Source organism: Prionailurus viverrinus, chromosome B1, assembly GCF_022837055.1.
Source record: "Prionailurus viverrinus isolate Anna chromosome B1, UM_Priviv_1.0, whole genome shotgun sequence".
Lineage (NCBI taxonomy): Eukaryota > Metazoa > Chordata > Mammalia > Carnivora > Felidae > Prionailurus > Prionailurus viverrinus.
The window spans coordinates 138,623,321-138,695,168 of NC_062564.1; the positions used below are offsets into that span (position 1 = coordinate 138,623,321).

The 71,848-nt window shown below is 39.9% G+C and overlaps 3 protein-coding genes and 1 pseudogene across 11 annotated transcripts; 2 read left to right on the forward strand and 2 right to left on the reverse strand.

Moving 5' to 3' along the window:
• Window positions 1-832: 832 nt before the first annotated feature.
• ENOPH1 (enolase-phosphatase 1) lies at window positions 833-37,996 on the reverse strand. Of its 2 annotated transcripts, XM_047855236.1 has the most exons (6): window positions 37,549-37,996; window positions 15,613-15,714; window positions 12,114-12,316; window positions 9,689-9,821; window positions 7,709-7,832; window positions 833-1,958 (listed from the first exon to the last, which is right to left on the reverse strand). In XM_047855236.1, the coding sequence occupies exons 1-6, from the start codon at window positions 37,630-37,632 to the stop codon at window positions 1,819-1,821; spliced, it is 786 nt and encodes a 261-aa protein (XP_047711192.1). In that variant the 5' UTR covers window positions 37,633-37,996; the 3' UTR covers window positions 833-1,818. The 2 variants fall into 2 exon arrangements, with proteins under 2 accessions (XP_047711192.1, XP_047711193.1); XM_047855237.1 differs by lacking the exon at window positions 15,613-15,714.
• On the forward strand, window positions 13,495-14,680 carry LOC125163474 (heterogeneous nuclear ribonucleoprotein A3-like). The gene is given in 2 exon segments (XM_047855235.1): window positions 13,495-13,975; window positions 13,978-14,680. Coding segments are annotated over 2 exon segments (1,065 nt in total). The 3' UTR covers window positions 14,562-14,680.
• A 615-nt stretch (window positions 37,997-38,611) lies between the features above and the next one.
• Window positions 38,612-44,037, forward strand: HNRNPDL (heterogeneous nuclear ribonucleoprotein D like). 8 transcript variants are annotated; one of them, XR_007151476.1, is made up of 9 exons: window positions 38,612-39,248; window positions 40,034-40,202; window positions 40,301-40,462; window positions 40,913-41,044; window positions 41,190-41,304; window positions 42,023-42,193; window positions 42,532-42,624; window positions 42,998-43,102; window positions 43,778-43,882. XR_007151476.1 is itself a non-coding variant. In XM_047855230.1 (8 exons), the coding sequence occupies exons 1-7, from the start codon at window positions 38,806-38,808 to the stop codon at window positions 42,600-42,602; spliced, it is 1,263 nt and encodes a 420-aa protein (XP_047711186.1). In that variant the 5' UTR covers window positions 38,612-38,805; the 3' UTR covers window positions 42,603-42,624; window positions 42,998-44,037. The 8 variants fall into 8 exon arrangements, 6 of the variants coding, with proteins under 6 accessions (XP_047711186.1, XP_047711185.1, XP_047711184.1 ...); XR_007151475.1 differs by having other exon boundaries at window positions 42,532-43,102; XM_047855230.1 differs by having other exon boundaries at window positions 42,998-44,037.
• An 18,373-nt stretch (window positions 44,038-62,410) lies between these two features.
• The window catches only part of LOC125163476 (ferritin light chain-like), a 9,659-nt pseudogene continuing 221 nt past the window's right edge, over window positions 62,411-71,848 (reverse strand).

Genomic DNA, 71,848 nt, shown 5'->3' on the forward strand with positions numbered 1-71,848 from the left:
TGAGAAATAAAATTTTGTTTATAAGCCACCCAAGTCCTGGGATTTTGTTAGAGCAGTCCAAACAGACTAATCTCTCCACCCCAACTCTCTGTCAGCTACATAGTGAACACCCTTTTCCTTTAATTCCTTTGTCATCTAGACTCTGGTGCATAATTTTCTCTCATTTCTTCCTTACTTTTCCAACTATTCCTTTACTGGCATTAAGAGACATCTTACCTGTCATCTTCTCATGAGCTTTTTCAAAAACTGTAGGAAGTTCATCCTTTTATTGTCATTTGTAGCTTTATCATTTACAAATTACTACCATTTCTAAAATTTACTTAAACTCATTTCCCTTTTATTACCCTTCTATATTTTCATAGTCCTTAGACTTCTTTAATTAGTTACTGGAAGATAAAAATTATCAACATAAAATCTTTTATATTCCCTGTCCTCTCATATTTGTAATCTTTTTCTTATTCAAAGCATTTCCAAAATTATTCCTCCAGGATTCATTACAGCTTTTCTTAATTAAGAGAATACTTGCCTCCTTCTAACATTATTTTATATACCTCAAACGTAAGAGTCTCAAAAATCTAAGAAAACCCACTCATAACATGAATGCTTACTATCCAAATGGAATAATAACCAGGGAGGTCATGTATGTGTATATAACTCAAATAGTAGTCAATGACTTTTCACGGGCAATGCATTAAAATACACACACAACACACACACACCTCCCATCCACAAGATTCAGGCAAAAACCAGAAGTTCTTATTTTTTCAATCTCTCTTCAGTTTCTCTTTTGCTTACGGCAATAGGTGGCATGGTTCAGGAACCTACACAAAACTGAGTGAAGAAGAAAATGTTTTTATTAATCACAACATGAAATTGACATGACATCCCATTAGGATTGAACCAGGATAAATAATGCTGTTATAAAATTTACACTCTTCATATCCATTTCAGAGGAAAATATTACATTATTAGGGCTCTTCTAGAAGGGTCTTACAGAATGATTTCAGTAAACCTTTTGCTTTTCAATAGTAAATAGCAACATATATTCTCAAACTGCTAAAAAGTAGTTAGAAAGGCAACCAGAAAACGTATGATGATAACAACCGGCAGGATTAGTGCTATTCTGTTAAACATTAAGAACCACATTCCTATTTTAGCTGTTACATCAATGCACCTTTATCATTGGTAAGGCAACCGTTTGCTGGGGCCGCCACAATGATGAGCAAGTTTCCTTGGTAATGGATGCTTGCGTCATCAAGACTCAAATGAGTTTCCTTTCCCAGGTTTGCTGTCTTTTGGAGCAGAAACAAATGGCTTTGACTTCTGTAGAGAAGGAGGCTAATACTTTGAAATTTAGCTGTCGCAATCTTCTAACTTATAATTCGAAAGGGGAATGAATTATTATTAGGAGTAAGTCTGTGAAACACTTCCAGTTTTTAAAATAACAAGGCTTCTGAATAACTTCTCAACCCTACCTTTCCATGTTGGTACACGATTTGATAAACCTAACACGTGTGATCTACACTGCAGTAATTCTTCTATCAGCTATAGTTTGCTTTCAGTTGGGGTTAGGGTTGTGGTTTCAAACAATTTCTACATAGAAAGCATCTTTAAATAAGTTTCCTTTTCACTGAACTGAGACTTTTTTTTCACTTATGTGCCTGTGGAAGGCAATTTAAACATACACATATATACACGCGCGTACCTGTGTGTGTGTATATATGTCTTTTTTAAGTAAGTTACTTTTACCATTGGAATACAACTAGACTACAGGGACGGCTCTGTGAAGACAGGCTGGTCTTCCCTATGAGTCGTCCTCTAGGTTGAGGAAGGCAGGTACAGTTCGCTGAAGGATGTGATGAGGCTGTAGTAAGTCTTTTCATCATCCGTCAGTCCCGCATTGCCGGGTCTCACCACCACAGCGACATGAACATCTGCTTCCTCAGCAGCACTGGCCTCTGTGAAAATCAAAGTATGTGTCAGAGACATCACAATATGATGTCTGAGATTTGCTTCAAAGTAATTAGGGGGATGTGGAAAACTAGGAAACAGGTTTGGCCCTGATTTGATCATTGTTGAAGCTAGAAGTTGGCAACATGGGGGTCTGGCCACATTATTCTCTTTTATGTAACTTTTAATGTTTCCATAATAGAGTTGCTTTTTTTTTTATTCTTACTATAAAACTATACCTGACAGACTAGAATGGTTTAGACTTCCCTGTCCCAGTGTATAGTGTATAGCATACCCTAGACTTCCGAGCTTTTATTAAGTACTTATGAATGCAGAAGGTAAAGGCCATGTTCTGTCCACGACTCTCCTCCATTCCCTCTCATCAGTCCCACATAAAACTGAGGGTTTCCCAAAAGGCAGGCTGTCCGTAATAATACCAGTTAGGCAGAGATGGGATAAATGGAAGCCCATGATTCAATCAGGCCAAAATTCCTGCTGTCACTTGCCTGGAAAATTCCTACTCAAATATCTTATCTTTCAGATATCTTCCAGATAAGATATCTTCCAGATAAGATATCTTATCTTCCAGATAAGATTCCTACCATGTGTATTAGAGCATCCCATGTGCTCCTTTAACACCTTGTATTTAGCTCTCTCATGACTATATGAATTGACATGTTATTATCTGTTTTCTCTCTTCTCATTAGACTTAGTGAGTACCTTACGATCAGTGACTGCATGTGGACAGAAGTGAAAATAGGACTAGTAAAATGAAACTAGGTAAGCTAGGTATAGCAGGAAACATCTCTAATATGCCTTGGGTTACAGTCCTCTCTCCATTGTTTCCATGTGAAAGATAACAGCTAATACCTTATATTAGTTTAGCACCTACTATGTGCCAAGTACTATTCTAGGAACAGACATATGAACAAAACAAAGCTCCTGTCTTCATGGAGCTCCCATTCTCATTTAAATCTTCACAACAACCCTGAGGTAGTTAGTATTACTATCCCTATTCTACAGACACGGAAAGTGAGAGCTAGCAAGTGGCAGAGCTAACGTTTCAAAGTGTCAACCTGACTCTATGGTCTCTGCTCTAGAACAAGGGCGAAAAAATTATGAGCTACACCTGCTTCTGTAAATAAAGTTTTATTAGAACACAGCCATGCCCATTCATTCGTGCATTGTCTATGGCTGCTTTTCCACTCCCAGGACAGAGTTTAAGAGTAGAAACAAAGGCTGTAGGGCCTGCAAAGCCTAAAATACACTACTGGCCCTTTATGGAGCAAGCTTGCCAACTCCTGCTCTAGAGCAATACTACTCCAAGTGTGGTCTATGTACCTATAGGGGGGCAACCACCTGGAAGCTTGTTAGAAATGCAGAATCTCAAGTCCCCAACATGGAACTACTGAATTAGGATCTGCAATTTAACAAATGACTGACTTCTGAGCACACAGGGTAAGTTTTGATCAGAAGTCTCAAGGAAAGAAAACTGGCGAGAGAGGAGGCATTCTGGGCAGACATAAAGCCATGTATAAATATTGGAAGAATAGAGCGAATGAGTGTGGGAGACAGCACACAGGTCAGACAGAGCAAAACTGGTGAAGAATCTGAAACACATTCTATGGAGTTTAGATTTGATGTAATACGAAACCACAGTCATTTCCTATCATTTGGAAAACAGTTGCACCATCAAAATGGGTTACAGGGCAACAGTGCAGAGCGAGTAAGAAGCTCCCAGAGGGAGTGAATGGGGCAGAGCCATCTCTTCCATGTCCACCTTCTGCTCTTCCTGTGAAAGGGCTGTCACTTCCCAGAGCAAACAAAGTGCTCAACAATCCCCTCTTCGTGTGGAAATCCCATCCTCAGGCAAACTCTGCAGACCCCTTCACCCCCAGTTCCCAGCCTGACTGCCTCAAGCAAAGCTTTCCTCTTGACTAGCAACCCAGGATCTCAACTGAGTTGAGCCATCACAATCCACGATCCACGTGGGACCTGACACTAGCCAATGACTTTTGCACATTCAGCCTCTTACCGGCATCACCATGTGGCAAGTGTTGTCCTTGTGCATCTGTTTGCCCTGTTGGCACAATATTGACTTGAAACCCTGGGCCTCCTTCCTTTCCTCCAAGAGGAAAAAGCCTTTCAGGGTCTCTTTTTCATACTTGGATCTTATTTGGGATACCAAATAGTTAGTCTTCCATTCTGTCTTGGCAGTGGAGTCTGGGCATGTGGTACCAAAAACACAGGATCAGAAATAACAGAAAAGAACAAGGCAAGCAGCCAGCTGCCTGGCCGCATCCCAGCTACACATGAGCCCAGTTCTGGCCCTACTGCTTCACTGGGTGTGGAGCTGGCAGAAGATGAGGGACAAGAACAAAACCTCCGTTCGGAGGCCTTGGAGAAAGTCAATTTTGTTTTGAGGCCAACTTGGGGATTATCTCTATTCGCTAAAGTTAAGAATAGTTTCTGGGACTGCAGCCTAAGGAAATCGCTTCAGTGAAAAGAGAAAAGACATAAAATTATAGATGTACTATGATAACAACTAGAAAAAAAATGTGGCTACAGACAAGACTATGAAGAACCTATATGTGATCTTACTAGGGCAGGGATTATAATTATTAATAGTAACCATAAAGTGAGGGAGGGGGGAAAGTCTGGGGATCATAACACATTCAATCCCAGAATGCTCGAGACAGACTCCATGCAGAGCTCCAGCCACAAAGCAGATCTCTGATGCTAAGCCGGCAGAAACTTATCATCCAAACTGCTAGGAAATTAAATAGAAGGCAAACCATTCATTTATATGAATGACAGAAAAGCAATTCACAGATTAAACCAGCTAACCTCAGCAGAGCAGGGCCTATCTCCTTTCCATAAGGAACAAAGCAAAATAAAAGGTATTCAAATTATCATTCCTCACAGAAACTGCTGGCTTTCATACCCTTAACCCGTGTAGACAGTAGAGCAACCTCCCCACCCCACCACTGTAAGTCCCCAAAAGCCATTCTTAAAAGAAGGTAAATCATAACTTTAAATCGGAAGAAGTTTCTGTACAGAAATAAGATAGGCGAATATTTATAGTATATTTATAGTCCGGGGGGAGAAACCGGGTAAAATGGCTGTTATCAAGGTTGATACTTGTCAATGGTACATTTATGTGGCCTGGCTACCTAGTTACACAGCAAACGTTGAAACATCTGTCTCTCTTCTCCCTCAGTGCAGTCAAGCAGTAAATGTAAAGTTTTCCAGGATAGGGAAAAACAAGACAACAGTTTGTAGGAACCCTTGGACTTTGAACTGACCCAAGCCAGGATATGCAAGACAGGGGCTGATCCCCACAACATCTGCTGAGTTTTCAAACTCGAGATAACAAATGGCTGTGATCTGGTACCATCCACCTGGATCAAAATTTCAGTCTACATTCACCAAGGCTTAAAATTTAACAGAAATATTAACAATTACTATATGTCTACCGCATGCTAGGTAAAATTAAGTTCCTCTTTCTCTAGAAAGCATTATTATAACTTTTGGAAGGCATTATATGTGATCTATGCTGGTTAGGATTTTTTTTAAACCGCTTAGCAAATTAGTACTTGCTTAGATACCTGTAACTCTTGCCTAACAGAACAGACCAAAAGCTGGAGGGTCGGCAGCAGAGAGAGAATATAGTTCATACACACTTCTTCTGCTAAGATACCTCTGTCAGCAGCTTGGGTTTGCCTTTGGGCCCTATCTCTGAAAGTCCTAGTGGGTGGGGGTTTCCCGAAGGACTAGAGAGAGGGATTTGGCCTGCAGACTATTGTAGCTGCCGCCGAGGGGCTCTGGAGTCACACGGAGCCAACTAGGCAAGAGAGCACCCAGCCCTGCACCTCTTCTCCCTGACGCCCTTCCCAGCCTGCTGGGGAACAGTGTGTCAGGGCAGCCACACAATACACAAAGTCTTGTTCTGGGGATAAACGGAAGATGAAACTTCCAATCCAAGGTAAACAGAAGAAACAAATATAAAGAACTGCCCTTGGGGCACCTGGGTGTCTCAGTCGGTTGAGCATCTGACTTCAGCTCAGATTATCTCAAGGCTCATGAGTTTCAAGTTCTGCATCAGACTCACAGCTATCAGCGAGGGAGCCTGTTTCAGATCTTCTGTCCCCCCCCCCCCCCGGCCCCCACTCAGGCTCTCTCTCTCTCTCAAAGATAAAAAAACATTAAAAAAAAAAAAAGATGGGGCACCTGGGTGGCTCAGTCAGTTGAGCGTCCGACTTCACCTCAGGTCACGATCTTGCGGCTCAGGAGTTCGAGCCCCGCATCTGGCTCACTGCTGTCAGTGCGGAGCCTGCTTCGGATCCTGTCCTCCCTCTCTCTTTGCCCTTCCCCACTTGTACTCTCTCTCTCAAAAATAAATAAATCTTAAAAAAAAAAAAAACAAAAAAAACCTGCCTTCAAATACAGGTGCAATTATAAACACACCAAAATTAGGCCCCCTGGAAGACGCACAAACTCTAAGGACAATGAGCATGCAATCAACAGCTGACACCAGGTGAAGGCGTCCGGGCAAGTCTTACCAAGCAGAGGCTTTCACAGAACAACCAGAGACCAACCTTCCCCCAGCACCCACTATCTCTTCACCTGCCACTGCTTGTTTCCTCATTCACTACCGTTTCCTTCTGTAAATCTCTAGAGGATCTACATTCGTACACAGAAACTGGAGTGTGAGCTTTCTATTCTGACCCAAAGTACTCTTGAAGTCACTTATATTACCAGTACGGTACAGTATATACTGTTACGTGGATTCAATACTTAAAATAATAATGCATCTGGCTAACGTACCCCATATAATAAAGTACTATTATAATGGGTAAAAAAGATGTGTATCTTTAAACAGGTGGATCATGCCAAGAAAGTCCTGAGGTTCAGAGCATGATGGGTGCCTGGGGACTGGGGTCACCTGAGGGAAGTTGGAGAGGAGGCTCCTAGTCACCAGGGGGGAGTGCTTATCAACTGGAACAAGAATGACACGAAAGCTCTCAAACCATTCAGAGTTCTCCTCCCCTCTAGCTTTTTGTTTCTTTTTTTGGTATTTTTCTGAGTGTGCATAGCTCATCTCAGTGCTATTAAATACATATGATCACGTCTACTGTAAGCTGATGTCCCTCACCACGCACCCACCCTCATACTCGTGTCTGCATGCTCCATCACCCAGTGACACCCCTTAAGTTGTCCTTTGTTATTTTGCCATTTCATCCATGTGTGTGTATATACAGAAGGATGGGTGGGAGACCATGGATAAGAGTTACAGTGAGAAGATCTAGTCTTTCCAGTACCACTTGCCCATGCATAACCCCCAAGGAAGGGTAAATGGAGAGAAACATGGGTCATTTGATTCACTGCTCCCTTTTATAAACCTGTTTCATTTTTTGAGCATCCACACAAACTTTCTTTACAGAGGCCACGTGTTTGCAGTGCCAGGCCCAGCACTCACCCTGGAGTATACAACAGAAGAAGTCAGATTACTCGGGGCACCTGGGGAGTTCAGCCGGTTAAGTGTCTTAACTCTTGATTTTGGCTCAGGTCATGATCTCTCACGGTTTGACAGTTCGAGCCCCACATCAGGCTCTGAGCTGACAGTGAGAAGCCTGCTTGGGATTCTCTTTCTCCCCCTCTCCTAACCACAGCCCTGCCCCCCATCTCATGCATGCATGTGCTTTCCCTCTCTCTGTCAAAAAAAAAAAAAAAAAAAAAATGGAGTCCAATTACTCACCTAGAGTAACATCTGTCAAAAACAAGATGTTGTTGGTTGAGCACCCAATGCTGTTTGCAATCTTTCGGTAACTCTCACTCTCCACTTTGTGTCCAATCTTGGTATCAAAGTGACCATCAACAAGCTGCACAAAGGGAAAGAAAAGACTGACGTCATAAATACACTTGCAACCCAACTCCTTTGTCTTTCCATTTTCTCGGAGATACGTAACAATCATAGCGATTTCGTCCCCTTAGTAAATAATCCCTGAAAGCCTTATGGAGGCTACAGAAAGAAAACATAAGGTAAGATTTTATAGAAATAAACATTTGGAAGAAGTAAACAATTCAATGTATATAAGATCATGTTTTAATTTACTTAGTTTTCTTTGAGAAGCATTAATTTTATATCCAAAATCTTTTAAAACACACATGCCCTACTTTCTATCCTTAAAACCCCATTTATACTCAAAAACTACTTATTGGACTGGGTTTCACTCCTGATGACAGGTCCTGAACACTGTCCTCTGATCCCAGAATGAATAGATCTCTCTAACCTGTCCCACTAATAAGCTGTTACTTAACTTTCAAGAAACTTTCATTTTTTACATTTTGAAATTCTACCCAAGAGCTAGTATATATATCCTTCCTTCTTAAAGATAACTGGGATCAAAATATGTAACTTGCTTATTTAACTAACATGAACCAAAATAAGTTCACATTTAGGATCAGCTATTATGTGATACTTTGAATATTGTCAGAACTTTTCACAAACTAAAAACAAGCCTAACAACACTCAAAGACAAATTAAGGTAATATTAACACTATGATTTTTAAAAACTTTTAAAAAGTTAAGATCGGTTTTATAGATTTTCTTTCTTTCTCAAGTCTGCCTCACTTAGTACTTTTTTATTATTGAATTCAGTAATTACTGTGTCTTATCTACTATCACCTTAATGTCTGTTCCACTAGAGAGAGCAAAACGGTAGTTTACATCTGTATTCAGAGATACAGATATCTGTACACCAATAATGCAAGGGTTTTATTCCTGACTTAATATTTGATTTAAACTAAAACACAGGGAAGTACTAAAATGAGAATATGACAATCTCCAAAGCCAAAGTATTCTCTGTGCACAGTAGAGACTCAATGAATACTTGTTTAAAAGATAGCTGGCTGGATGACCTACTATATATCACTACATTCGGCCTGTATTTGGTTAGCTGGCATTTCTTTTTCAGGTCCTAAACACCCTGCCTTCTTCCACTGACCACCATATCCTCCAGAAGGTGTAGGGATGGTGGGACAGAGGAGCCGGCAGGAATTGTCTCATCTACAAGAAACGTAATAGGTGGCCTGCATGTATCACTCTTCAATAACATGCCCAGTTCTCTCTTACAGAGAATGAAATTTCTGAAATGTCTCTGCAAATCGCCAGAAACAAATGAACCCACACTGCACTCTGCTTCATGAAAGAAGTTTATGTGTGCATGTGTTTGGATGGGGTATGTGCCACCTTGGACCACTTACCTGACTTTAAACAACCAAAAGAAGCGGGCCATTAGTGTCCTCTGAGTTGACAATTTTCTGATGTTGGCAAGGTAGCTGATTTATAAGCCAGCTCCTATTTTATTAGCTGTATTACATATACATCTATATATAATATACATTTATATATTCCTGACCCCATCCCAGACCTGCCAATTCAGATCTGCTAAGAAGCATGGCTTAGGGATCTACACTTTTAACAGACTCCCAGGTGATCGTTATTCACAATAGCTTAAGAACCTCCAATGCCAAGACTGGCTCCACAGAAACAGTTTATCCTTCCCTCGAATGTATTCTCCAGTTTATCCACGTCTCTTTATCACCTGCTTAGCATATATGCATGCAATGATCTGATTGTTGATTTAGCTTATAACTGTAGAATATTCCTTTAAGATTCTTTATTTCATGCTTTGATAGTGTCAAAAAACAAAGTAACCTACCTCAGTTAACCTACCTCAAGAATATCTCCCTCTGTAGAATGCCCAAATAATAGCTTCTGGGCCTCTACACTCCCTGAAGAATAGATATACACCTTCATTCCAGCCTCTCTCCATTTCCTGACTGCTGGAACAACATCTTCAAAGAACCTGGAGGGAAGACCACCAAGGTCAAGTGAGGGAACACATTATTCAACCAGATGAAAACCAGGCAAAATAGTTGGAACAAGTTTCTCTATTTGTGCCCATGAGAAGCAACTCCAAGAGACTTCGAGTCCGGTCTGATAAGCCTGTCACTGGAGATTCAGGATCACAGTGGATTAGAAGCAACAACTTAGGTGGAGAAGACAGTTTTGGGCAGACAGCCACACTAATGACAGTAAAAAGTGATTACAAATAAGGAATGAAATAACAGTCTTTTTTAAAGTTCCCAAGGAACTCCAAAAAGCAAATAACAATCATGGAATCTTTGATGTAATCCATGACAAGACAAGGTTAAATTATGTCCAGTGTGTCTTCACAAAGCATGGCAATGCCTTTAAAAAGATGTGCTTCCAAACAGTTAAAAGAAAAACATTTGCGGGTTCAAAGCTATTAATATCTGATCAGCTAGAAAATGGAACTTCACTTCTTGAGAACTAAAAAAACCTAGTTTTACTCTATAGAAAAAAAATTACAAAATAAACCAGTTAAGAGATTTGTACCATCTCACATTAGCAGGTCAGCAGTATCTAGCTTTTGATTCCTGACACTAAGTCCTGCTTACCCCTTCCACAAGGTCTTCCCTATCTGGTAGTAGAAATAATATCGCAGGAAATAGGTGCAAAGAGAAGCATAAGGAACTTGGAATGTGGAACCAGTCATCTCTAAAAGATTAACTGGAAAATGTCAGAGAAGTCTCCTACTGGATAAAACAGCTTAATATGTAATACTAATTGAAGGAAAGAGATCAACTAGTTCAAAACCAGTATACATAATTATGGGTTACTTTGTGCATTACTTTATACTCCTAGAGACAGGATTTCTTCCACGTTGCCAATGCAGGGCTTAGAAGTCTAAGAGAACTTATTTCACGTCTCTGGTTCTATAATTAAGGAAACCAGACCAAGAGAAGAAAGGACTAACTACTTCAAGCATTCTCTCCTGGCTCCACTCTTGTGTTTTACAAAGTGAACCAGCAGACATTCCCAGATCATTGGCCGATCTGGAAATTCTTTTTTTTTTTTTTTTATTTTTTATTTAAAAAAAAAAAAATTTTTTTTTACATTTGTTTTTGAGAGACAGAAAGAGACAGCGTGAGCAGGGGAGAGGCAGACAGAGAGGGAGACACAGAATCAGAAGCAGGCTCCAGGCTCTGAGCTGTCAGCACAGAGCCCAACGCAGGGCTCAAACCCACGAACTGTGAGATCATGACCTGAGCCAAAGTTGGACCCTTAACCGACTGAGCCACCCAGGCTCCCCGGCCTATCTGGAAATTCTAATGCAGCCTTTAAAAAGTGGAAGCCCCTTGTAAAGTACATAAAGGAATGGTATCTCATTCAACAGAAAAACAAAAGAAATACAACAGCTAGAAGTAGACTTGGATCTTAGGGTTTACATCAGGCAATGGCCTAAAACCCTTAGTTGGCAGTGTCTAAGAATTTCTTGGGCACCTGGGTAGCTCAGTCAGTTGAGCGTCTGACTCTTGATTTCAGTTCAACTCATGGTCTCATGGTTCGTGGGTTCAAGCCCCAAATCTGCCTCCATACTGACAGTGTGGAGCCTGCCTGGGATTCTTTCTCTCCCTCTCTCTGCCCCTCCCCCATTCTCGCTGTCTCTCAAAATAAATAAACTTAAAAATAAACAAGAATTTATCAGGGTTCCTGGCTGGTTCAGTCAGTAGAGCATGAGCTTCGGATGTAGAGATTACTTAAAAATATTGAAAAAAAAAAAAGAATTTCTGAGCAATACAGGACTCCCAGTCTCCTTTGGCAGGAGCACTCCCAGAACACCACAGCCAAGACTCCAGTCAGGGTGGTACTCCTAACACCCCGAGTAACCCCAAAGTAACACGTAAATAATGGCACCCATCTTTCTCCTCTAACAGAGCAAAAGCAAGTGATTGAATGGTCCTGAGACATAGCCCGACAGTGCCGCCACTCGTATGCTAAGGATCAAACAGGACTTAGTTCAAGGAAGTCACCATCTTCTAGGAAGCTGTTTTACACTGGGATAAAAAGTCCTTCGGCCATCCCACAAAGCCAGGCATGCTGGTCTGGGGAATTTAGCCGGATGGAATGCTTTCCCCCGGCTCTGAAACAAACAAAGCAAACCCTCACTTGTTAAAATAAAAAGAATGTTGACTTTATCTATTTTATGAATCACACAACGAACACTGGACAGAGAGGACTAGTGCAAAACGCATTCGGTTTTAGGGCTGGTGAAATGTTTTGAGTTACATACTCTGCTTTCATGCGCCCAGCTGCAAAAGCCGCCCTCCACATGTGGCCCTGCAGCTGTTTCAGCGCCGTGGTCTTTCGATCCAGAGACATCTGCCAGCACACGTTATCCACCACGGCCTGGATCATCTGCTGCAGGTCATCCGCTCCATTCCCAGATGCAGCAGGGATGGGAACAGCCCCATCCAGGTGGGAATCCTCTTCAGCCTTGAAGTCGTAAACAAGACGTTTGGTTCGGACTTATTTTTAAAAAGATCACTTAAAATGAGACCTGAAAACCAAGCTGAACAATTTTCTCCAACTATCATTATTAGCACCTAGCACTGTGACAAATTAAAGTGTCTTACACTTTGGGGGAGGATAGTGAACGATTCCTAAAGGAAAAGTGGATTCTAATTAATGAATTTACATTACCTTTCCTATATTGTTAAAGCTGAAATTTAAATCAAGAGGCATGTTGTACATGAGAAAAGACACAGCATATAATGGTATAAAATGATATACAGTAAGACCCAGTGTGTTGATTCACTTACTGGGATCAACAAACCAGGACTTTAATTACATCTGATCATTTTTTCTGCACTATAATGAACTGAGGAAGAAACAAAATCTCAACAAAATCCGTTTTCTGCCTGGAATTCAATGAAAAGAAGCTAGCAAAGCAATATCTGGGGTTGGTTCTTTTTCGGTATCTGTCAATATGAAAGGAATTTTTTCTTTGCAAAAAAAAAAAACAAAAAAACAAAAAAAACCCCAACAGCTATTTAGAACAATGACTGTGAGTAAGCATATTCCAATGATTTATACACTACAATGGGGGAATACGTATGTATGTTTCAACAACAAGAGTTGTAAGACAAGACAAAGCTGAGGGAGGGGAGTTTCAGACGAACCCTGAGTTATCTAGAATATTTAACAAACCCAAATACTCCGCGGCCCAAAGGAAGGGACTGTACGTCCAATCCCAAATTCAACCATTAAAACATTTCCAGAGCGTTCCACATTGCCCGATGTAGAAAACTAACTAGAAAGTAACTGCCAGAGTTCACCCTGCACAGCCTATAAGATCTTTGCCACTGAGGCAATTTTAATAAGGAAAAAAAAAAAAGCAGCAACAACAGAGGGGTGGCTGGGTGGCTCAGGAGGTTAAACGTTTGCTTTCAGCTCAGATCATGATCTCACAGTTTGTGTTAGAGCCCCACATTGGGCTCTCTGCTCTCAATGCAGGGCCTACTTTGGATCCTCGGTCTCCCTCATTTTGCTCCCCCTGCCCCCCCCTCGTGTGCATGTGCGTGTGCTCTCTCACTCTCTCAAATAAATAAACATTTGAAAAAGAAAGAGTCCCATATTGAACTTAAGTTGGAAGAGGCGAGTCTGGTCTCAAAATGGAGGTAAAACCGCCGCCCAGTCGCCCCCAGCCCAACTCTGTCCGTCGCTGCTACCACCGGGGGGAGGAGGGCCATGATCCAAAGGAACCAGAGCAGTTGAGAAAACTGTTTATTGGTGGTTTCAGCTTTGAAACTACAGATGATGGTTTAAGAGAAAATTGTGAAAAATGGGGCACACTTACAGACTGTGTGGTGATGAGAGACCCCCAAACAAAACGTTCCAGAGGTTTCGGTTTTGTGACTTACTCTTGTGTGGAGAAGGTGGATGTAGCAATGTGTGCTCGACCACACAAGGTTGATGGGCATGTGGTGGAACCAAAGAGAGCTATTTCTAAAGAGGATTCTGTAAAGCCTGGCACCCATCTAACTGTGAAGAAAATTTTCATTGGTGGTATTAAAGAAGATACAGAAGAATATAATTTGAGAGACTACCTTGAAAACTATGGCAAGATGGAAACCACAGAAGTTATGGAGGACAGAGTGGAACAAAGAGAGGATTTGCTTTTGTAACTTCTGATACAGTTGATACAACTGTTGTTCAGAAATACCACACAATTAATGGGCATAACTGTGAAGTGGAAAAGGCCCTTTCCAAACAAGAAATGCGGTCTGCTGGATCACAAAGAGGTCGTGGAGGTGGATCTGGCAACTTTATGGGTTGTGGAGGAAACTTGGGAGGTGGTGGTAACTTTGGCCGCGGTGGAAACTCTTGTGGAAGAGGAGGCTATGGTGGTGGAGGTGGTGGCAGCAGGGGTAGTTATGGAGGAGGTGATGGTGGATATAATGGATTTGGAGGTGATGGTGGCAACTATGGTGGTGGTCCTGGTTCTAGAGGTGGAGGAGGCTATGGTGGTGGTGGACCAGGATATGGAAACCAAGGAGGTGGATATGGTGGCGGTGGTGGCGGATACATTGGTTACAATGAAGGAGGAAATTTTGGAGGTGGTAAGTATGGTGGTGGTGGGAACTGTAACGATTTTGGAAATTATAGGGGACAACAGCAATCAAATTACGGACCCATGAAGGGGGGCGGTTTTGGTGGAAGAAGCTCGGGCAGTCCCTAAGGTGGTGGTTATGGATCTGGTGGTGGAAGTGGCGGATGCGGTAGCAGAAGGTTCTAAAAATTTTCAGAAGGGCTACAGTTCTCAGCAGGAGAGAGAGCGAGGAGTTGTCAGGAAAGCTTCAGGTTACTTTGAGACAGTTGTCCCAACTGCATTAGAGGAACTGTAAAAATCTGCCACAGAAGGAACGACGCTCCATAGTCAGAAAAGTTCCTGCAGCTTCAACAGGAAACCCTTCTTGTTCAGGACGGTCATAGCCACAGTTGGCAAAAAGTGCAGCTATTGATTAATGCAATGTAGTGTCAATTAGATGTGTATTCCTGAGGTCTTCTTTCTGTTGTAGCTTTGTCTTTTTCTTTACATTATATCAGGTATGTTGCCCTGTAAATTGTGGTACTGGTACCAGGAAAAAAAAAATTAAGGAATTTTTAATGTTTCAAAACAATAAAAATAAAATAAAAATAAATAAATAAAATAAAAAGAGAGAAAGAAAGAAAGGAAAAAATCAGTTCTTTCCCAGTTCCACAATGTGGAAGGGAAAAACGGACAGTAAACCGGAGGGAGAATAGAGCAGAGCACCACAAGAGACAGACGCTGGCCCATGAGCAGGGAGACAGGTCTAGAGGGCTGTGTGGATGTGAAGCCCGAGGAGGACTGTGCGGGGGGCGGCACGGCTCCTAGCAAGAGGCAGAAGAGAGTGGAGAATGAGGTGCTGAGGTGCTGTCACTGGGAGACATTAATGAAAAATGTGACAAGACAGCACAAAACCTTTTACACACTACCCAGAAAAAGCTTCGTTTTAAAAATACATGACATTTTTATGCTTCTGGAATAGCTCCAGAGAGAAGCAACTGTAGAGACAATGAACTGCCATGATCTGCCCGTTTAATTATGTACTGTGAATTCCTAAGCAGGCAAGTCACTGCAACTGCCATGCCCTGCGAGCCCAGAGAGCTTCTTTTACAATATGCTCAGAGCGCATTCTAAGTCTCCAGGCATCCTCAATTCTCAGACACTTGGGAATGTGGAAGCAATGGAAGAGAAGTGTCCCAACCTGTTTCCTCAGAAGATTGACATCCTGCTGGCACTCCTCTTCTTCCCAATGTGTCTGCAGATACTCTTTAACATTTTCTTTGATGTAAGGAAATAAAATGTCCTGGGTAAATGAGTTTAAAAAAAAAAAAAAAAAAAGAATTAGCTTCAGTCATTTGTATGAGATCAAGTTCTTCAACAATCTCACTTTGCTAGTTGTGGCATGTAAGCCATTGAAAATATGAAAATTACTGCTGTGGATATAGGTGTGAAACAGAAACAGAGACCAAGAAACAAATGAATTAGATCGAGTCAGCAAACTATAGCCCATGGGCCAAATCCAGTCTACCTCCTGTTTTTGTAAATGAAGTTTTGTTTTTTGTTTTTTGTTTTTTTTTTTTTAAAGTAAGCTCTGTGTCCAACATGGGTCTTGAACTCACAATCCCAAGATCAACAGTCATATGTTCTACCAACTGAGCCAGCCAGGCGCTCCTGTAAAGCAAGTTTTATTGGAACACAGCCACTCTCACTTGCTTGCATTGTCAGTGGCTACTTTGGGGCCACAATGGCAGAGTTGAATATCTGTAACCAAGACCATATGGTCTGCAAAGTCTAAACATTTACTGTTCAGCCCTTTACAGAAAAAGTCCACTGACTCCTAAACTAGATTGTTGACCATAGATCCTTGAGGGTAGGGATCAAATATACTTTGCTCACAGCTGTTATCATCAATACACACACACTATTTGGCCCAGGTCCATGGATGACAAATATTCCAAAAAAAAAAAAAGACAATTTGATCACCATGATTTTTTCTTGGTAATCAGACTACCTATAGAATACCCTGTAAGACAGTGATGGGCAAAACAATTCAAAAATAAATACCCTGTCGGTAATCCATACACTAGGACCATGATTTCTCTTAGGTCAAAATTTTTATTTACTTACCACTGAGCTTATGTATCTTTTCTTTTTTTTTTTTTTTGTTTTTGTTTATTTATTTTGAGAGAGAAGTAGAGTGAGCAAATGGGAGGAGGGACAGAGAGACAGGGAGAGAGAGAATCCTAAGCAGGCTCCATGCTGTCAGTGCAGAGCCCAACTCGGGGCTTAACCCCATAAACTATGAGATCATGACCTGGAGCCGAAATCAAGAGTTGACATTTAACCTACTGAGCCACCCAGATGTTCCAAGTCTATGTATCTTTTCAAAGTAAATGTGGTACATTCAATAAGTTTTTTTTGTTTTTTTGTTGTCTACTAGTGGGGCACAGAAAAGGGAATTGACAAGATAAAATAAATCAGAGTCCCTTTTCTCCAAAAGCTTAAGAATTTAGGGGCGCCTGGGTGGCGCAGTCGGTTAAGCGTCCGACTTCAGCCAGGTCACGATCTCGCGGTCCGTGAGTTCGAGCCCCGCGTCAGGCTCTGGGCTGATGGCTCGGAGCGTGGAGCCTGTTTCTGATTCTGTGTCTCCCTCTCTCTCTGCCCCTCCCCCGTTCATGCTCTGTCTCTCTCTGTCCCAAAAATAAATAAATGTTGAAAAAAAAAAATTTGAAAAAAAAAAAGAATTTAGTGGGGGGACAGGAGGATGGCAAGCAAACAAAAACTTGTGATATGGGGCAAAGGGTGAGACAAGCAGAGTATAAGCAGAATGCTGTACAAATCCAGAGTATGATAACCTGCAAGAGTCTTAGCAATTACCAGTATTTTCTAAATATTGTATTTTTCTAAAAAATACAGAAAAATTAATATACACTATGATGTACACCCCAAGTATACAATTCAGAGAAGGTCTCATACTTTAAGGAAAACTGTATAATCAAGTTGAACTCAATAAGTCAGTTTATTGGGGTGCCTGGGTGGCTCAGTTGGTTAAGCATCCAACTTCGGCTCAGGTGATGAACTCAGGGTCCATGGGTTCAAGTCCCATATCAGGCTCTGTGCTGACAGCTCAGAGCCTAGAGCCTACTTTGGATTCTGTGCCTCCCTCTCTTTGTCCCTGTCTCTGTCTCAAAAATAAATAAACATTAAAAAAGAAGTCAGTTTATTTAGGGGCACCTAAGTGGCTCAGTTGGTTGAGCATCCAACTCTTGATTTTGGCTCAGGTCACGATCCCAGGGTTGTGAGATAAAGTCCTCCATCAGGCTCTGTGCAGAGCATGGAGCCTGCTTGAATTTCTCTCTCTTTCCGTGCTCCACTCTATTGCTCGCATGCTCTCTCTGTCTCTCTCTAAAAAAAATAAAGTTTTTTAAAAAGAAGTCTGTTTATCTAAACTCATCCACTTATTTTTTTAATGTTTTTATTATTTATTTTTGAGACAGCGCAAGTAGGGAAGGGGCAAAGGGGGGGTAGAGGATCCGAAGGGGGTTCTGCACCAATAGCAGCGAGTCCTATGTGGGGTTCAAACCTATGAACCACAAGATCATGACCTGAGCCGAAGTTGGATGCTCAACCAACTGAGCCCCCCAGGTGCCCCTCACTCACTTATTTCTTTACTCAAATATTTACAGAATGCCCTTATAACTTCCAGTTACAAAATAAGTAAGTCACAGGGATATAAAGTACAGCATGGGGAATATACTCGATAATACTGTAGTAACTTTATATGGTTATGGATGGTAATTAAACTTATTATGGTGAGGGTTTCCTAATGTAAAAAAATGTCCAATCACTACGTTGCACACCTGAAACTAATATAATATTGCACGTCAACTGCATTTCAACAGAAAAATAAATGAAGAGTAGGGCTGATGTGTGTACCTCTCTTCATAACACATTATTCAAATTTCACCTGGCCTAGTAAAAATAAAGTCATTCAATTTTGCTTGTTCCCACATGGCGTTCCAGTAAGTAATGGATCATTCAGCAGATTCAAAAGCATACAGTGTAATCAAGCAAATTGTTCAGCATACTTGACAGAACAGCCTTGTTTAAACTCAATAAAAACTCAATCCTGATCTAAAAGAAGGAAAATGAAGAGCTGAGATTGACAGCTTGCTTTTTCCGCAAGAGACTCCTTTTACCATACTGATAGGCTTCTGTTCTTTAAATACTTGGTTTTCCCATCATGCCCTACATCGTGCCCCTCCTTATCCTTCCTTTCACCTACTAATTTCTCCCCGACTCATATACTGTAGCAGGACTGCAAGCTGGCCCCCTACTCAAGAATGCTGAGAAGATACACAAAAACTGAAGGTACACACACAGCCAGTCCTCTCCTAAGCATATATCATAGACAAACTCTAACACAGGTACACAAAGAGAGAAGTAAAAAAAATGTTTATTTTAGTACTGGGTATAATAACAAAATCAATGGAAACAATCTAAATCTTTATTAGCTAGAGAATAAAGTCCAGTATATTCTTTCATTCTCTAAAACATAGAAATAAATAAATAAATAAATAAATAAATAAATAAATAAATAAATAAAAATAAAAAATACAACAACATACAGCAGTTAAAAACTCAATGTACTGAGGGGCACCCGGCAGGCTCAGTCAGAGAAGCATATGACTCCTGATCTTGGGTAAGTTTGAGCCCCACGTTGGGTGTAGAGATTACTTAAATAAAAAAAAATAAAATACTTGAAAAAACATCAATGTACTGAAATTATGAATATAAACGTGAATATAAACCCTAATGTATAAATAAAATTCATACAAAATGAGAGGTACTCAAGAGTCTCACTTATATTTATAATGTTTTATTTCTTTAGGATCTAAAACAAAATAGTCTCAAATTTAAAAAGCTTTGTGGTGGATGCATGGTCATTATATTAATCCGTATTCTTGCTTATTTAAAATGTTTCACAATTAAAACACAAGGCAACTTTGATCCCTCATCCTCTACCTGCTTCTTTCTCACTTGGTCATCCTCCTCCAATGTCCTATCTCCATTATTCCTCAACTCCCAAGCAACTGGAAACATTCCTGGGGAAAAACTATTGGGTTAGATTCATGGCCTCTCAGTAACTGAAAAGTTGAAGTACTTGAAAGGTATAAAAACAGATACAGTGCTATAGTACTTTGTGTTTCACAAAGCCCAATTTCCCATATCCAGCTTTACTGACCCCAAGAACAATTTATGGAGAGCCTGTGAATCCTGAGAGCCCAAGTCTTTAACCTCTCTGGCAGAAGAGAAGAAATAGACTATAGGCAGTATGCCAGGGCAGGGGGTCCTACCTCTGCTTTTTACTGCCATATGCAACTTACCCCCTCTGAGCCTCAGTTTTCTCACCTGTTAAATGGGAATGATAATACCAAGCAGTCACTGCAGAAATTAGAGATAATTAGCTAGAAAGCACCTAGACCTTACCACTTATCATATTCTCCAGCACAGACAAACATTTAAACTGGACAAGGATCACCTTTGACCCAAACTGAGTGACAAATAATAGCAGAGAAGTTCCCAGAGGATAAATCACAAGCACAATCAAGTCATACATTCAAGTTTTACTGAGGACCTACTGAGTGCCAGATGCCGCTGATAACAGAGTTATGAACCACAGCCTCGCCTCAGCGAACTCACAGGTGCAAGGTTTCAAACAATTTTGAACTTTTAGGAAAAGCTTGAAAAGTTAAACATTACTTTGGAATTCCTGTTCATCCAATTTGCCCCTTTCCTCTAGACATAAAACTCCCTTCTGCACTAAGTACACACGCAAAGCTAGGCAATGAAAGCAGAAATTAGTATGACACATGGAACAACAAGACCACCTGGGGCTGACATGTTAGCAGACTTCTATTTTAGTGCAAAAGTGTTACTGCATCGTATAAAAGTACATGGGGCACATAACTAAATTGTGAAGATTTTATCCTGTTCTTTCAACATACTTTCTGAGCAATCTATTCTGTGAGACAAATAAAACGCCTTCAAGTTGCTTATTTTTAAAGTCAGTAACGATATCGATTATATATGCTATGAAAACATATAAGAAAGCTCTAAAAATAAGACTTCAAAGAACTAGTGCTTCTTGCCCAACCCTGCCCATTGAACATTTTCAGGCTTTAAAAGTAATTCCAGGGGCGCCTGGGTGGCGCAGTCGGTTGAGCGTCCGACTTCGGCCAGGTCGCGATCTCGCGGTCCGTGAGTTCGAGCCCCGCGTCAGGCTCTGGGCTGGCTGATGGCTCAGAGCCTGGAGCCTGTTTCCGATTCTGTGTCTCCCTCTCTCTCTGCCCCTCCCCCGTTCATGCTCTGTCTCTCTCTGTCCCAAAAATAAATAAACGTTGAAAAAAAAAAAATTAAAAAAAAAAAATAATAAAAGTAATTCCAGAAAGAACTGTAATGATAAACGCTTTAACTTCAGTCATAATCCATTTATGGATAATTTCAGAATATTATAGCATGAAAACAATGCTGCAGTAAACCCAGGATTCTACAAGCGTGTGAATGTTTTTAGTCCACCAGGCACCGAAGAGGCTGTTATGCTTTAGTAGTACATATAACAAAAGGCCATAGAACTAAATGAGTATTTGTCTTTCAGGCGACTATGATTAAATTCCACTAAATGCTGGAGGGGATACTATGCAAGCAGCAATTTACATTACCCTGCACAGCTCAATGGTAGCTTTCTGAAAGAGCTCCATTAAGGCTCCTGAAGGGCCACAAAATTTCTGAACATCTAATTAAAGAAGTTGCCTCATTAATGTTTAGAAGTCCAAATATGGATTTGCTTTACAGTCAAGTGGTCTGGTCGTTTTAATAAAAAGGTCATAGAATCAATAAAAATAAAATAGTTGCTATAATGTTTACTCAAGACTCCTCTGAGGAAAATGGGTAATAAAAAGGTAATGGGTAATACTTAGAGTACAGCTATTTAAAGAAACTATTTTAAAAGCCTTCCAATGAACCACATAGTACGACAAATGATTCAAAGTATTCGAGAACTTAGAACTTTTTCGGCCAGAAAATTAAACACGAAGGCAATACTTTTAGGCTACTATTTTTCTATTAATCTCAGAAGATAAAAAGCAAAGGAAAATTAAGTGGGGTCTTAATTCTCTAAGCAAATCACATTCTCTAAATAAGAAATAAAACAGGCTAAAAATAAAGAACATAATCCCATTCTGGGGAATATCTAATGCACAGAACAAAATTGAGGGGAACATGGACATTTACACTACATTACATTCTCACTGGGTCAGGAGGTCATTTTCTACAATGACAGTGTATAATCTTTTTTTAAAATTGAGATATAATTGACATATATTAGTTTGGAGTGTACAACACAGTGATTTGATACATGTATATAATACTGCAAAATGGTCACCACAATAAGCCTAGTTAACATCCATCACCACACAGTTATAAATTTTATCTTGTGATGAGAACTTTTAAGATTTTTCTTGGCAACTTTCAAAATATACAATACAGTCACCATGCTGTACATTATATTCCAGAACTTACTTATTTTATAACTCTAAGTTTGTACCTGCTTGAACACTTCCAATGTTGGGAATTTACTACTTCTTGGAGTGGTCCATGCCACCTGTTAAGACAGCTTCAGCAGTGGTGGTATTAAAATTGCTCCTTCAATATCCTTCCTGAAGACCCTACTAGGAGCTACCAAAAGTTTGGTGCTCTGGCTGCTACATGGGGCCACAGGAGCTCAGAAATTATGACTTTGGTGTCCCTATCTTCAGTGGGGTAGGAAGGGATGTAACCATTCCTCTTTGAAAGCAGAAGCCTTTAGGAATAAACATTAGATTTCATCACCTGAATTCAAAATGATTAAATATGTTGCTGATAAAAAAAAAAAAAAAGTGTCTTCTAAATCCCGTTAAGGAGATTAAACTGTAATTAAAGAAAGATAAACTATAATCTAATTAATTGCAATGAATCACATCACACAAGGGAAAGTTGTCATTACAAGGGGCTAGTAGCTGGGATAAGGTTTTAAAAAGACGCACAGAGACAGAATTATCAGTATCTCATGAATTTCAGAGAAGGAAACCAGATTGGCCTGGAGTCCTAGCCCCAAATAGTAGAAGGGAAAGAAAAGGAATTGACAATTAGCTTTTTGAATCCACCTACCATCCCTGATGGCGACCCCTCTGAACACATGATGAAGCCTGGGTTCTAAAAGGTTTCATTGCTGGTACAAAGTAAAGGCACAACTCAAACCCAGGCCTATGAAATCCCAATGCCTGAGTCTATCCAGCTCTGTGGGTAGATGACGTTGGGGAGCACTACTCTTGGGATCACCCAACACCCTGGGGATCATGACATTCTCTACAGATAATTCTAATATACCTTTGGTTTCTCAAAGACATTTGTACAAAGCAAATGAGAGATTTGAGGGGCACCTGGGTGGCTCAGTCGGTTGAACGTCTGACTTGGGCTCAGGTCACGATCTTGCAGTTTAAGATCCTGTGAGTTCAAGCCCCGCATTGGGCTCTGTGTGGACAGCTCAGAGCCTGGAGCCCACTTCAGATTTTGTGTCTCCCTCTCTCTCTGCCCTCCCCTGCTTGCGCTCTTTCTCTCTCTCTCAAAAATAAACATTAAGAAAATTAAAAAAAGAAAAAGAAAATGAGAGATGTGAGTTCACCTGGCAGTTCTATAACATTTCTAATAAACAGTAGTAATAATATAAGTAAGTTTTATAATAGTGGGAGTAACTGCCAACATTTACTAAGTCCTTATTATTCCAGACACTCTCTATCTATAGTCAATCTTTAGTGACCTCTCATCTAATTTCATGATTTCAAATACCATCTCTTGCTACTGACCCTCAAATCCACAGCTTTAGCACATAACTTCTCCCTGAACTACCAAGCACTCCAAATTTATTCAATGGATTAATGAACGGTCTGAATGATCTCATTTCAATTCTCTTAATAACCCTAATGAAACAAGTATTATTATTTCTCCCATTTTACACAAGCACATAAAGGTTAAGTACAAATTAATAGACTATGGTAACAGTTTATCAATCAGGTCTTGTTCTGTTTTGTTTGGAGAACCAGATCCCAGAGCTTCATCACCCTGGCTGCAGGGATCTAATGAGCTTAACTGAACCTACAGTGACTTAGACCCACACAAGGTCCAGCCCAGGAGTCAGCCAGCCTCTTGGAGCATACCAAGAGAACTGCGAACACTGGCCTGACCACGGCTCCTCTTCAAAGTCCCACCCAGGTCCCACTCTCGGGATTACCACTAGTTTCCAAACTATGTGTCTTAGTCTCTTTCCTCAGTGAAGGGTGTTAGCTCCACACTTTTTAGACTTAAGAAAAGGAATTTGTTCAAAGGTCACAATAATGAATCATTGGGAAAAAAATCAAGTTCATGAACCCCTCATATACACACCCAGAAGACAAAGAACCTTTTTCTGTATTTAAGACTTCTGTCTTTGAAAAGAAATCTGTGTTTCTGAAATAGAATCCCCTGGGAAGAGGTCCCAAGAGGTTCCAGGAGGGCCTCTAAGGACAGAGCTATTGACTATGTTCACATTCTTTAGAGGAGTGATGGAAAACTGGGTACAACAGGCTCACCGGGGGTTGCCTTCCACCCCTCTCTGACCCCTACATACACCAAAGCCAATTTTGAAAATTAAATGAGCAATTAATTATGAAAACCAAAAGTATGATACAAAAATAAGTTTGGTTTTTTTTTTTACTATAAAAAAGAATACCTTTTTTTTCTTTAGTAAAGGAGTAACGTGGGGGTAAGCTGTAAGAATGGAAAATGTTAAGAATCATTAAACCCGGGAGGGCGCCTGGGTGGCTCAGTCGGTCAAGCGTCCAACTTCGGCTCAGGTCATGATCTCACAGTTCAAGGGTTCGAGTCCCGCATCGGGCTCTGTGCTGACAGCTGAGAGCCTGGAGCCTGTTTCAGATTCTGTGTCTCCCTCTCTCTCTGCCCCTCCCCTGTTCATGTTCTGTCTCTGTCTCAAAAATAAATAAACATTAAAAAATAAAATTTAAAAGAATCATCAAACAGAGAAGGACTTCTCAGAGCTAAATACAGGATATACTTAAAAAGTTTATCTGGGCAAGATAGAGGCCTACCTACATATTTAAAAAGTGGGAGTTAGATATTATAATTGGTGCCTTTTTTTGGAGTAGATCAGACTACATTTATTTCAATAATCTCAACTGCTCTACGCAAAGGAAAAAAATCAGAAGGAATAGTCACCAAATTCTTAACGGTCATCTCTGGGTGGCAGGAGCAAAAGGAGACATTCAGTCCCTATATTACTATATTATACTCTTCCATGATGTGTGCAATTTATAACAAACATGAATTACTTTGAGAAAAACTTGGGGGGAAAAGACTTTCCTCTATTCTCACAATAACAGATACAAGTTTCCATAGGAGAATATATTTAACTTTTAAACTTAATTTTTTAAATGTTTACTTATTTATTTTGAGAGAGAGAGAGAGAGAGAGAGAGAGAGAGCACAAGAGCTGAGGAGGGGCAGAGAGAGAGTCCCAAGCAGGCTCCACACCCCCAGTGCAGATGTGGGGCTCGAACTCATGAACCGTGAGATCATGACCTGAGCCGAGATTAAGAATAGGATGCTCAACCAACTGTGCCACCCAGGTGCCCCATAGCTTTTTTTTCTCCAATTTTTTTTAAGTTTATTTATTTATTTGGGGGGGGGGGCGGAGAGAGGGAAAGAAAACCAGTGGGGGAGGGGCAGACAGAAGATCTCAAGCCAGCTCTGTGCTGACAGCAGTGAGCCCATTGCAGGGCTTAAACTCAGGAACCAGGAGATCGTGACCTGAGCTGAAGTAGGATGCTTAACCGATTGAGCCACCCAGGTGCCCCAACCCCACAGCCTTTTAACTTAATTTTAATTGTTAATAAAATTTCTACCTTTTATTTTTTTTTTAAGTAAACTCTATCCCCAAGATGGGGCTCGAACTCATGACACCAAGTCATTACACCGAAATCAAGAGTCACATGCTCCCCGACTGAGCCCACCAGGCGCCCCTCTTTCATAGTTTTTAAGGTCCATTTTTTGCTGATTTCTTCCTTTGGACTTCTAGGTTTTAGAAATGTTGATCAACGAAAATTCTAATGTCACTCTAGAAACACTTCAGATAAGTTATATGCTGTTCAAATGAGATAAAGTACTACCTTGAGGAAATGTGAAATAGCAAGGACAGACAAGGTGGGGAAAAACTCAGTCCCAACCCTGCCCATGACCATTCTGGAACACATCATACCACCATCACAGAGCATTTACTGAATGCCTTATGTGCCTTTTTAAAAAACTCTTATGTTTTAGATTGTATTGGGCCCCAATCAATTCATACATACAAAGTTACGCTATGTAATTGTCGACCATTACCCAAATAACCTACCAGGTTTTCCATCTAAGAAATAAGTAAATTAAACAGTTGCTATCAAAATTTAAAAAAAAAAAAAAGGAAAGAAAGGCTTCAGTCTCTGTCCATGAGGAGCTCTCAACATTGCTGGGAGACAGGACACAAATATAACACCAGAGGCAGCATGTGCTGCAGTGGCAAATATACGGCCCTACAAAGGAAGGAGAGGATTCTGAAATTCCTGCTCAAACAAAACTCCTTTGAGAGCAGAAGCAGATCTTACTTCTGCGTTTCCATAGCCTAGCACAATAAATATTTTTTAAGTTAATGAGTACATGGAACCAACCTGCACTTGGAGAGGAAAAAGTATTACATTCTAAGCTGAAGAAACAGTGGTGGCATGAAAGGGCATGACCTGAATGGGCATTTTCAGCTATAAAACATGTAACAGAATAAAGGGACAGGAAATTGGAAAATCCTGTTCACTGAAGTGAAGAAGTTGAAACTTTATCTCTCAGCCAACAGGAAACCAGAAAGGATTTCCATGGTGTAAAGACAACCTATTTATGTACCTGTCCTCCTTACCAGGTTCCGTGAGGGTGATGGCTGGGTCTTAAGGATTCTGGATCCTAGAAGAGCCTGGCACATGATTGGTATTTAAATAAATGTGAGAGAAAGGAAGGAAAGATCATACAAGTGCAGTGACACAAAAGGTTCTAGGGTAAGAGACCAGAAAGTCAAGCCAGGGGTGCTTTCCATCCACTTCTTGATATACTCAGACCTAATACAGTGATTCTCCAAAGCCTCTTCCCTTTGTTTCTGGTTGAATCAACAAAAATCCTCTCATGTATCAAACATGGGTATATGTCCCTTTCGGAAACAGAATGAAGCAATGGGGAAGGTTTGGGAGAATGTTAAGTAAACCACCCAACAGCTACTTATCAAGACAGTCCTGCCATTCTAGTGCTTCCACAAATTCTTTGAAAGTAGATACACTGGTCTCATTCTTACTGTATTTTTGACTAGAGCCATAAGGAGTAGAGGTGGAGGTAATCATGGTGGGGAAAATATGTGGAGCAGGTGTCAGTAAATGTTAGTTGCCCCTTTTCCTTACTGAATCTTCACAAGCGCTCTCTGTATCCCTTAGTCTGATACTTCTTGCATTATCATCAGTGTTTCTACAGAGCTTTATAATTTTTCAAAGTGTTCTGTGTTCTATTCCATTCAGTCTTCATCACCACCTGATAAGCACCCCAGATCCTACTATCTCATCCTTGCAGATGAAAAAGCCTAAATTCAGAGATTCAATGAAGACGGGGAACGTAACTCAATTGCAGTTACTGGTGTCAATAATACACAGTATAGGTAGAAGGAATTTTCTAGTTTGCTGTCCCTTGAGGGCTGTCTTCTAGCCGGTTTCATATTGAGGGCAGAATGGGCATCATATATTTCTCAGTGCTAAAAACGGTAGAAGTGACAATACTTATCATTTGGATGTTTAACCAAAGTTGGGATATACTGTCAGACAACACAAGCTCTCTTCCCAGAAAAACCATAAAATTAACATAGCAGTTGGGGCGCCTGGGTGGCTCAGTCGGTTAAGCGTCCGACTTCAACTCAGGTCACGATCTCGCAGTCTGTGAGTTCGAGCCCCGCGTCGGGCTCTGGGCTGATGGCTCAGAGCCTGGAGCCTACTTCCGATTCTGTGTCTCCCTCTCTCTCTGCCCCTCCCCTGTTCATGCTCTGTCTCTCTCTGTCTCAGAAATAAATAAACGTTAAAAAAAAAAAATTAAAAAAAAAAGTAACATAGCAGTTTTCATGAGAAAGAAATATCAACCTCAACATTTCTCAATTATTATCTTTTAAAATACACTGCTGAAATATAAAAGAACATATAAGAGTAAATTACAAGCATCGGTAAACAATCAAGAATACATCAGTCATTTCTAAAAGTGTTTTAACCTAAAATATATTTCAAAAATATACATATTAAACTAACACTAGAAAAGTATATAAGCAGGATTATGTTTCTAAAGGGAATCAAGAAGCACCTGGCTGGCTCAGTCGGTGGATTGTTCTATTCTTGATCTTGGGGTTGTGAGCTCAAGCCCCACATCGGGTGTTGAGATTGCTTAAAAATAAAATCTTTAAAAATAAATAATAAATAAGTAAATAGAATCAAAACCTGTATCATTTTGATCTCAATCATTTGCTCTCAATGGGTATCTGCTGGGGCGCCTGGGTGGCTCAGTCAGTTTAGTGTCTGACTCTTGATTTTGGCTCAGGTCATGATCTCACAGCTCATGGGTTTGAGCCCCGAGTCAGGCTCTGCACTGAAAGCACACAGCCTGCTTGGGATTGTGTGTGTGTGTGTGTGTGTGTGTGTGTGTCTCTCTCTCTCTCCTTCTCCCCTCCTAGCGTGTGCACATGCTCTCTCAAAAATAAACTGGAAAAAAAAAAACAAAAAAACAACGGGTATCCACTACCTCAAACAAATATTTATAGGATCAAGGATTTGTCTGTTTAATTCGTATTTTCTAAAACATAGAAGGTTTAGTTTGAGATCTTTTTTTCCCTTAATCTAACTCAAAACCTTGCCAAATACCTCATTCTCTAAGGTAAAACTCTAGCCCTTAAACAATGTCTTTACCAACCTCCATACCAGCACAATCCTTAAATATCAACACAATCTTTAAAACAAAAACTGTCAGGGACACTTGGGTGGCTCAGGCAGTTGAGTGTGCGACTTCGGCTCAGGTCATGATCTCATGGCTCATGAGTTTGAGCCCCACGTTGAACTGAGCTCAGGCCGAGCTGTCAGCACAGAGCCTGAAGCCTGCTCAGATTCTGTCTCCATCTCTCTCTCTCTGTCTTTCCCCTGCTCGTGCACACTCTCTTTCAAATATAAATATTAATAAAAATATTAAAAAAACTGTCAAATCTTAAAGAAAACATTATAGATTGTATTCAACACCATTAATGATAAATTTGACAAGTGGAGCCAAATATAAATTCTAATTCCTTTATAGCCTAGATCCTCTAAAGGCATCTATTAGAGATGTTTGTGCTAACCAAGCATGGTAGAGGGGAAAATTCCCCCACCCTCAGATGTCCATATCCTAAACCTCAAAACGTATGAATATGTTACTTTATATGGCAAAGGGACTGTAGATATAATAAATTAAGATTCTCAAGATGGCAAGATTATCTTTGGATTATGTGGTTGGGCCTGATGCAATCCCAAGGGTCCTTATAGGTAAAAGGAAGTAGGAAGGTCAAAGTCAGAGACTGAAAGGCTGGTCTGAAGATGCCATACTGTTGATTCTGAAGACAGAGGAAAGGCCCAAGAACCAGGAAATGTGGGCAGCCTCTAGAAACTGGGAATGGCAAAGAAATTTTTCTAGAATTTTCTCAAATCTTCAGAAGGGACACAACCCTGCCAATACCTTTTTTAACTCCATGAGATCCACTTCAGTTGAGCCTCTAGAAGTATAACATGATAAATCTGTATTGTCTTAAACCACTAAGTGTGTGGTAATTTTGTTACAGCGACCAGAGGAAAATAATACAACAGGTTTAGCAAGGCACTATTTGCCTGCCCCTCTGCCAGGATATCCAAAGGCTTATTATACGCAAGTCCCTATTATACATACACATTCAACTAAATAAACACTTAAGTGTACTATCTAGTTACTCCTGTAAGTACACATAACTCCTTGCTAACAATTCTATTTGTCCTTTAAGAAAGGGGCTTTTGCTTTACAGTTCAGTTTTGGAAGGCGATTTGCAAAAAAAGCTGGGGAAGTGGCGACCTGCTATTAATCCTTGGTGTCTACCAGGCTTACTGCATGACCTTGTTCCCTTGTATACAGCCTTACTGATTCATAATCAATTTACTTAACCTCTCTCTCAGAGGTTGTGGTTCTGTTAATGGTGATAGATCTCTAATTCATCTATACTTTCTTGGTCTGCTTTACCATATCAAATGGGCCATCAGAAAAGAGCAGTGCTAACAGGCCTACACATAGCTTTAACTTGCAAATTTCTATGACGCCTAAATCCTTAAAAGTGTGGTACATAGAACAGCAGCAGTGGCATCACCTGGGCATCTGAGAAACTCAGCATCAAGTCCCGTTCCAGATCTTTATACCAGAAACTCCATTTTAGGGGCACCTGGGTGGCTCAGTCGGTTAAGTGTCCAACTCTTGATTTCGGCTCAGGTCATGATCTCACGGCTCATGAGTTCCCCCGCACCGGGCTCTGCACTGACAGTGTGGAGCCTGCTTGGGATTCTCTCTCTCCCTCTCCACCCTAACCCCACTCGTGCTCTCTCTAAATAAATAAATCTTTTAAAAATTTTTTAGAAAGGGGGGTGCCTGGGTGGTTCAGTCAGTTAAGTGTCCAACTCTTGATTTCGGCTCCAGGTGATGATCTCACCGTCTGCAAGTTCAAGCCCCATGTCAGGCTCTGCACTGACAGCACAGAGCCTGCTTGGGATTCTCTGTCTCCCTCTCTGCCCTAACCCCACTCATGCTTTCGCTCTCTCTCACTCTAAATAAAAATAAAAAACAACTTTAATTTAAAAAAGGGGGGGGCACCTGGGTGGCTCAGTCGGTTAAGCATCCGACTCTTGGTTTCAGTTCAAGTCATGATCTATAGGTTCATGAGTTCGGTCCCCAAATCAGGCTCTGCACTGATGTGCAGAGACTGCTTGGGATTCTCTCTCCCTCTCTCACTCTGCCCCTGCCCTGCTTGTGTGTACTCTCAAAATAAACTGGAAAAAAAAATGTTTTTTTAATAAATAAATAAATAAATAAATAAATAAATCTTTAGAAAGAAAAAAAGAGCCAACTACATTTTAGCAAGGTCCCTAAATTATTTGTATACACATTCAAGTCTGAGAAGCACAAATACAAAGAGCCTCTGGCAAGGGTACCCACCATGCCCCACTTAATATATTTTAGGGACAAAAATCCCAATCAGGTTCTTATTTTCAGTTAATGGAATCTTCTTAATTACCAAGATTTTCTTTTCAAGCACAAAGTTTTCTTAAGGCATAAATGAAAAACATGCTCCCTGCCCACTATTCACTACTACAATTTGTTGGAGTGGTAGGATGAAATATTGATGTAAATATATTCATTTATTTTACAAAGTTTTTTCAGGGGTTAAGCATTCATTAAATGTTGTCAGTAGCCTTATGAGGTAGAGATCCACACAATATAGCTGAGGAAATATGTACCTACACTCAGAGTCATTAACTAACTTGTCATAAAACATTTGGGAGAAGCCAGAATGCTAATCCAGACCTGTATAGTCTCCAAACCTATCCCTGTAACTACTACTCTATACTGTCAATCCTCATTATTTGTCGGTTCCGTACTTACAAATTCTCCTACTCACTAAAGTTTATTTGTAACCCCAAAATCAATACTTGCTGCACTTTCCTGATCATTCAGAAACAGGTACACGTGCAAAGTGGCAAAAATCTGTAAACACTTGATGTACACATTCCCCCACACAAAGTGACGATTTGACTTGTTTCACCTCTCATAGTTTAAACAAGTGTCGATTTACTTTTCAGAGTCGATTTACTGACATATTTTTTGCATTTTGTGCTTTTTGTTGGTGACCTTGCACTTCAAAAGGGCTCCCAAGCAAAGTGCCTAAGTGCTGCCTAATGTTCCTAAGCCCAAGAAACTGTGATGTGCCTTAGGGAGAAAATACAGGTGTTTACATAGGCCACACTACAGCATGAGTTACAGTGCCACTGGCTGTCAGTTCGATGTTAATCTATCAATAATATATATTAAGGGAAACAGAAACACACATAAGACAAGGTTACTACTGATCAGCTCACAGAAACGCTATGACCAGAGGCTCACAGGAACCTAACCCTGTATTTTCTCTAGGGGCAACGATTCATTATTTGCTAATATAAGATTCTCGGTGACTTTACAGAACATAACTACGTCAATTGTTAGGTGTACAGATTCAGCACGTAACAACAGGAAACCCACCATATTAAAGAGTATTTTCAGAAACAAGAGGATAATTGTCTCCAAACCCAGAAACAATAGTTGAAGGCTCTTGACAGGATAACCACAGAGACAGGTGATGGTGTTATTTCACAGGCTTATAGATTAAAAACACTGGAATAATACACCATGCAAAGTCAGAAAGTGAGTATGACAACACATGGACAAAAATCAAGTGGTGGCTCCACGGCCATGCAAGATGATTCAACAGGGTAAGGGAACAGAGTGTAACAACCTTTGTTTACATTTATTACTTTAATCTCATCTTCAAATTCCAATGTGTTTTATAACTTCATAATTAGACCATAAAATGTGTTCACAATTTATAAATTCTACTGGCAATGCATGCTCCAATTCTGCTGATGGTGTATATGACCAAAAAATGTTAGGAGATCAGCACTGTAAAGGATCAGAATCAGCACCTGAAAAGAAAAACTCCAGAGGCATATTGCCTGCAGTGAGGGGCGGGGCTAGAGGCTTTGAGAATTCAGATGCACTGTGAATATCTAAGGAAAGCTGGGCTCTACCGCTGCTCTGCCTCCAACAAATTGTAATGATCTTCACACAGGACATCCCTCCAGGCATCAACTCATGAGAAATTAATTAGTCGGTTGAACATTCACTGCATGATTCCATCTAGGAGCCCCTCCTGTTCTAAAAATTAGACAATGCTATGACTCAAGAGAAAATAAGATACACTAGCTGGTAAATAAAACCATTGTTTTTGTTGTCTGACACCTAAGGGCTGAGGCATGTCCTAATAGAGCAGCAGGCTGTCCAGAGAACACCATTTCCCAGACTGGGAGGAGTCTAGGGAATCCCATGAGCTATTGCAAACTGTTAAGTTTTATCTTACATAGGAGCGCCTGGGCGGCTCAGTTGGTTAAACATCCAACTTTGGCTCAGGTCATGATCTTGCGGATTTTGAGTTCGAGCCCCACATCGGGCTCTGTGCTGACATGTCGCTCAGAGTCTAGAGCCTGCTTTCAGATTCTGTGTCTCCCTCTCTCTCTGCCCTTCCCTCTCTCACACTGTCTTTCTCTCAAAAATAAACATTAATAAAATTTTTAAAAAGTGCTATCTTATATAGTTAAGGTACATCATATACACATTTAACTGTAAGTGCTCAGCCCCCCCCCCCCCAAAAAAAAAAGGAGAGGAAAAAATAACCAGAGCCAGTGCTGGCAATCTGTTATTCCACTTAATGGGGGTGTTCTGTTGCCCAATGAAACAGTCTCAGTTTCCCACTGTCTCTTACAGTCTGAGTGGCTCAGTATGAGGCCAATGTTTGACACAACATATTTTTCATTTATATCACCTAATCCCAAACCAACTACTTCCTCTGATGCTAAAGGGAAGAAGCAGGGATATGTTTCCACCCTAAAGGAAAAATGAATGCATGACTTACTGAAAATGGAAATCAGCCTATAAAGAGGAATGACTTCCTAAATTGCTTCCTAATTCCTAATTGCTTCAAGAGCAATTTTTGACAATACTCAATTTTCATAGTATATTCAACTACAGAACCAAATCTGCAAATAAAGACTCAACTATAGTTATTATGGTTCAAGGGTTCACTCCTAAACCTATCACCAAGAGGCAGTATATTTGTTTTTTTAAATGCTTATTTATTTCTGAGACAGAGAGAGACAGAGCATGAGTGGGGGAGGGGCAGAGAGAGAGGGAGACACAGAATCAGAAGCAGGCTCCAGGCTCTGAGCTGTCAGCACAGAGACCGACGTGGGTCTCGAACTCACAAACCGTGAGATCATGACCTGAGCTGAAGTCGGTCGCTCAACCAATTGAGCCACCCAGGCGTCCCTCCAAGAGGTAGTATAAATTAAAATTTGTTACCATATCCTTTTACGATACTTCGTGTTGATTGAAGTGTTATCATATCAACTGTGTCATTTAACATACACAGAAGCCAAGCAAAGACACGGAACAAGCACTGTGGTTTCCATTTTAGAGATCAAGTGCAATAATGTAAAATGTAAGAGTTTCTCAGACAGACAATCTGGGTTCAAATCCTAGGTATAATAGTTCAACTTTTAAGAACCTTAATTTCCTATCAGTAAAATGCAGACAGTGCACACACCTCAGAGTTTCTGAGAATGAGTCAAGTATACAAGTCACCTATATACAATACTCAATGTTTGTTTCCATAGGAAGTGGGGCTACATGTTCCATACACCTAATGTGACTAATAAAGTCCAAAGTAAATAAAGTCCAATTCCCACCTCCATCCTCAGAGATTCAAGAAGGACATAATTTAGTACCTCTTTAAAAGATGTTCAAAAACAAACAAAAATAAATAAATAAAAGATGTCCAAAAGTTAGTCTCTGACAGTCTTCAAAGTTTTTTGTTCAAGTAAATTTGTGAAATGCCACTCTCTTGAAGACTTATAAAACGTGTGTGTGTGTGTGTGTGTCTGTGTGTGTGTGTGTGTGTGTGTGTGTGTACGTATGATAGAAAAGCTCAGAGAAGCTGTGCAATGAAGAAACCTAGTTGAATATGTATAGCCTAACATTTCCCAAAAGTGCATTTAATAATGGAATCCTTTTTGCATAGTTACTATAAATATCCACACAGACTTAATGCTTTTCTTAACATACTTTTATACTTGGGGCACCTGGGTGGCTCAGTCGGTTAAGCGTCTGACTTTGGTTCAGGTCATGATCTTGCGGTTTGTGAGTTCGAGCCCCGTGTCAGGCTCTGTGCTGACAGCTCAGAGCCTGGAGCCTGCTTCAGATTCTGTGTCTCTCCATCTCTCAGCCCCTCTCCTGCCCATGTTCTGTATCTCTCCATCTCTCAATAATAAATGTTAAAAAAAATTTTTTTTAAATAAAAAAAACACAACATACTTTTATACTTGATCTTAGCCAAAAGGCAGAGAAGTGATGAACATACTTTTAGAAACACCAGTTTTGATAAAGTAATGTGTAACAAATTAATAACAGGTTATTAGACTACAATAGATCGATAATCATTATGAAAAAATAATAATATAGGAAAAAGCACAAGAAACTATCCTTTGAATAAAATCCCCAAATCATTTTTGTAGCCTGCCTTGACTTTACCTATAGATCAGTGTCAAACTTAAAAAAAAGAAAAATCTATTTAGGCCATGAAGGCATTTTAACTCTCAGGAAGATGTCAGAATAAGTCTACCATAAACAAAGATTTCAAGAAGTGGCTTATAATGTCATCTGGCAGAAGACAGGATTGGGAAGAGGTGGGAGAGGCACCTATATTTTGTTATAAAACTGATTTGCATGGGGCTACCTGGGTGGCTCAGTAGGTTGAGCATCCAACTCCTGGTTTCAGCTCAGGCCACAAACTCATAGTTTGTGGGTTCAAGTCCCACATTGGGCTCTGTACTGGCAGCACAGAACCTGATTGGGAGTCTCTCTCTCACCCTCACTCTCTGCCTATTCCTTGCTCTTGCTCTCTCTCTCAAAATAAGCATTAAAAAAACTGATTTGCATGAAGTATCCTATTCCCTAACCAACTTCCAAGAATGGTATGTATATATCTTATGCCACATCACTACCTCTGCTGTGATTACCCTTGGTGGAGATAATAAGCTGTGAACTACAAACCACAAATATGAGGAATCATTTTTTCTCTGAAAACTCTAAGAAAGCAATGGTTCTGTCACAATCAGTAGGAAAAAGAAAGTCAACTCCATTAACAGCATTTGGTCAATCCTGAACATTTCTGCAGAGGCCTCTGACATGATTAAAAACTGAGAAAAAATGTCAAATTAGATTTCTTAGGAACATATGCTAAGATGGTATTGTGATTCTTCTAAAAAATTTGCAAGTGGGTCTATATTGAAGTCCTAAAATGTTTATTTGATTGACATCAAGAAAATCATTCTTCACAGGTAATTTTCAAAATAAAACTAACTTGGGTGCCTGGGTGGCTCAGTCAGTTGAGAGTAGGACTCCTGTTTGGCTCAGGTCATACACGATCTCAAGGTTGTGAGATGAAGTCCCATTCCCAGCTCTGTGCTGAACGTGGAGCGTGCTGAGGATTCCCTCTCCCTCTTCTCCTCTTTCTCTCTCAAAATAAATCAACATTTTTTAAAAACAATTTTAATGTTTATTTGAGAGAGTATGAGCGAGGAAGAAGAGACAGAGACACAAAATTCGAAGCAGGTTCCAGGCTCTGAGCTGTCAGCGCAGAGCCTGACACAGGGCTCAAAGTCAGTTGCTTAACGGACTGAGCCACCCAGGTGCCCCAATAAGCATTTTAAAATAAATAAATAAATAAATAAATAAAACTAACAAAAAATTTTAAAACTCACGGGGTGCCTGGGTGGCTTAGTTGGTGAAGCGGACAACTTCAGCTCAGGTCATGATCTCTCGGTTTGTGGGTTCAAGTCCCGCCTAGGACTCTGAGCTGACACCTTGGAGCCTGGAGCCTGCTTCAGATTCTATCTCTGTCCCTCCCCTGCTTGTGCTCTCTTTCTCTCTCTCTCTCTCAAAAATAAAAAAATAAAATAAAATAAAATAAATTTTTAACTCAGGGTGCCTGGGTAGCTCAGTCAGTTAAGTCACCGACTGGATTTCAGCTCAGATCATGATCTCTGTGCTGACAGCACTGAGCCTGCTGGGATTCTCTCCCTCTTTCTCTCTGCGCCTTCCCTACTCTCTCTGTCTCTCAAAATAAACAAATAAACGTAAAAATATTTAAAACTCAGACTGCTTTGTTTGTTGAAAGATGGGTTTTTCCTACGTTGTAAGTAACCTATTACTGTATGTAAACGCTTCTAGTTAATGCTTTTATCTTAAACCTCTAGAAATCAAATAAAGGGTAGACTAGACCAAGGAATTCTTTTACAAATTACACTAATGCTTGCTACTTACTCTGATAGAACGTATGTATTTTTTAAAACTCTGCTAAAAGCAGAGCTATATGCTTATGAATTACGTGTAGGCAAGTGTTTGGTTAATAATGACACCCTAGAAGAAAGGCTCTGTGTAAGAGCTTCAAGTTTCCATGGTGTTCAGAGGAAAATGAACGGAATCTAGACATGTTTGATCTATAGCTTAATAAATCAGCGCCACATTCCACCTTGCCCAATCCAATAACACGAAGCGTGCAGTTGGCCACTAATGTTGCAAGAGTGGGAAGGGGCGAAGAATAACCAACATGGTCCAAGATACCAGGGTTACCTGAAAAGTTATCTTGACACTTCACTCTACGTTTTGCGTGACTAGACGTCTCCAGGACCACTCCATCGCAGCCACCGCCTAGCCAGGCCCAACCTAGAGCCAAGCAGGCGCTCACCTGCGGGGCGACAGGGCGCACACCTGGCCGGCGGGGGGCGCCCACCTCGCCTCTCCCAGTCCGAGCGCATCTGCCCTCCTCCACCCTTTTTCGCCACCATCTCCACCCATTCCCCACCCATCAGCATCTAACCAAGGACAGGGAATGGCGAGGATGATGAACAGGGTGCGGTGACGAAAAGATCCCCGCAACCTGCCGCAGCCTTTCTACTTCCTCCCATCTCGGAGCGGCGCAAAGCCACACCACCTTTCCTACGCCTCGCGTCTGTGGTACAAGGCCTGCAATACCTAAAAAAAAATGTTTTTAATGCTTCTAAGCACAAGTCACTTCCCCGCTCCCTTCCGCCCCTCACCTTCACGAAAGCAATCGGGGTTGTGGTACCTTCGATATCTAACAGGATCACAGTGACTTCGGCGGGCACGGAAAGCACGACCATTTCCCTACCGGATGCAACTACCAGAATCGGCCTACTGGTAGGTAGGGCAGAGGGCGGCGCCGGCTGCGCCCTCAGCACCGTTCTGGGCTTCCGACAGCCCCGCAAGAATCGCCCACCCGGCAACCGCGTGCGGCCCGAAGCTTAAGGTACAGGACCACCTCCACGCCCCTAAAGGTGGATCACACGGCCGTACAGGGGCCCAGAAGTACAGAGCTGCCAAGGGCCAGAGGACGAGACCACGTGGGCAGGGAAAGGGGGCGGTCCTTGCAGGGTTCCGAAGGGGTGGGGGGAGGTAAATGCGTCGATGCCGATTGGCCGCCAGAGGGCCTCGAACCCGATCCGTCAAAATGGGCCTCGCGTGGGCGGGAACAAAGAAGCGAACGCGGGAGCCGGGTCCGCGGGCGCGCGCGCGCTCTCCGCAGACTGGTTGAGCGAGCGGGAGAGGCCCGGGGCACGTGCAGACGGGAGCCCCGCGAGTGGCGCGCCGGGGATGTGAGTGCCCCTTGCCCTCTACGGCACCTAGCCCCCTCCCCGCCCACTGCCTCCGCTTTTGCATATTTACAGTAACCTGACCGGGCTCGCGCCCCTCCTCCCGTCCTCAGCCAGCCAAAGAGGCCGTACCGGGACTGGTTTGCCTGACTACGTCGGCCCGGGCTCCCGCCGATCGGTTAGGGAGGCCCGCCGCGCTTCCTCGGCCCGCGCGCCTGTGGCGGTAGCGGAAGAGGCGCCCGCGCCGCGCCGCTGTCCGGAGGGGCCACCGCGCGCCCGCTTCCTGTTCGGCTGGTTCCAGCCAGCTCGAGGACAAAACACGCGTGCGCGCGGCGGAGCGCGCTCGCTGTCTCAGCCGCCGGCGCCGGGCGCAGTCCGCCTTTTTCTGGAGCGACCCGGCCACGGTGCTAATCGATAGCAGCAGCCGCCACCGCAGCAGTCCGCACTGGGGGACCGAGGGCTTTGGAAAAAGGCGGGGTTGATGGCTCTGTACTAGGAGTGGGCTGGACCGGACGCCAGAGACAAAGGCTCTCAAGACAAGAGGGACTGTGGCCCTGCGACGGCACTGCTCGGGATTTTTGACCCCAGGACTTTTCGCCCCTTCGTTTTTCTCTTCTGACGCTTCTCTCATCTTAAGCCCGCGTCCCCTCACCCGCGACCTCGCTCCTCACCGGGAGGGCCGCGATGGAGGTCCCGCCCCGGCTCTCCCATGTGCCGCCGCCATTGTTCCCCTCTGCTCCCGCTACTTTAGCCTCCCGCAGCCTTTCCCATTGGCGGCCGCGGGCGCCTCGGCAGCTCGCCCCGCTCCTCCCTTCGCTCGCTCCCAGCTCCGCCCGGCAGGGGGCGCGCCGGGCCCAGCGCCACGTCACCGCCCAGCAGCCCTCCCGATTGGCGGGAGGGGCGGCTATAAAGGGAGGGCGCAGGCGGCGCCCGGATCTCTTCCGCCGCCATTTTAAATCCAGCTCCATACAACGCTCCGCCGCCGCTGCTGCCGCGACCCGGACTGCGCGCCAGCATCCCCCGGCCGACAGCTCCGCCACCATGGAGGACATGAACGAGTACAGCAACATAGAGGAATTCGCAGAGGGATCCAAGATCAACGCGAGCAAGAATCAGCAGGATGACGGGTACCGCACGCTTCTCTCTTCCCCCTCCCCCAGCGCGCCGCACGCGCCCTTCATCCTTGGGGAGCCGCGCGCTATCCCGGTTCTTGCCCCGAGTCGATTCCTCGCGTGCCTGCCGGGCCCCACTAGCTTAGAAGAAAGAGGAAAGTAGGAAACGGAGGGGTGACTCCAGCGGAGGGTGGGGGAAGGGCGGAGGAGTTGGAGGAGGAGGGCGGCGGCGGCGTCTGTGTCCCGAGTGCGCAGGCGCCGCGTGGGGCCCGAGGGGGAGGGGCCGGCCTCGCTGCGCCACATGCTGCAGCTGCTGCCGCCTTTTCATTGTGTCTGTGCTAGGGCCCCGCGCAGTTTTCCTGGGCGGTGTTACGGAAATACTCGTTTGGAATCGGTGTGTGAGTGGTACTTGGATCCCCAGGACGTGTTAAGAGTTCTTTAGGTGGCATGTTGGCTTGACAGCTGTGAAAGAGGATGAACCTAAGTTGTGAGGGATCAGCTTAGGAAGTTGGGGTTTTTAAATCTTAAAGCAATCGAACATACTTTGCTGATCTTGTTTAAACTTCGTATCATGAAGCATGGCGAGCACGCTGTCCACTGTTTCGAATAAGCGACCTCGATGGAATTGGGGAGAGGGTTTGTGTTTTTTGTTTTAATACTTGATCTGTAGACCCGGATTGAATTCCTTGCATATACAGTTAAACTTCCCCGTGCTTGGTTCGTAGTTAACATAACTCCAGAACTGAAGTAATCGTGTGAGGCGCTGCTAATCTTTTTTAAAAAAATAACTTTATTTCTAGTAAAATGTTTATTGGAGGCTTGAGCTGGGATACAAGCAAGAAAGATCTGACTGAATATTTGTCTCGATTTGGGGAAGTTGTAGACTGTACAATAAAAACAGATCCAGTGACTGGAAGATCAAGAGGATTTGGATTTGTGCTTTTCAAAGATGCTGCTAGTGTTGATAAGGTAGGAGCAGGTTTTGCATTGTAGTCCTTCTGTGTACTTTTGCAAATTGGGGGTTTTCCTTGCTTGCATAGCGTTGTCAGATTAAATTTGTCTTCTAGGTTTTGGAACTGAAAGAACACAAACTGGATGGCAAATTGATAGACCCCAAAAGGGCCAAAGCTTTAAAAGGGAAAGAACCTCCCAAAAAGGTTTTTGTGGGTGGATTGAGCCCAGATACTTCTGAAGAACAAATTAAAGAATATTTTGGAGCCTTTGGAGAGGTGCGCTTTATGACTACTTTTGTGTATGTTTATGTAATCCCGGCTTTTTACAGAAAAGAACATTATCCGATGTGGAAGAGATTAAACTAACTGCTCAGGTCCTTTTTAGTCACTACTTTAATCACTGTTTACTGTGCATGATGGAAACCCATACTGAATTTGTTTTGGCCAAATCACAGGTGCTTTGGTGTGGTCAGTGTTTGGACTTCTACCAATGGCATCTATTGGGTACAAAATAATAAATGAAGTTTTGCTCTCCTTTCTAAATGCTTCACAGACGAATCTTTGCAGTTTGAGTTGACAGTAAAGTAGGAGCTTTTATACAGATGTAATGTGACTAGAGTAACATGCAATATGTGTTCGAAACTTGGAAAGGACCTGGGGTATTCTAAAACCTTTTGGTAGCTTTTATCATTACTGGATGATCGTGAGTGTGCTTCTTGATTGCAGATTGAAAATATTGAACTTCCCATGGATACAAAAACAAATGAAAGAAGAGGATTTTGCTTTATTACATACACAGATGAAGAGCCAGTAAAGAAATTGTTAGAAAGCAGATATCATCAAATTGGTTCTGGGAAGGTAAAGCCATCTTGATTCTATTAAGTGAAAATGTTGAGGGTGGTTTTTGTTTTGTTTCTTTTAGTGAATTTCTCAATTTGTTTTGAGAAGAATAAAAGGGCTTGACATAGTAAAAATTCTATTTGTTTTTTTAATGTGTTTATAGTGTGAAATCAAAGTTGCACAACCCAAAGAGGTCTATAGGCAGCAACAGCAACAACAAAAAGGAGGAAGAGGTGCTGCAGCTGGTGGACGAGGTGGTACTAGGGGTCGTGGACGAGGTGAGACTTAATTCTTTGAAGATGGCTCAGTGGTGTAGGCTGCAAATTGCTAAATAGGAATAAGCCCATAAGAAAGTAAAGCTAGTTTTAAACTGTTCGAATATGAAAAATTCTCAGGTTAGTGGGTGGGTTTTTGTTAGTTTACTGGTTTCACCTCTTCAAAGAATGGCCAGCCTGACAGGGCCATTACTAATGGGGAAATAATACCACTTAATGTGATTAAGATTACATGGTACATCATGGCATGATAGGGGTTTTTTTGGGCAGGAGTCCTTGTTTTAAAGCTAAACAATCTACCTGTTTTCACCTTCTCCTGATTTTCCTTCCTGTTAAAGTTTATTTATTTTGAAGGACAGTGCGCACCTGTGCGCATGGCGGAGGGGCAGAAAGAGATAATCAAAGGCAGGCTCTGCTTGAACTCAACAAACCTTGAGATCATGACCTGAGCTGAAATCAAGTCTGTTGCTTAACCAACTGAGCCACCCAGGTGCCCCTGTCCTGATTTTCCATTACATGTAGGAAGCTTGATAACTGGCACAATTGGACTTTCTGCCCCCTTTTATGATAATTAAAATAATAATTTTCTCCAGTCAGATAGCAATATAGATGTACATTCTGCTTGTTTAAGATTTGTGGAGTGAGAGACAGGAACACAACATTTTATGTTAGGATTGGGGGTCAGAAGTTGTCTCCTAACAATCATTGTGCATTGTTTCAGGTCAGGGCCAAAACTGGAACCAAGGATTTAATAACTATTATGATCAAGGATATGGAAATTACAATAGTGCCTATGGTGGTGATCAAAACTATAGTGGCTATGGCGGCTATGATTATACTGGGTATAACTATGGGAACTATGGATATGGACAGGGATATGCAGACTACAGTGGTAAGAATATTTAACTTAATTTCATAAACCAATGGTATTAAAATTCAGTGTTAAAAGTGCAATCCCATTCTGCAATTGTGTGTGGGTTTTCCGTTTTTTGAAGTGTTTGGGAGTTTTTGAAGCATTTGATAGTGATAGGATGGTTACTGACAAAGACTTTGGTTAGAAATGTTCTGGAGTACGTGAAACATGACTAGTTTATAATAGCTATTTAAAATACATGGTTTTGATGTTTTGGCATGCAGAGTATTACACATTTAAGAGTTTTCTATTAATATTTATGATGAAACTTTTATAGAAAGCATTCTTAATGTAATTTTTTTGTGTTTTCAAAATAGGCCAACAGAGCACTTACGGCAAGGCGTCTCGAGGGGGTGGCAATCACCAAAACAATTACCAGCCATACTAAAGGAGGACGTTGGAGAAAACAGGTGTGTATAAGAGTACAAGAAACCAGTGGAAATGTCTAATTTAATTTAAAGATCAATAGACAAATGAAAAATAAGTAAAAACAAAATATTATGTAGTCTGTTTTTACTAAATTGTTAATTTTTTAATTGCTTTATGAGCCTATTTTGCCTAAAGTGTCTATAGATCTTTAACTTTAAAGTCTTATCTCACCTTCTTTAGTATTACAGAAAAACTTAAGAGTTTTTCTGTTTGCTTTGTGTACCAGGTGGTCTAGAGGAATAATTAAACATTTTTAGAACTATTAACAGGTAAAGTACTGAAATGGGTACAACTTAAGGAAAACAAGAATGTTGTCTTCTAACTCTGACATTATACCTTGTTTGTACCCGCCAGCGGGAACTTCATTGCAGGCCGTGTGTCACCCTGACCACGTCTATCTCTGGGGGTCGCACGTTGCGGGCAGAGCGCAAGGCATACACCAGAAAACGCTGTCCTGTGGTATGGTCTCTTCCAACTTCATGTACCAGCGTAAAGATTAAAGTGGAAAACTTCAGACTTTGGCTTCTTTTTTAATCTTTTTGAAGATTAAGTGTCTAAACTTAACTTAAATGGTTTTTTACAGGAGTTAAAGTACATAAATGCCTTTTTACAGCTTAATCATTTTGGTCTTCTGTTTAGTGTTGTATTTCAATTGTGGAGCCTCATTTTAAGTGTTCATTCTTTAAGATTTAATGCTTGCTTTTTCTTTTTATAGCTAATAGTGAAATCTACAAACCAAAACAAGAACTTTAAAATCTGGGATATAAATTAAAGATCATATGCACACAGCAATTCGTTTTCTTCTAATATAATAAGCCTATTAGGAATTCATTTTTGTAAGAGCATTTTTTGGCTTACTAGAGATGCTTCTAGTAGACCTAAATCTAGTATACTTCAGTCTGAATATGGGAACATTGCATTCCCTGATTCCTTACTAAATTTAAATTCACTATCATTTGGGAACTGCAGGGTGAATATTAATTACCCAATCTACATTTTGCAATTGAATATGCATGTGATCTTTAATTATTGAAGAAAAGAATAAATTGAGGACTTAAAACAATTCATGAAAGTGGACCTTTGAAAGCTTTCAGAGTTACACAAATCTAATTGCTATTTTGTTTTTGTTTTTAGGAGGAGATTGCTAAAGTTAACCCATCTTGCAGGACGACATTGAAGATTGGTCTTCTGTTGATCTAAGATGATTATTTTGTAAAAGACTTTCTAGTGTACAAGATACAACTGTGTCCAACTGTATATAGCCGCCAATTAGTTTTCTTTGTTTTTACTTTGTCTTTTGCTATCTGTGTTATGACTCAATGTGGATTTGTGTTTATACAAATTTTATTTGTATGATTTCATGTTAAATCTCAAATAAATGCTTCCTTATGTGATTGTTTTTCTGCGTCAGGTACTAAATAGCTCTGTAAAAGTGTAATTTAAAATAAGCAATAATTAAGGCACAGTTTATTTTGTAGGGAATATTGGTCCATAGGGAGAAACTGTGGTCCTTTTACGAATAGCCAGCTACAGTGTGCCCCTGTTCCCCCTTTTTGTTAGATGTAGTCTATGCTCTAAGGCTTCATTTCCCTGCTGAGGTTTCCACCACACCTGTAACGTTTCTCTGTGTATTTGGAGACCTTGTCATAGTGTTGTCATTAGTGGAAGCTTTCTAGCAGACCATCAGTCTTCTGGATTATATTTTGAAGAACTGTACCTTTTTAGCACAAAGCATGTTGGTAGTTCCTTTTCGTAAATAGAAGTGATTGTGCTTTTTTCCTGTCTCTGGAAAGCCGTTGATTAGGGTAAGCTCATTCAGAATCTGGTCTGTTAGAGCTTTGGCTAATTGTAATACCATGACTTGACTTGTTTTCTTGATTAAATATCCAGATATACCCAGGGAAAAGGCACTGTTAAACAGTGTGTTGGAGCTACAGTTTGAGTATCCGAAATCGTTACAAGGATTTTGGCAGATAGGTATGAGGTGGTTAAAATTTGAGCAAAAGTTAGATGCAGATATTTGAAGTAGTGACTTGAGGAAGTCAGTTGTATTCTATTGGTATTGTCACAGCAAGCACCAAACTGAACAAAATGTTTTCTTTTGGGGGGTTTTTAGGAAGCTATATTGGGTGTTAACTGTTAATGTGGTGTGAGTTTTTAGAAAAAGTCATGCTAGTAGATTCCATCATTTTTAATGCATTAGTGCATGAGCTGCATAGTTAAGCATTCCATATTCAGACATAGGAGTAGTGAGGAAAAGTATAATTTAAATTTTATGTATGTCAATGCAAATCTAAGGTGACTGAGTCATTACAACAGATTTTCCTGGTGAATCAAGCAGTTTTAGCTCTAGGTTTTGGAGAAATTCCTGGGTAAATCTAAGCTTCAAATTTTACATTCAGTGTAGTTGGATTTAAGGGGTTTTTTTAAGTTTTTCTGTGGTTCTACGTTAGCCTTTAGGATTGGCATACGTGTTCATATGCAGAGCAGTTGACCTCACCTTCAACCAAATGTAAATTTTTTATGCTGATGAACCTGCCTTTTGTTTTATTTGGTGCCTGCAGCTTTCTTTGTTTAATGATGTTTGTACTCGCTGGCTATCAAGTTACAATGCACTTGGCCTTGTTCTGCTCCTGTTTTGCTATTTGACCTTAAACCTAGGCCAAGTACCAATGTTGGTTATTGCAAGGGACTGTTTATTCTTTCAACATGCAACCTTAGGGAACAAGGGAGATTTTCATTTTAAGTTATGTTGTCAAAGTCTGTAGGTGCAGTGTCTAGGGCAGTGAATCCTGTTAAGTTCAAATTTATGATTAGGTGACAAGTTGACATTGAGATTGTCCTTTCCCTGATCAAAAATGAATAAAGGCTTTTTAAACAAAATCCAAACTCTTCAATCAAGTCTTGGTATATATGGCTTTGAAGAAATACACTACATCTAGAGATTATTGTCTGAGGTTTACAAAAAACAGTGTGCTTGGTTTTTTACCCCCTCAAGAGGCTTAGGACTCTTATTAAGAATTTAGGCTCTGTAAGTGCCAAATGATGTAAATTTTAAATACGCCAAGAAAAATGCTCTAGGCACTTGATTTTGATGAATGAAAGTTATCAAGATACCCTGAGGTATTCATTTAGAACTAATTTGATAAGTTAATTGAAGGGGTGAGGATGGAAATTCTGAAAGCCTATGACAAACATTCAAGTAGCCTGTGTATTTTGTTAAGTATGCTATCTGAATGGTTTTGACCAAGTTCTGTGTGGTGTTCCTCATCCTAATACAAACTTGATTTCATTAGTTTCAGTTAAATTTATATAATTGGGGATATTAAGAATTAAGATGTGTGTTGGGGTACTAATGTGGATAAGCAGAGCTTTTATTCCATTCTCAGATGCATCATTCAGAATGGTGATAGGGACTGGACTTCTTGATAATCTTACACTTTAATAATTTTTTAATATATGAAAACTTCATCACTACCCAATACCAAGATTTGATAAGATGTCAACCACAGGATGTTAAATTTCACTGAATCACTTTTAAGGATGCTGCAGTTGTATAAACTATTTTTTATTGCCTTTTCTATGAAGTCATAAAATACGGTCTGTTAGGATTAGATGGGGTTTTGTATTTTTGTCTTGGGTTGGATGTGGAATTGCAACAAATTTTGGTTGAAATGGTAAGAAACCACTTATAACACTTCAACCACTGCTTTTTATAAACTAGGATAGAATATAGTGCTGTCCTGGGGATTACAGGAAAATAAACATTCTGAAGATTTGTGTTTATGTGGCAGTTTGACCCCTGGTTTTATTCTTTTAGGAGTCATTTAAGAGGTGCACCCCTTTGGGTTGCTGTCTGGCTTAGGCAGTGGAGCATGTGTGTTGATCCCAGGGTTGTAAGTTTGAGTGCCATGTTGGGGGTAGAGAAAACTTAATCTTTTTAAAAAGGTGTACCCCCATTTGGGGGGAGGTATATTGTCAGAGGGTGTTGGGAGTAAGTTGTAGGGTGTTTGTTCTTTTAAGTTTGTTTTGAGAGAGGGGAAGAGAGTCCCACAAACCGCGAGGTCATTACCTGAGCCAAAATCCAGAGTCAGACATTCAACCGATCGAGCCATCCAGGTGCCTGGAGTTGTAGTTTTAAAAAGGATATTCAGTATAATTTCAGATTTATTTAAAACCTAGAAATGTTGAATAAGAGAATGGTTAGAGTTTATCAAAGGCCAACACAAATTAGAAATATGTAAGAAAGTATCTTGCAGGGGTGCTTGGGTGGCTTGGTTGGTTAAGCGTCCTACTCAATTTTCAGTTCAGGACAGGATGTCAGGGTTTGTGAGATAGAGTCCCCTAACAGACTCTGCACTGACAGTGTGGAGCTGCTTGGGATTCTCTCCCTCTCTCTGCCCTTCCCCTGCTCATGTGCTTGCTCGCACGTGCTCTCTCTAAAAAAAAAAATTTTCTTTATGCTGTTCCAGTGGTTATGTCCTTTCGAGAATCTGACCAAAAATGAATTCTCTTCTGACAGAAAAATGCCTATCCATACGTAAATATTTTAAGGGTGGATTCAGAGAAATTCTTTGAAAGCTATCTACTTTAAAAGGCTCTTGCAGTTGGTGGCTTTTATGGTAACTGACTAAAATTTACTGAATTTGCTATCATTGATGAGGTTGCACAAGGGGTGTCTTCAGATGTTCTCTACTTCGGTATTTGTGTCTTGGGTTGTCAACACTTACATAGGGTGATAGTTTTATTAAAAGACAGGAGCTGCCAACCCCACAAAAGTCCCTATGCAAAATTTTGGTTAATCTCCTGATTTTAAAATTGTAGAAGTTAGCTAATTAAAAATACCAACTCACAGGGCACCTGCGTGTCTCAGTTAAGCATCCAACTCATGGTTTCAGCTCAGGTTGTGATATCACAGTTCAAGCCCTGTGCAGACGTCTGGGCTGACAGCACAGAGCCTGCTTGGAATTCTCACTTGCTGTCTCTCTCTCTCTCTCTACCCCTTTGCCGCTCATGTGTGCCTGCACTTTCTCTCTCAAACAGTCTCTAAAGAAAAAAAAAAAAAAATGCACTACATTTTGGAATCTTAGATTTCTATTCCCTTAAGCATCTCTTGAGTCCTAGATTTTGAACAAGCTTTTGCCACCTATGGGAATGATCTGTTAGCATTAAGATTGGTCAGCAGTCTTTAATACAATTAATTTGTAAGTACTGAGATCTTTTGTAGGAAAATAAGATTTTAGTACAGTTGATTGATTCTTTTTCCTCTGATGACACTGAAGCCTTGATAATCTGTAGCAAACTCCTTATTCTCATGACAGATCTGTCCAATGGGATTGACAGTGATTATTTAGGTTGTCTCTTGAACCATGAGACATTTGGGACATAAGTTTCTCATAGACCATGTAAGTGAAAGGATGAAAGAATGATGTGATAGTGGGGCCTAAGTGGTATTTTAGGATAGTTCCAACAGTTTCCATTACCAGGACAAGTCTTTTAAATACATTCTTCCATGGACTATATGTTTTGAATACATGTTATCAAGTATATTGCTCTCATGTGATGATACTTTTTTTTTTTTTTTTTTTTTAGAGAGCGAGTGCTCGCACAAGCTGTGGAGAGGGGCAGAGAGAGAGAGAGAGAGAGAGAGAGAGAGAGAGAGAATCCCAAGTAGGCTCTCTGCTGTTGGCAGATCCCGAGACTGCTGCAGGGCTCAATCCCATGAACCTGTGAGATCATGACCTGAGCCAAAATCAAAAGTCCAATGCTTAAACAACTGAGCCAATCAGAATTTCCATAGTGTGATAATCAGCATCATACCACCAAATTTATTGCCAGTCAAAATCAAAGCAATATTTTCATTGGCTTGTGCAGATTTTTTAAAATCTGTGATTTCTATCAGACTTTTAAAATACTGAAAATAGGGGCGCCTGGGAGGCTTGGTCGGTTAAGCATCCGACTTTGGCTCAGGTCATGATCTCGCGGTCCGTGAATTTGAGCCCCGCGTCGGGCTCTGTGCTGACAGCTCAGAGCCTGGAGCCTGTTTCAGATTCTGTGTCTCCCTCTCTCTCTGCCCCTCCTCTGTTCGTGCTCTCTCTCTGTCTCAAAAATAAACGTTAAAAAAATTTTTTTTTAAATACTGAAAATAAGTCTAAGAATTTTCATTACTACTTTCTAGGACTGTAGCACTGCACTTAACATATTGGAAATAAGGAAAAGGAAAAGGCATTTTCAAGTATGCGTTACTTCATATTCTGGATGAAAAGTGATTTTAAAATACATGCAGTATGGATACAATTCAAGTTCTTTTAAATTATACATTTGAACGACTGCATCAGAAACAAAAAGACTCCCCAATTTTACTTTTGATCTTATTTAAAATATATACTTCTGTGGCACCTGAGTGTCTCTGTTAAGCGTCCGACTTCGTCTCAGGTCATGATCTCACCATCCGTGAGTTTGAGCCCCACGTCATACTCTGTGCCAACACCTCAGATCCTGGAGCCTGTTTCAGATTCTGTGTCTCCCTCTCTGCCCCTTCTCCACTAGTGGTCTGTCTCTCTCTCAAAAATAAAATAAAAACGCAAAAAAAATTTTTAAATACACTTCTATGTTTTTCATGTATTTATTCTTTAGTTATAATCCATGTAAACATAGGACTTAGAGCCTGTCAAAACCGAGAATAAGTTCACCCTGGCCTAGGTCTTACCTTATTCTTTCAATTAAAAGCTATTTTAATTACTATTAGCATGATGTTTTAGAACACGAAGATACAGACATCAACGAAAGGGTTTTTTTGTTGTTCCCCAACCAACACAGTGACATTCGGTCACACCGTATCATATCACTTTCAGTTCTCTGCTGACAGTGGGATTCTTTCCTTTTTTTTAAATCTTCAACCCCAAGAGAGGAGGGTCTTGGTGTTAGTGGCAGGTACAGAGATTTACCAATGACCCATAGCCAAGTTCCACAATACTACTAGACTAGTGTTACTGTTGTTCAAATCTTTCTATTTAAATTCTCCTGGGTATAAATATTTGCCCCTTGATGAAATCATCCCTCTCTTCATTTAGAGACACAGGGGACAAATTTCTCTCCTTTGCCTTTTAATAGAATCAATCAGATGCTCTTAACCAGGAAATACATAGGCATTAGGCATTAATTACTGTTCTCTTGGCAATTCTGGAAAAGGTATGCAAATTTTTAGTACAATTTAGGAACAGTGGTCACAATTTATTAACTACATTTGTTGCCATGAGAAAAGAAAAAGCATTACATGAAGATGTCAAAGGTTCTTAAAATTATTCCATAAAATGCTCCTAAGATCATACTCTATTTTTTTATTTAGTAGTACATACATTTCCATGCATTAGCACATTCCTCCATATAGGGTAATAATATGTACTCAAGTGTATGTCTATAACTATATTAGAATTATCAGACATGATTTTTTCAAAAAGTATTCCATACTTCTGTTTTCAGCAATTATGGCCTAAGTAATTCAAACCAATCCTATGGAAGACCAGCAGGATGCAAAATATTTTTAAATATCCTTAAGAGAGCTAAAAAGATCATGAATAATTCACCTGGCTAAAATCTAATCTAAGAGAATGTTAAAACCAGGAGAATAAGCCTAGCACTCAAAGTTGGGTTTGATGGCCTTACCAATGGGCACAGAAGTCAAAACCCTAGGCCACCCCCAAGGGGAGACTCTGATACCCCAATTAGTCAAATTAAAGGCTTACAAAAGACAAGAGAACCCAGTTTCCTTACCTGGGCAGTTAAGGGAACTTTAATCTCAGAATTTAGATTAAGATAGTTCTAGTAAAGTAAGGGGCCTCAAGTGCCTGGAAAAGCAAATGAAAATAATTTCTTCATCCTTGATTTCTGATTGTTTCTATGAATGTTTTTTCAAACATAATAACCAATACATAATAAAATCCACCATAAGTGAGAACACAGTGAACAAACCCAGCAGATATTAGGCCCCCCCATGCTTATTACATTGAAATAAAATATAAGCTTGAAAATATTTCCAAAGAAGAGGAAGCTATTAAAGCAACATAGTAGTGGCACCTGGGTGGCTCAGTTGGTTGAGTGTCCAACTCTTAATTTTGGCTCAGGTCATGATCCCAGGGTCACGGGATCAAGCCTGGTGTTGGCTCCACACTGAGCTTGGAGCTTGCTTGGGATTCTCTCTCTCCCCCTGCCCCTCTTTTTAAATACATTTTTTTTTAAAGCAATAGTAGATCTGATAAAGTATCAGAACTTATACAAATAAAACAATACAATAAATGAAATTAAAAACCAAGGATGGATGAGTCTGAAAACAAGAGTAGATGCAACTTAAAATTAGTAAACTGAAGGACAGATGAGAAGAAACTATCTAAAATGTAGCATGGAAAGACAAACACATGAAAATTGCCATGGCGAACAAATGACATAAAGGATATAGCAGCCAGCTGAAAAGGTGAGCAAGGTGCATGGCTGAGGGATGGGAGAGGGGCACTAAGGTCTTCCTGCAGGGAGGCCTGCCCCCTGCCCCCAGAAAAAGAGACAGAATAAGAGGCAATATATGAAGAGAAAATGGCTGAATTTTTTCCAGAATTGATGAAAAACAATCTACAGATTCAATATACCAACAAATTGCAAGTAGGAAAAATACAGTGAAATCTATACAGAGATACATCTTGGTGAAGCCAAAATATTTAACAACAAAGAGAAAAACCTTAAAGGCAGCTAAATCTAGATCCAACCACCAGTAACAAGGAAATACAAGAAATGGAGACACATGTTAAATTACCATGAGAATGCAACCATCTAAATCTGGAATATGGAAAATTCAACAATTAGAATGTTCCATTTCTTCAACAAATAAGTGACTTGAAAAAAGTGTGCAGTGAGGTGGTTCCAAGAGTAAAGAAGACTTATGGAAAGCAAAATTATTATCGCAAGCAACCATTTAATGTACAAATCATTATGCCTTAATTATGACATTGTACGGATTATATGCAAAATGGAGAGAACTTCCCCATGTCTGGAGAATTCTTATCATAGGAGGCCTGGCAAGAAGTAAGGAGAAACACTCAAAAAAATATTTTTAAGACATTTTTGGGGGGCACCTGTGTGGTTCAGTCAGTTAAGCATATGACTTCAGCTCAGGTCATGATCTCATGGTTTGTGAGTTCCAGCCTGCATCAGGCACTGTGCTGATGGCTCAGAACCTGGAGCCTGCTTCAGATTCTGTGTCTCCCCCTATCTCTGCCCCTTCCCTACTCATTCTCTGTCTTTCTCTCTCAAAAATAAATAAATATTAAACAAATATTAAAGATTTTTGTTTGTTGGTTGGTTTGGTTTATTTTGAGAGAGAGAGAGAGAGAGAGAGAGAGAAAGAATCCCAAACAGGCTCTGCGCTGTCAGCATAGAGCCAGACGTGGGGCTTGAGGTCATGAATTGTGAGATCATGACCTGAGCTGAAATCCAGAGTCAGACACTTAACTGACTGAGCCACCCAGATGTCCCTAAAATAGTAATTTAATAATCACCTTCCCAGGCTCACAGCCAGAGCACAGATTTGTGACCTATCAATCAAAATCCTCCTACATTAGACTTGGAGACAGGGAGCTAGTGAATCAAAGTGATTTAGTGGAGTCAGTGCTAGGACAGGTGGCAGCCATGGTTGCAGGTACTTTCTTAAAGGAGCTAATTTCCTAAAGGTTCTAGTGGCAGCATCTGTGTGCAACAGGAGCAGCAGTAGAAACAGAGGAATCCTTATGGAACCAATTCTGTGGTATGATTTGGAAATTGTTCCTGGATGAGAGTTTCAAAGTGTGGCTTTCCAACTCTCCTAGAGGGTGTGAGATACTAAAATAGTCATTATTAAATTACTAAATTTAGTAGTCATTATTAAATATATATGTATATGTGTATATGGAGTAGATATACAACAGACAGTAATCAGAAGCACTTACAGAACAGCAGAGTGAGGACATCCAAAATTTCATTTCGCTATAAAAGCAATGAGGGCAGTGGCAAAAAACTGTCAAATTCAACTTTTTTTTAGGTCTCTGGAAATAGTCTTGCAACAATCCAAGATTCTTTTTTTGTTTTGTTTTGTTTTTAAATGACTGACTCAGAACTTTATGGTGTTGTAACTCCCCTTTAAGGGAATATAATGAACAATTGTATACCAACAAATTAGCTACCCAGGTGAAGTGAACACATTCCTAGAAAGATAAGAACTACTGAAACTATATAAGAAGAAATAGACAAATTGAACAAGAGATTGAATTAATAGTTTTTTTTAAAACTTTCTATGAAGAGGGGTGCCTGGCTGGCTCAGTTGGTAGAGCATGCAACTCTTGATCTTGGGGTTGTGAGTTAAAGCCCACATTGAGGATAGAGATTACTTTAAAACTTAAAAAAAAATTGAAGAAAGTATTTTTTAAGTTTATTTATTTTGAGAGAGAGAGCACATGAGCAGGGGAGGGACAGAGAGAGAGGGAGAGAGAGAGAATCTCAAGCAGGCTTTCCACTGTCAGTGTGGATCCCAACACAGGGCTTGAACCCATGAACCATGAGATCATGACCTGAGCTGAAATTAAGAGTTGGACACTTAACCAACTGAGTCACCCAGGTGCCCCCAAATAAAATTTTTTTAAACATAAAATGTACAAAATTAAAAAATAAAAATTTTAAGCTAAAAAAAAAAAACCTTTCGGGGCGCCTGGGTGGCGCAGTCGGTTAAGCGTCCGACTTCAGCCAGGTCACGATCTCACCGTCCGTGAGTTCGAGCCCCACGTCGGGCTCTGGGCTGATGGCTCGGAGCCTGGAGCCTGTTTCCGATTCTGTGTCTCCCTCTCTCTCTGCCCCTCCCCCGTTCATGCTCTGTCTCTCTCTGTCCCAAAAATAAATAAACGTTGAAAAAAAAAATTAAAAAAAAAAAAACAAACTTTCTATGAAGAACCTGATGCTTCACTGGTGAATTTTACCAAAATGTTTAAAGAATTAACAGACAGCCCCCCCCCCCAATAATTAAAACCAATCCTTCATGAACTCTTCCAAAAAACAAAAGAGGAGAGAACACTTCCTGACTTATTCTATGAGACCAGTATTACCCTAATATCAAAACCTGGCAAAGGTATAACAAGAACACTACAGATTAATATCTCTTATGAATATTTATACACCTAAAGTCTTAAAAAAAATCTAGGAATTCTAGGAAAATTCTAGTAAAGAGAATCCAGCAACATATAAAAACAATTACACACTATGACCAAGTGGAATTTATCCCAGGAATGCAAGGTTGGCTTAACATTTAAAAAATCAATGCCACATAACATACCATATTAATATACGAAAGAACAAAAACTATATGATAACATCAACAGTTGCAGAAAAGCATTTGACAAAATCCAATGCCCTTCCATGATAAAAAAAAAAAAAAATCAACAAACTAGGAATACAAAGTGTTATGAACTAAATTGTGTTCCCTTGCTAAAATTCATATAAGTCCCTAACCCCCAACTGTATTTGGAAATAAGACCTTTAAGGAGGTAATTAAGGTTAAATGAAGTCATAAGGGTATGATCCTAATCTGATAGACCTGGTATCCTTATATGAAAGGGAAGAAACACCTGAGATCAATCTCTTCCTCAACACACATACACAGAAAAGGCCATGCTAGGACACAGCAAGAAGGAGGACATATGTAAGCCAGTAAAAAATGCCTCACCAGAATTCATCCCTGCTGGCACCTTGATCTTGGACTTCTACCCTCCACAACTGTGATAAAATAAATGCCTACTGTTTAAATCACCCAGTTTGTAATATTTTGTTATGGCAGCCTGAGCAGACATATAGAAGGGAACTTCCTCAACCTGATAAAAACTATCTAGACAACGCCACAGCTAATATCATGCTTAAGAAAGACTGGATGCAAAAAAGAAAACAAAAACAAAAACAAAAATACTGAATGTTTTCTCCCTAAAATGAGTAACTACACAAAGATGTCAACTCTTGATGCTTCTATTGTACTGAAGTTTCTAATCAAACTGGTTAGGCAAGATTGAAAAATAAAAGGTTTCCAGATTGAAAAAGAAGTAAAATGATCTCTATTTGCAGATGACATAATCTTGTATATAGAAAATCCTAAAGACAACACAAAATATTGGAAGTAATGAATGAGCTCAGCAAGGTTGCAGGGTACAAGATAAATACACGAAAATCAGCTTTATTTCTATACATTAGCAATGAACAATCCAAAAATAAAATTAAGAAAACAATAATTTTTATAATAGCATCAAAAAGAGTGAAAGGCTTAGGAATATATTTAACAAAATAAGTGTAAGACTTGTAAATATCTAACTATAAAATATTGCTGAAAGAAATGAAAGAAGACATTGTTAAATGGAAATCCTGTGCTCAGGGACTAGGCTTAATGTTGTTAAAATGACAGTGTTCCCTAACTTGATCTATAGATTCAATGCAATCACTATCAAAACCTCAGCTGCATATTCTGCAGATATTGACAAGCTAACCTTAAAATTCTTGTGTAAATTTACATGACCCAGAATAGCCAAACAATCTTAGGGGAAAAAAAGAACAAAGTTGGAGGACTCACCCTTCCTGATTTCAAAACTTCCTACAAAACTTCCTTCAAAAACTTCCTACTATATTAATCAAGACAGTGTTGTACTGGCATAAAGATAGACGTATAGATCAATGAGATAGAGTTGAGGGTACAGAAATAAATCATTATGTTTATAATTAATTGAATTTTGACAATGTTACCAACACAATTCAATGGAGGAAGCATAATATTTTAAACAAACAGCATTGGAGCGCCTGGGTGGCTAGGTATATTAAGCATCCGTCCAACTTTGTCTCAGGTCATGACCTTGAGGTTCACAAGTTTGAGCCCTGCATCAGGCTCTGTGCTGACAACTCAAAGACTGCACCTTGCTTTTGATTCTGTGTCTCCCTCTCTCTCTGACCCTACCCCACTCACACTCTGTCTCTCTGTCTCTCTCTCAAAAGTAACTAAAACATTTTTTAAAAGTTAAACAAACAGTATTGGGGCAATTTGATATCAACATGCAAAAAAATTGCATTTGGACCCATACTTCATAACATATACGAACATTAACTGCAGATAGATATAACATCTAAATACAATAGCTAAAACTATAATATTCTTAGAAGAAAATGTAGAGGCATAGGAGTAAATCTTTGTGTTTAGGCAACACTTTCTGAAAGAAAAAATGCAAAAAAAAATAGATAAAGTGGATTTCATCAAAATTAAAAACATGTACTTCAAAGGACAACATCAAGTAAGTAAAAAGGCAGCACATAGAATGGGAGAGCATATTGCAAAAACATATATGTGATAAAAAGACTTGTATCTAGAATATATAAGGAACACTTACAACTCAGAAAAAAAAACCCAATTGTTAAATGTGCAAAAACATCCAAATAAACATTTCTCCAGAGAAGATATGCAAATGGTCAAAAAGTACATGAAAAGATATTGAACATCATTAGTCATTAGGGAAACGAAAATATCAAAACCACAATGAGATACTGCTTCACACACCCTAGGATAACTAAATAAAAAAAACAGACAATAACAAGTTTTGGTGAGAATATGGAGAAATTAGAACCCTCATATATTATTGGTTGGAATGTGAAATAGGAGCAACTTTGGAAAACAATGTGACATAGTCCTCAAAAAGTTACATGTAGAATTATCATAGGGCCCAGCAATTTCATTCTTTTTTTTTCAATATATGAAATTTATTGTCAAATTGGTTTCCATACAACACCCAGTGCTCATCCCAAAAGGTGCCCTCCTCAATACCCATCACCCACCCACCTCTCCCTCCCACCCCCCAGCAATTTCATTCTTAAATATATACCAAAAAAATGTAAACATGTCCACACAAAAACTGGTACTTAAGTATTCATAGTAACATTATTCATAATAGCCAAAAAATAGAAACAATCCAAATGTTCATCAATTAAAGAATGGATAAACAAAGTGTGGTATATCCATATGATAGAATATTATTTGGCTGTAAAATATCATAGAGCACGTAGTACATACTACGACATGGATGAAACTTGAAAACATCATGCTAACTGAAAGTAGCTGGACACAAAAGGTCGCATACTATGTGGTTCCATTTATGTAAATCCATAAAGACCTAAAAAAGATTAACAGTTGCCCAGGGGCTAGAAGAAGATGTAGAAAATTATTGCTTTTATGTATGAGATTCTTTTTGGGTGAAGAAAAAGTTGTAAAGTGGTGATGGTTGCATAACTCTGTGAACTGCAAACCATTAAATTGTACATTTAAAAAAGATGAGTTTTTTAACTATATGAGTTATATCTCCTTCAAGTTATTACTAAAAAAATACAAATCCATCCAGTACAAATTATATGCCTTTATTTGAAACAGATTCAATCAACTATGACAAGACAGTTTTAAAACACATTAAGTTAAAATACGGACATCACAATAGTACATAGTTATTTTTTAGAAAGTTCTTACCTGTTAGAGATACATACAAAAAACATTTGTGCTAACATGGTATGGTATATGGTATTTACAGCATAAGAAGAAAAACATAGAAAAAAAAAGATAGGAATAACACTGATAATTTTTTTAAATAGGTGATGGGTACATGAGTCCTTTATATGATTATTTCTAGTCTAGTGTATTCTTGGAAGTTTTCCTTTAAAAATATGAAAAAACTATAAATAAGGGAGTAAAATAACAAGCAACTGGGGAGAGAAGTATTATTTCCAAAGGAGCAGCAGTAAGGCTTATAGATGACTTCTGAGTGGAAAGTATGGAAGTCAGTCGACAGTGGAATGATATATTTACTATGCTGAAATAGGCTAACTGTGACCAAGAATTCTCTATCAGCCAAACCTTTTTCAAGATTGGAGGTGAAATTAAGATATTTTCTGGAAAAAAAATTAACACTTCACCATGAGGAAGTTTTCACTAAAGGAAATGTTAAAGCCTAAGTAAATATAGAAAATAAGTGAATCCCAGAGAAAAGTACTGAGATACAAAAAGAAATGGAAAGGAGTTAGTGTAAATGTGGGGAAATGTAAATGAATTTTCACTGTGAAAAAATAGGGGCACCTGGGTGGCTCAGTCGGCTAAGCGTCCAACTTCAGCTCAGGTCATGATCTCCCAGTTTATGGGTTCAAGCCCCATGTTGGGCTCAGTGCTGACAGCTTAGAGCCTGGAGCCTGCTTCAGATTCTGTGTCTCCCTCTTGCTCTGAACCTTCCCTGCTCACACTCTGTCTCTCCCTCTCTGCCAAAAATAAATAAACATTAAAAAAAATTTTTTTAAAGAAAAAGTAAATGTTCATAAAGAGGTATGTGTTCTTGTATACATTCCACCATTTTTATAAGATCATGGTTACAATTTGGGGTTTTCAGAATTCAGTTGGTATGAAGGAGGCTATAAATAGCTTTGCATAATATTTTTTATTCCTTTGGATTTGAGTAATTCTTGTACATTTCTCAAAGTAGTATACCTGTATATCTATTGTGCTCTCCAAAAAGGCTGAATAATCTACAGGGCTACTTATAACATATTTGTACTAATTCATTTTATTCTTGTGTGTGTGCCAACATTGGTCTTTACTTGTTTTTTCTAGTTTAAGAGAGAAACAATGTTAGCTTAAGCCCTTTTAGTTTGCTTTCATTATATCTTAATATGACTGAACTAGTTAGTTCCTAAAATGCAAAATAAATTTTATTATCCACCTTATAATTGTGTTACTGAAGTAGGATACTTTGACTCTGTCATTTTGGACATTCAGAATATTTTCATATACCAGTATTTATTCTTTGTATTAGCCATAGTGTGGAAAGTTGTTACATCATATAGGAACTGACCTAAGTATGTGGAGAAATTAGACTGGCCAAATATTAGACCATCCAGTACAATGGAGGAAGCTTGAGTAATTACACACAAAAACTGTGTAATTTTCTCATGGATTTTCTAAGAGAGAAATACAAATTATCAGTCTTTTGTTAAATCCAAAATGAATATTACTGGTATGAATGACATAAAATAAAAATAATTTCAGCTAAAACTGCATATGGTGAAATTAATGATGTAAATTTTATTTCTAAAAATCACATCTCTTTTCATATCATGGAAAATTTTACATATTGACCCAGGAAACCTTAGAAATATTGAACTAAAAGACAATACTTTCAAGGTACCTGAATGGTTCAGTTAAGGGTCCTTCTCTTGATTTTAGCTCAGCTCAAGATCTCATGGTTTGTGGTTTTGAGGCCTGCATGGGGCTCTGCGCCGACACTGGGGAGCCTGCTTAAGAATCTCTCTCTCTTTTTCTCTGCACTTTCCCACTTGAAAATAAATAAATAAACTTAAAATTTTATTTTAAAAACTTTCAACTGAAAGAAGGAAAAACTTTATTAACTAAAACTTGAAGAACAAAATCTTTTTTTGACAAAATTTAGATGTGAATATTAGAGCTGGGAAAATGTGATTTGGTAGACATTATGGTCATAAAAAGAAATGATAGTGGGGTGCCTGGCTGGCTCAGTTGATAGAATATGCAACTCTTGATCTCAGAGTCATGAGTTCAAGTTCCACATTGGGTGTAGGGCTTACTTACAAAAGAAAAGAAAAGAGAAGAAAAAAGAAAAGAAAAGAAATTTTAGTAGCAAAATCTTCAATGATAAAATTAGACATGGGCAAAACATGACTGAATCTTCAAAATAAAGAATTGATTCTGATTAAATAATTTCAGAGACATAAAAAGAAAATGAAAAACATTAGAAATGTTTTTACTGCTCTACATATGAAATTAAAATTTTAAATTTACTTTATATTCACCTAGAGATTTGATAATTGATCAAATTAACATTCTATTGAAATATTTTTTTTTAATTTTTTTTTAACATTTATTTATTTTTGAGACAGAAAGAGACAGAGCATGAACGGGGGGAGGGCGAGAGAGAGAGGGAGACACAGAATCTGAAGCAGGCTCCAGGCTCTGAGCTGTCAGCACAGAGCCTGATGCGGGGCTCGAACTCACGGACCGTGAGAACGTGACCTGAGCGAAGTCGGACGCTCAACCGACTGAGCCACCCAGGCGTCCCTCTATTGAAATATTTTTAATAAAAAATATATGATAAAAATTTTTCTAATTTCAAAATAGTGGTATAAAAACTTTTTTAAAATTTAATTTAGTTTTTAAAATTTACATCCAAGTTAGCATATAGTGCAACAATTATTTCAGGAGTAAATTCCTTAGTGCCCATTTGGCCCATCCCCCCTCCCACAACCTGTCCTGCAAACCTCTGTTTGTTCTCCATATTTAAGAGTCTCTTATTTTTGTTCCCCTCCCTGTTTTTATATTACTTTTGCTTCCCTTCCTTTATGTTCACCTGTTTTGTATCTTAAAGTCCTCATATGAGTGAAGTCTTATGATATTTGTCTTTCTCTGACTAATTTCACTTAGCATAATACCCTTTAGTTGCAAATGGCAAGACTTCATTCTTTTTGATTGCCGAGTAATACTCCATTATTTATATTTGTGTATATATATATACATTGTGTATATATACATACATTTGTATGTATACAATGTGTATATATATATATATATACAATGTGTATATATATATATACATATATATATATACCTCACATCTTCTTTATCTTTGTATATGTATATATATACATTGTGTATATATACAATGTATATATATATACAATGTATATATACACAATGTATATATACAATGTATATATATATACAATGTATATATACACAATGTATATATACACAATGTATATAATATGTACACAATGTATATATACAATGTATATATATATAAACAATGTGTATATATATATAAACAATGTGTATATATATATATATACACAATGTGTGTATATATATATATATATATATATATATATATATACACTCACCCCACATCTTCTTTATCCATTCATCCATCAATGGACATTTGAGCTCTTTCCATACTTTGGCTATTGTTGATAGTGCTGCTATAAACATTGGGGCGCATGTGCCCCTTCGGAACAGCATATCTGTATCCCTTGGATAAATACCTAGCAGTGCAATTGCTGGGGCATACGGTAGTTCTATTTTTAATTTTTTAAAGAACCTCCAGACTGTTTCCCATATTGGCTGCACCAGTTTGCATTCCCATCCCAGCAGTGCAAAAGAGATCCTCTTTGCATCCTCGCCAACATCTGTATTGCCTGAATTGTTAATGTTAGACATTCTGACAGGTGTGAAGTGGTATCTCATTGTGGTTTTGATTTGTATTTCCCTGATGATGAGTGATGTTGAGCATTTTTTCATGTGTCAGTTGGCCATCTGGATGTCTTCTTTGGAGAAGTGTCTATTCATGTCTTTGGCCCATTTTTTCACTGGATTATTTGCTTTTTGGGTGTTGAGTTTGATAAGTTCTTTATAGATTTTGGATACTAACCCTTTATTTGATATGTCGTTTGCAAATATCTTCTTCCATTCCATCAGTTGTCTTTTAGTTTTGCTGATTGTCTCCTTCACTGTGCAGAAGCTTTTTATCTTGACGTCCCAGTAGTTCATTTTTGCTTTTGTTTCCCTTGCCTCTGGAGACGTGTTGAGTAAGAAGTTGCTGTGGCCAAGATCAAAGAGGTTTTTGCCTGTTTTCTCCTTGAGGATTTTGATGGCTTCCTGTCTCATGTTTAGGTCTTTCATTCATTTTGAGTTTATTTTTGTGAATGGTGTAAGAAAGTGGTCCAGGTTCATTCTTCTACATGTCTCTGTCCAGTTTTTCCAGCACCACTTGCTGAAGAGACTGTCTTTATTCCACTGAATATTCTTTCCTGCTTTGTCAAAGATTATTTGGCCATATGTTTGTGGGTCCATTTCTGGGTACTCTATTCTGTTCCATTGACCTGAGTGTCTGTTCTTGTGCCAGTACCATACTGTCTTGAAGATTACAGCTTTGAAGTATAGCTTGAAGTCTGGGATTGTGATGCCTCCCGCTTTGGTTTTCTTTTTCAAGATTGCTTTGGCTATTCAGGGTCTTTTCTGGTTCCATACAAATTTTAGGATTGTTTGTTCTAGCTCTGTGAAGAATGCTGGTGTTATCTTGATAGGGATTGCAATTGAATATGTAGATTGCTTTGGATAATGTCGACATTTTAACAATATTTGTTCTTCCTATCCAGGAGCATGGAATCTTTTTCCATTTTTTTGTGTCTTCAATTTCTTTCATAAGCTTTCTATAGTTTTCATTGTATAGATTTTTCACTTCTTTGGTTAGATTTATTCCTAGGTATTTTATGGTTTTTGGTGCAATTGTAAATGGGATCGATTCCTTGATTTCTCTTTCTGTCACTTCATTGTTGGTGTGTAGGAATGCAACCAGTTTCTGTGCATTTATTTTATATCCTGCGACTTTGCTGAATTCATGGATTAGTTCTGGTAGTTTTTGGATGGAATCTTTTGGGTTTTTCATATAGACTATCACATCATCTGCGAAGAATGAAAGTTTGACCTCCTCCTGGACAATTTGGATGCCTTTTATTTCTTTGTGTTGTGTGATGGCTGAGGATAAGACTTCCAATACTATGTTGAATAACAGTGGTGAGAGTGGACATCCCTGTCTTGTCCCTGACCTTAGGGGGAAAGCTGTCAGTTTTTCCCCACTGAGGATAATAACATTGGGTCTTTTTGTTTGTTTGTTTGTTTGTTTGTTTGCTGCAAAAAAGCTTTATTGTTTTCATTTGGTCCATGGCTTGGGAGAGGGCTCTAGGTTGGTTAAAAAGCTGCCTAGTGGCTGCAAGGAGAGACTCAGGCACAAGCCCTGACATCTGCGGGGAATGCCAGAGGGACCCTCTCAAAGGCTGCTGGGCTCCAGAGACTTCTAGTCGTGCTTGAGGGTGAGACTTTCGAAGAGATACTCGCCCAGGTTGGCCTGGGGGCCGGACAGCCTGCGGAGATTAGTCAGATGGTCGCCCATCTTCTTAATGAGTTTCACCTCCTCATCTAGAAAGTGATTCTCCAGGAAGTCACAGAGATGGGAGTCTGCAAGGGCAGAACCCAGGGCATGCAGATCCAAAAGGCCCTGGTTCAAGTTCTTCTCCAGAAGCAGGGCGGCTTCCATGGCGTCCAGGGTTTTACCCCACTCATCTTGGGAGGGCTTCTGCATGTCCAGGAAGAGGGCGCGGTCAATGCGCTGGTTTTGCATCTTCAAGAGACGCTCTGGCGCCCTCCCGCTTCTCCTCAGCCAACTCGTGGAAGTGGCCCACGCCCTCCGGAGCCACATCGTCACGGTCGAAATAGAAGCCCAGAGAGAGGTAGGTGTAGGAGGCCCGCAGATGCATGTTGACCAGGCGGTTGATGGCGGCCTCCACCTCGGTGGAATAATTCTGACGAATCTGGGAGCTCATGGTTGGTTGGTAATGAGGAGCTAAGTCTCCTCATTACCCACTGAGGTAATGAGGGTCTTCATATATGGCTGTTATGATCTCAAGGTATGATCCTTTTATCCCTACTTTCTTAAGAGTTTTTATCAAGAAAGGATGCTGTATTTTGTCAAATGCTTTCTCTGCATTTATTGAGAGGATCATGTGGTTCTTGTCCTTTCTTCTATTGATGTGATGAATCACACTGATTGTTTTGAACCAGCCCTGTATCCCAGGTATAAATCCCACTTGGTCCTGGTGAATAATCTTTTTTAATGTGTTGTTGGATCCAGTTGGCTAGTATCTTGTTGAAGATTTTTTGCATCCATGTTCATCAGGGAAGTTGGTCTATAGATGGTATAAAAACTCTTAATTTCGGGGCGCCTGGTGGCTCAGTTGGTTAAGCGGCCGACTTCAGCTCAGGTCATGATCTCGCAGTCCCTGAGTTCAAGCCCCGTGTCGGGCTCTGTGTTCACAGCTCAGAGCCTGGAGCCTGTTTCAGATTCTGTGTCTCCCTCTTTCTGACCCTCCCCTGTTCATGCTCTGTCTCTCTCTGTCTCAAAAATAAATAAACATTAAAAAAAAACCAAACTCTTAATTTCATATTAGATTGGGGCATGAATGGGTTAAAAATATTATTTTTATTTGTTGATTTTTTTCTTTTGTCTTCATTTCCTGATGACAGCCTTGTGAAATAACTTCAAAATTTTATTTACTACTACAATTCAGATGTACAGGGTAAAAAACAAAAGTTGTTTTTTTGTTTTCCTCTTACACTGGACCTTTTATTCAGTGGAAATATGACATTCTAGTCAATCCTGATATTCTGGGATTCTGTGATTTGTTTGTTCCAAATAATAATTCATGGCTATGTAATAAATCATCATAAGGCTGTACCATAATGCATTTGTTACCCCCACTGATGTATATTGGAGTCTGGCCAATTTCCCACCAATAAAACAACACTGTAGGGCACAACACAATTGTGCGTTTGTTTGGGATTTTTTTTTTAAGATTTTACTTTTAAGTAATCTCCACACCCACCATGGAGCTTGAACTGACAACTCCAAGATCAAGAGTCACATACATGCTTTTCCAACTGAGCTAGCCAGGCACTCAACCACAATTTTTTTAACCTAAAATTAATCTGCCCTCCCTCTTCTTTAGTGGGAAAGAAAATTATTAAATATCCAATCCAGGATAAGCTTTGTCTAAATGATCCATTCAGATTCATTAAGCCCGTATGAAGAGTCTCTGGAGTGAGTCAGATAGCAAAACAGAGTCTTATGCAAGGTAAGGTAATCATGGGGGTGATATCTCACCACCTTTGCCGTATTCTGTTCATTAGAAGCAATTAAGAAATCCCATCCACAGTCAAGGGTAGATCATTAACAAAAAAGCGTGCATATGAGGAAGAGGGGATAATGGGGTGTTTGCCACCTTAGAGTTTATCTGACATAGTTGGAAAGAAAGAAAGTTAAAAAGAAAGATAATATACTTAGAAGAAAAAATGATAAATTCAAGGCACAAATTCAGGTGGCTGGAGTAAGTAAATCCAAACATAACAGAAACCATGGCATGGATGAATTAAATTCAAATGATATAAGACAGAATGGGTAAAATAAAGACACGTTAGATGCCATTTATAAGAGATACATCCAAAAGAAAATGATGCAAGAAGGTTAAAAATTGTGACATTGGTGGGGGGGGGGGGCGGTGCGCCTGGGTGGCTCAGTCAGTTAAAGGTCTAACTCTTGGCTTTGGCTCAAGTCATGATCTTGTGGGTTCCTGGGTTCAGCCCCATGGCGGGCTTCACGCTGACAATGCAGAGCCTGCTTGGGATTCTGTCTCTCTCCCTTTTCTCTCTGCACTCCCCTGCTTGTGATCTCTCGCTCTATTTCTCAAATAAATAAGTAAACTTAAAAAATATATGTTGACATCAGGAAATATACAGCATTACAACAATATACTAACAATACTGGTATAAGGGAAAAGTGAATTCAAGGTAAAAAGCAAAGAAGGTAATGTGAAATATCTCATATTAATAAAAGTATAAAACGCAAGGAAGATATACTGGTTTTGAACCTTTATGAACCAAACACAATTCAAAACACAGAAATCAGGCCAGTTTCACTAACGTCAATGCAATAAAATTAAAAGAAAATAACAGTCATTAAGAAATCCAAACATGTTGAAATTAAGAAATACTGTATTAAACGTATATACAGCCTTTAACCTGTAACCTAACTTTAAAAATGTTTTAATATGAAAAAGATCGGGATGCCTGGGTGGCTCAATCAGTTAAGCATTTGACTCTGGCTCAGGTCATGATCTCACAGTCTGTGAGTTCGAGCCCCAGGTCGAACCCTGCGTCGGGCTCTGTGCTGACAGCTCAGAGTCTGGAGCCTGCTTCAGTTTCTGTTTCTCCCTCCCTGCCCCTCCCTTGCTCGTGCTCAGTCTCCCTCTCTCTCAAAAATAGATAAACATTTAAAAAATGTTTTAATGTGAAAAAGATCATTTTAGAAAAGACAACACACCATAGAGACTATCGTTTTAGACCCCTGCTCCCCCTGTGCAAGCTACAATTATTTCTCTCCCCACCCCCCATCTGCTAGGAGGAATACATCTGTAATTCTAGGGTCCCCTCCTCCACACTTTCTTTTACATTTCAAAGAACAATGATAGATATATTTAGCTGTTAACCTATTTAACTCTCACACTAACCTGATGAGAGAAATCCAGCTTAGAGTGTGAAGTAACTTGCTGAGTACAAGTTGATGAAAACTTCGGCAAAGGCATCTAATTTGTCCAATGTCTCATCCTTTTACAGCCAGGATTTCAAACGTGAATGTGTAGAAACCTGTGCCCTTTTATGTGTGCAACATTGCAGTTTTGTATTCAGAGTTGTTTTCCCTAGCTTGGATCCTTATGGAAAAGTTTATCAAGATGCTCTAGTGGCATCTGGGTGGCTCAGTTGGTTGAGCCTCCAACTCTTGATTTCAGCTCAGGCCATGATCTCATGGTTTGTGGGATAGAGCCCCACGTCAGGCTCCATGCTGACAGCGTGGAACCGACTTGGGATTCTCTCTCCCTCTCTCTCTGCCTTTCCCCTGTAGACCCACACTCTCTCTTCCTCAAAATAAATAAATAAACTTAAAAAAAAGATCATCTATATACCAGTATATACCCCTTAAGTATATTCAACCAGTAAGAATTGATTTATAATATCTCAATCCTATTTTTTTTTTTTTTCTGTCCTGAATAGTGTTAGAAAGAGCATCACTTTTTGGCAGGCTTTAAACTTGAGAAAGTATTAAATTGGCTGGAGCTGGCGAAGTAAAAATATGCCCTGCTATGTGTCAGTCTAGGAGGACAGATACAGATAAAGTTAGCACAAATTTAACAAGGAATAATAATGTTCCCCCCAGAGACATGGTGCAGTGGTAAAGTATCAAAACAGCCCCCTATGTTGAATGACTTGATGCTTGAAATCATAGACTAGAAACTTTGCTGTTTGAAATAACATCAAGAAGAATGAAATATCCCACTCTTTCTCAGAGAATCTAAGGCCCACAGAAGCAAAACTGATTTGCAGTCCAGGTGTGGAACTTCAGAGAAGAGGTTTCTGAAGACAATATTCCACCCTTACTTCAACTTTGCAGTTTTCAAAGAAACAGGTGCCTGTTCAATTTTGCAGTCCAGATCTGACCTTGCCTCCTTTATATATGACCTTGCTTTGCTTTGATCTTAATAAAACACTACTTCATTTAAATCTCGCCTAAATGTCACTCTTCCCCCAAGTCCTATAACTCATTTTCTCCTTTGTTTAGTGGGACATCCCATAGTTTCTCCATGTGCAGTGTCTCTCATTGCAACAAATGAGTGAATCTCACTTTGTTTGACTACAGGTTTGTCCCAGATGGTCTTTGGCTGATTGGGCCAGAACAATTACTACCACGGATGGCTAAGACCCTCCTGCTATGACTCGGACCTCCATTCAGTAAGAACATGCACATCTGAGACCATTTGAGTTACCCCTGCTCGAGGGCTCTCTGTCCTTGATTGCATGGATTTTGTGCTATATCTGGACTTTTATGATCTCTCTGTCGCTTCAGGGTCATGCTGATTTCTTGAGTAAATAGGCAGGGCAACTTATCCTTGGGGTTAGGGTCCAAAACTCTGTGATGCTTTTATTTTTGACCAGCTGTCAACCAACTTCTAATGGGTTGCCTACTAATGAATTTGCACTGCTCGCTGACATAACTTCACAGAGGATGGTTTGGAGTTGTAGTGGCTACTCTGAAGATTTTTGACATAAATTATATTTTTCATTTTGGAGATGCCTTAGAATGAAAAGGGGAAAGAACCTCTTGTAAGGGGATTGTCTACCTTTTCTTTTTTCTTTGTTTCTTTGTTTCTTTGTTTCTTTGTTTTATTCTTTCTTTGTTTCTTTACTTTTCTTTCTTTCTTTCTTTCTTTCTTTCTTTCTTTCTTTGGAGCCCAAGCTAGGGAGAGGGGCAGAGTGAGGGAGAGAGAGAGAATCTCAATCTCCATGCTCAGCATGGAGCCCAACACAGTGCTCCACTCTGGGATCATGACCTGAGCCAAAAGCAAGAAGCTTAACCAAATGAGCCCCCCAGGTACCCTGGGACTGTCTATCTTATCTGTCTAAAAGAGATTTCTTTTAAGGAAGACTCCCTCCTTCCATAAACATCCTTCATTTCCATTCTTACTCTTTGACTTGATAAAATTGCCAAGAGCCCAAGTTACTGTTTAAACCAGTTGTTAACGACTCGTGTGTGTGTGTGTGTGTGTGTGTGTGTGTGTGTTGAAATGAGTTTTTCTAAATCTAAACTTTTTTCTCACCTTGCAACAGAAAGATTATTAGCCTTTCTCCAATGATAATTTTGTATTTGTCTAAAGCTTGTTCCCACTCACTTTTTCCCCCTTCTGTCCTCTCCCTCTTCCCCTCACTTGAGAAATTTTAAAGGTGGATTGACTAGAAAAAAAATCATTCTGTTGCCATCTACACAGTTTAGGAATACCTAGTCCATGTAAATAATCAAACATCTCTAAAAGAAAGAAAAAGTAAACTGTGTTTTATTGTATAAAATTAATGCTAACACTATATTTTAACTTTTATAGGACTAAAATTAAAATTCTCATGCTTTAATTTATATAAATTTTTATATTGATCTTATAAGTTAAGTAAGTTATACTTTCTAATAATTGTTTAAGATTAAAAATATAAAATGGTTTTTATTTAAAAATTTTTTTTTAAATTTTTTAAATTTAAATTCAAGTTAGTTAACATATGGTGTAGTCATGGTTTCAGGAGTAGAATTTAGTGATTCATCACTTGCCTATAACACCCAGTGTGCATCCCAAAAAGTGCTCTCCTTAATGCCCATGATCCATTTAACTCATCCCCCCCCCCCAACCTCCCCTCCAGCAACCCTCAGTTTATTCTCTATATTTAAGAGTCTTTTATGGTTGCCTCTCACTCTCTTTTCATCTTATTTTTCTTTCTATTCCCCTATGTTCATTTGTTGTGTTTCTTAAATTCCACATACGAGTGAAATCATATGATACTTGTCTTTCTCTGACTTACTTCGCTTAGCATAATACACTCTAGTTCCATCCACATTGTTGCAAATGGCAAGATTTCATTCTTTTTCATTGCCACGTAGTATTCCATTGTGTATATATACTACACCTTCTTTATCCATTCATCAGTCGATGGACATTTGGGCTCTTTCCATAATTTGGCTATTGTTGATAGCGCTGCTATAAATATTGGGGTGTATGTGCCCTAAAGATTTTTTTTTAATTTTTAAGTAATCTCTATATCCAATATGAGACTCAAACTCAAAGATCAAGAGTCACATACTCCACCAAATGAGCTAGTCAGGCATCCCTGGGTTTGTTTTATCAGCTTAAAATTTGTAAAGATTATCTAAAATGTGTGCTCAAAAATTAGGTAGATATTTCTTAGTTTACTGTCTTCTAGGCTTCTCTATGTTTGGACAAAACAAAAGTTGGCTACTTTGGTTAAAGGTAGTAATGTGTGGGGTGCCTGGGTGGCTCAGTTGGTTAAGTGTCTGACTTTGGCTCAGGTCATAATCTCACAATTCGTAGGTTTGAGCCCTGCATCAGGCTCTGTGCTGAATGCTTGCTCAGTACCTGGAGCTTTGTGCTAAATGCTTGCTCAGAGCCTGGAGCCTGCTTCAGATTCTCTCTCTGCCCCTCCTCTGCTCATGCTCTGTCTCACTCTGTCTCTCAAAAATAAATAAATGTAAAACAAAAAAAATAGTAATGTGTGGGGCTAGAGGACTCAGCTGGTTAAATGTTCAACTCTTGATTTTGGCTCAGTTCATGACCTCAGGGTTAGTGATCCAGCCCCACTAACTCAGCACAGAGCCCCACGCAGGGTTCAAACTCACGAACCCTGACATCATGACCTGAACTGAAGTTGAACGCCTAACACACCAAGCCACTCAGGTGCCCCTGTTTTTAATTTTTTGAGAAACCTCCATATTGTTCTACTGCAGCAGTTTACATTGCCACCCACAGTGCACAAGTGTTCCCTCTTCTCCACATTCTCACCAATACTTGTTATTTCTTGTCTTTTCTCTCTCTTTTTTCCTTTTTATTTTTAAGTAAGCTCTGTGGCCAATGTGGGGTTTGAACTCACGACATGGAGATCAAGAGTCACATACTCCAATGACTGGGCCAGCCAGGCGCCCCATTTTTTAAAAATTAGTGCTTCAACAGCAACTTTTTTAAAATTTAATTTTTATTTATTTTAATTTATTTTTTAAAGTAATCTCTACACCGAATGTGGGGTTTGAATTCATGACCCCAAGATCAAGTCTCACATGCTCTACTGACTGAGCCAGCCAGGCGCCCCTCTTGTCTTTTTAATAATGGTCATTCTAACAGGTGTGAGGTGATATCTTATTGTAATTTTGATATACATTTCTCTGATGATTAGTGACATTGAGCATCCTTTCATGTGTCTGTTGGCCATCTATGTGTCTTCCTTGGCAAAATGTCTATTCTGATCCTCTGCACATTTTTTAATCAGATTGCTCTTTTTTTTTTTTTTGGCTATTGAGTTATATGACTTCTTTATATATTTTGAATATTAGCCCCTTATCAGATAGATGATTTGCAAATATTTTCTCCCATTCAGTAGGTCACCATTTCATTTTGCTCATGGTTTTGTTTGCTGTGCAGAAGCTTTTCAGTTTGATGTAGTTCTACTTGTTTATTTTTTCTTTTGTTGCCTTTGATTTTGGTGTGAGATCCAAAATCATTGCCAAGGCCAATTTCAAGGAGTTTACTGCCTGTTTTCTTTTTTTTCCTAGACATTTTATGGTTTTAGATTGTATATTCATGCCTTTAATCCAATTTGAGTTAATTTTTGTGTAGGATGGAAGATAGTAGGCTAGTAAAATTGTTCACAGTGGCTTCTTATGAGCTTTTTTAAAAATTTTAAATTAAAAAAATTTTAATGCCTATTTTTGAGAAACAGAGCTTGAACGGGGGAGGGGCAGAGTGAGGGAGACACAGAATCTGAAGCAGGCTTCAGGTTTTGAGCTGTTGGCACAGAGCCTGACATGGGGCTTGAACCCCTGAACCAGGAGATCATGACCTGAGTCGAAGTTGGACACTTAACTGACTAGGCCACTCAGGTGCCCCTCTTATGAGCCTTTGTATTTGGTAAGTTACATTTCCATTTTCATTTGTCTCAAAATATTTTTTGATTTCTCCTTTTAGTTCTTAATAAAAGTTCTTTTATTTTTTAAAGTAATTTCTAACCCAATGTGGGGCTTGAACTCACAACCCTAAGAATAAGAGTTGAGTATTCCACTGATTGAGCCAGCCAGGCAGCCCATAAATAGGCCTTTTTTACAGGGATGCTGGGGATGTGTTTCAGTCTGCTGTCTGTGTAATACCCCACGGGTGGCATCCTGTCAAGAACTGTCTTTGATTATTATAGTCCTGTGGGATCCAGGAATGCATGCCCTGTCCCCAACCATAGCCACCAGAGCTAGGTGATCAAGGAACATCCCCGTGTGGATTGCATGTGCCTGCCAGTTTTCACAAGCGCCTGGAAGAGCACATGGCTGAGGCATGACCACAAGCACTATCAAGATAGAGAGAGAGCACAAAAATGGTGCCTGTCAGCACGTAAGTCCCCAGAGAGAGTCCCAACAGAATTCTGCCCCTCTGGCAGATGCTTTAAGATTAGCAAATGAATCTCCTTCACATATAGTCTAGGTGCTTTTCACACTACTGCTTTAGTGTTTATCCTTGGGTCAGGTGAGTTTGTGCACAAGCCCTGTAAGAGAAGTATCTCAGTTCCATATATTTGAGTCTCCTGGATATGAACCCTGTTGGTTTTCAAAGCCAGACATATTGGGGATTTTTCTCTCTATTGCAGGTTTCAAGGTTTGGGGTGCCTGACATAGGACATAAACTCCTTCTCCGAATCTCCAGGTTTGTGAGATCCGTCCCTACTGTGGGGGTTGAGGCTTTTGGCAAGACTCCCTCTCTTACTCCCTCTCAATGTGGCCTTTTTACTATCTGTTGTAAAGGAGCTATTTAGCTAGTTTTCAAGTCCTTTTCAGGGGGAATTATTTCATACGTATCTGTAGACTTCGTGTGTCTATGGAAGAAGTGAGTTCAAGAACTTCCTGTGATGCCATC

Coding starts and splice junctions, on each gene's coding strand:
- HNRNPDL (XM_047855228.1), top strand. CDS start 38,806: ATGGAGGTCCCGCCCCGGCTCTCCCATGTGCCGCCGCCATTGTTCCCC. Junction 39,249..40,033: donor AAGAATCAGCAGGATGACGG/GTACCGCACGCT, acceptor CTTTATTTCTAG/TAAAATGTTTATTGGAGGCT. Junction 40,203..40,300: donor ATGCTGCTAGTGTTGATAAG/GTAGGAGCAGGT, acceptor TTTGTCTTCTAG/GTTTTGGAACTGAAAGAACA.
- ENOPH1 (XM_047855236.1), bottom strand. CDS start 37,632: ATGGTCGTGCTTTCCGTGCCCGCCGAAGTCACTGTGATCCTGTTAGAT. Junction 15,715..37,548: donor CCCCGATTGCTTTCGTGAAG/GTGAGGGGCGGA, acceptor TCATTTACCCAG/GACATTTTATTTCCTTACAT. Junction 12,317..15,612: donor TCAATCTTCTGAGGAAACAG/GTTGGGACACTT, acceptor TACGACTTCAAG/GCTGAAGAGGATTCCCACCT.